At 33.0% G+C, this 72,089-nt stretch overlaps 2 protein-coding genes across 10 annotated transcripts; one reads left to right on the forward strand and one right to left on the reverse strand.

Moving 5' to 3' along the window:
• The first annotated feature begins 13,298 nt into the window (after positions 1–13,298).
• LOC131168583 (ribonuclease MRP protein subunit POP4) lies at positions 13,299–38,708 on the forward strand. 9 transcript variants are annotated; one of them, XM_058128121.1, is made up of 11 exons: positions 13,320–13,629; positions 14,913–14,986; positions 25,545–25,795; positions 26,096–26,131; positions 26,218–26,294; positions 26,494–26,759; positions 27,705–27,773; positions 27,874–27,932; positions 28,707–28,808; positions 30,710–30,830; positions 34,225–34,353. In XM_058128121.1, the coding sequence occupies exons 3-10, from the start codon at positions 25,567–25,569 to the stop codon at positions 30,808–30,810; spliced, it is 939 nt and encodes a 312-aa protein (XP_057984104.1). In that variant the 5' UTR covers positions 13,320–13,629; positions 14,913–14,986; positions 25,545–25,566; the 3' UTR covers positions 30,811–30,830; positions 34,225–34,353. The 9 variants fall into 9 exon arrangements, 8 of the variants coding, with proteins under 8 accessions (XP_057984103.1, XP_057984109.1, XP_057984111.1 ...); XR_009140356.1 differs by lacking the exon at positions 30,710–30,830 and adding an exon at positions 38,109–38,708 and having other exon boundaries at positions 13,329–13,629; positions 34,225–34,374; XM_058128120.1 differs by lacking the exon at positions 14,913–14,986 and having other exon boundaries at positions 13,299–13,629.
• A 4,651-nt stretch (positions 38,709–43,359) lies between these two features.
• LOC131167435 (uncharacterized) lies at positions 43,360–44,187 on the reverse strand. The gene has a single exon (XM_058126240.1). It carries the CDS (start codon positions 44,185–44,187, stop codon positions 43,360–43,362), a length of 828 nt encoding a protein of 275 aa, XP_057982223.1.
• Positions 44,188–72,089: the final 27,902 nt, after the last annotated feature.

The raw sequence follows: 72,089 nt of genomic DNA on the forward strand, positions 1-72,089 counted from the left end.
GATCAAGAGTTTGGAAAATCAGCTCTATTTGAAAAAGAAATTATTTCGTTTCTAGTATCAATCAGATATTTCGATTAATAACCACATAGATGCTTTTAAAAAAATTTTGGTCAATTTGTTAAATATGGATGAAAAGGTGAAAGATGAGGATAAAGCCATATTGTTACTGAATTCTCTCCTTGATGAGTATGAACATTTGACCACCACTTTATTATATGGGAAAGATAAAGTTACTTATGATGCCATTTGTACTGCATTGATTAGTATTGAATGCAGAAAGAAAGATCAGAGGGTCCATAAGGAAACAGCAAAAGCACTAACAATAAGAGGACGTTCTTAGAGTCATATGCGTAGAAGGAAAAGTAAATCTCATGGGAGGAGTAAATATCATGGGAGACCTGATAAAGATAAATGCGCTTTTTGTCATGAGAAAGGGCATTGGAAGAAAGATTGCCCTAAATTACAGCAAAAGAATAAGGGCAAAGCACATTCTAATGCCAATATAGCCAATGATGATGGAAGTGAGTCAAATTTTTCTCTTGTTGGAACATCTTCATCACATTATTTTGGTGAGTGGATTTTGGATTTTGGTTGTTCCTATCACATATGTCCCAATAGGGAATAGTTTTTAAATTTTGAAGAATTAGATGGTGGGATTGTTTTTATGGAAAATGATAATACTTGTAAAACAATTGGAATATGATCAATGTTGACCTTATAGGTCACGCTCAGTTTTGATCATGACAAATACTCGTTATATCTAATGAATGTTTGATGTTATGTGCAGGAACTTAAATTGAAAGATCTTAATGCACAGGGAAGAAAGTGAAGATTGAAGACCCAATTTCCATTGTATTGTATTTCATTTATGAAAAGGGTCTGTAATGGTAATTAGGGTCTATGGTTTGTAATAATCACACACACATCACATGCATGGTCTAATATGTAAGCTCAAAATGAAAATGACCTTAGAAAGACTTTAAGGATTACCCTTCGGTCGATCGAGACCAGATTTTTTCGGTGTCTTCAAAAAGACCTAAAAATGATCCTAAGACACTCACCATTGTAGTTGCATGTATTAGGAACTTGAATAAGGTGAAAGTGTATTGAATCAGGACTGAAATGCACATTTTGTGCACTTTCGATCGACCGACCTTCGCAGTTCATTTTGCCTCGGTCTACCGAACCCGATCTGGGTCAACCAGTTGACCACAGCCCGATCGACTGAATTCATTTAGTTCAAATACACCCGGTCGATTGAACCTCATATGAGTCAATTTTTTGACTACCTGGTCGATCGAGCCCAAAATGTACTCCAACGCTCTGGTCGACTGAGGGTCCTTGGGAGATGTTCCAACGCTATGGTCGACCGAACTATCCAGTTCAAATCTTCCCGGTCAATCGAACCGCGCTGATTTTGAAAAATCGCCTCAAACATACCCGTCTGGTTGATCGAACTTACAGTTCATTTTTTGCCCGGTTGAACGAACCAAAAGAACTTTGGTCGACCGAAAGTCTTCTAGTCGACCAGTGCTTTCGGGTGGACTTGTTTTTTTACCGTGGTTAACTATTTTTTAAGAAGGTTAAAATTGCTAAAACATCATTAATCTTTTCTAATAATACCAGTCTTGTCCCCAATGGTCATAATTCATGGGATTTCTATATATACCCCTTCATTTGGGAAAATTAAGGAGAAAAAGATTAGTGAACCAAATTGAAAAATTCTCTCTCAAGCTCTAAATTCCTACTATTCATTTTTACACTCCTTTCACTCATACTTACCTTCTCCTATTGCTCATGCTCTCTATAAATTGATTGAGTGATTGTTCTTAAAGGTTTGCTCTCCTTGTTTGTTTGATTGAAACGATTTTCTTAAGAGCCAAACCTAAGTGTTCTTAGGGGACTTTATCAATAACTCTCTCCTAAGAAGACTTGTATTAAACTTCTGAGTATTATATATTCATTGCAATATCTTAAGAAGTTTGTATTTGTTTTTGGGTTGCAAAACCATTTTCAAAAACATACTCAAATATCTTATGTGATTTATATCGACATATTCTTGAAAAGATATTTGTGTTTGTGATATTGATCTTTGTTGCAATATTTATTCACTTACATATCATTTGTTAAATGCAAAATACACTATTTACATGATTGAGACATCCTGTTGATTGGTTTATTTGAAACTTGATTGATATCTTTGTTTGAGCACATTGATTGAATATCTTGTGAAACAAAGAACAGACTAGTTTGCACTTTCACGCACTTATTACACAGATAGCAAATATATTTGAGAGTTGAAATATTAAACCACACTGAGCTTACATATTAAATCATTTGTGGTGTTTGTGACTGATCGTATTTGGGTACATATCTGCTTTACACGAAAGCGTAGTCACTGTACCAATATTCTTTCATTGTAAAATATGAGTGTTTCTAGGCATGGTTTGAGAGGGCGGTAATCCAATCCGGTAAGGATTGTGTAGGTTAAGGTCAGCCCTATGTTAATTGACCTAGTTGTAAAGGTTGAGGTCAGCCCTGTGCTAATTGACCTGATTGTTTAGGTTCTGCTCCACCGGTTAAGTGAGCCTATAGTGGTAATTCTTGTGCTTGTTAGCCAAGGTGGGGACGTAGGCAATTTGGCCGAATCTTGATAACATTTCTGGGTGTCGTCTCCTTTACTGCTTTATTGTGCATGTTTGATTAAATTTCTATTACAGTTTAAATTCCATCGTATATTTGCATTGATTTATTTTTCATGCACTAGATTGACTTTAGTCTTGTGTAATACTGTTGATTAGTGGATCGACCTAGGGGATAAATTTTTTAAATACCAATTCACCCCCCCCCCTCTTGGGATTTCACCAAAGCTAACAATCAATACAGTTGAAATGTCAAGATGGAACTATTAAGAGCATGACTGATGTTAGGTATGTTCCAAGCCTAAAGAAGAATCTGATTTCATTGGGTGTCTTAGAATTTAAAGGGTTCACTGTCACTTTGAATTAAATTGCATGGTTGGTTATCACCCCCCCCCCTCTCTTTAATTTTCTGCACATATATAAACTACATGGTTGGTTAATTCATTGCTGGAAAATTAAGTTGCTATTGGAAATTGCGGAAACTGTAAGGGAGTACATTGGTTGATCAATATTATATTGCGGAAATCATAAGAGAGTACGTTGATTGATCAATACCCAAGGCTCATTAATATATTGATTGGTTACATATTCGATATCAATATTTGAGTTTGGAAGCTTGTTTGAATTTTCTATTTTGGTTGCATATTGAACCTTGTTGATTGGGTTGACATATTAAAAAGCTAAACTGAGTTCTGATTTAAGTTGCTGAAAGGAATATTAATCAAGTTGCATTACATCTTTGATATTTTATTCGAGCTAATATTTACATTCATAAAGGGTAGATCTTAAATTTGTTCTCAGTTGTGCTTGTAATTGCAAAATCAATCATACTTGTGTAATTGCTGAATCTTAAATAGTTGAGAAAGATATAATAAAAATAGTTTCCAAAGAATTTTTTTTTTAATCCCAATTCACCCCCCTCTTGGGAGTACACCTTACTTTTTAGCTTCCCTCCCCTACCTTCCAGGTGTTTTCTTTCCTTACTTTAGTGGGCACACTGAAGTCTTAAGTTAGGGGTTATTAGGTTAGGAAGGCCGTACACATTCAATATAGGACACACACATGACATATCTTTGAAATTCCAATGAATACTATATGAGGTAACTCATGTTGACACAACCTATTCCTTTACATAATTGTATATAGCATTCTTGTTACAAATTCATATTGTATCTGTTAATGACTTTATTATGATCACTAACGATGAAGTGAATTGTTCATGTATACTTTCATGAGGTGTAGCTAGTATTCATTTTATGAAACTCGATGAGAATTAATTGTGAGTTCATTAGTTTTAATGTCATTATATAAGTTTTGGTATTTACATGGTATATTACAAGGCTTAGTCACACTTACACATGATTCGTTTCACTTAGATTTCCTTCTGAGCACTGAGAGAACAACTGTGACGACTATGACACCTTTGTGAGGATTTTGTTGAGCCTTTCATTTTTTGTGAGAGTTATTTATATGAACTCTGAGTTCACGAAACTCAATCATTCTTCTCATGATACTCTTTTAATGCTAGTCCATGTATTTGCACTTGCTAGCCTAAAGGTAATGTCCAGTGGGGAGATATAAATCTAGGTCTTATAGTCTACTCAAGATGTGAATATTAAGTCAACCCTATAGATGAAAATAATTCATAAACTTTCTTTCCGAGTTTATTTCTCTATTGGTATCACAAAGAAAATATAAAGTTGTATTTGAAATTGGAATAGCTTCCCAAGAGGGGGGGTGATTTGGGATTTAAAAATTTTATTCCCTTTTGTCTTAGTTCTTTTGAGTTATAACAATAACCAAAACTTAAACACAATCACAAAATCTATCTAGAGTAATCACAATCAAAACAATATAATCAAACACTCAATTCTTGTAACAATATGAAAATTTGTTGAACTTGTTATAAGCCATGTATCACAATAATTCTTCTTCCTATTGTTCAACTTTTAAATAAACTTTTAGATTAATAAGTCAAGGATAATCAACCAACGTAGTCCTTTCGGTTTCCGCAATCAATGCTGATTAATCCAAAACAAATTACCTTTCGGTCTATTTAACAACAGAATAATCAGAATTGAATTTTAAAGCAACCACACAGATTATATGTAATGACCTGCTTAATTAACTAATTTTTTTTTTATGCTATGATAATCTACATGCTCTGATACCATATTAGGATAAACCCAACCATAAACCTAAGCAGTGAGAAGCATAAATCACATAGACATAACCATATGAAAATATATACATAATACAAAAACCAATACCACTCAATACCAGAGTACTACATGTTTCCCAAAATATACACATATCACTGTTTTCCCAAAATACCCTCAACTAGCTAGGGTATACAAAAATTTTCCCAAAACATACTCGCTCTCTGACAGGGCATCACTGAAGCCCCTCTATCTGCGAGCCTGATCATCACCTGAAAAATGATTCAACACTGGGATGAGTCAATACTCAGTAAGACGAAATATGCTATTATTAATGTGTGGCAAATGAGCTACTATATCATGAAGAGCTGTTTTCAAATAAACATGTATAACTGAATATATTAATAAAGTATAAGTGATAAAATCCACCACCCCTGTCCCTATTGTTTAACATGACAGTATTGGAGTTTATTATTCAAAATACTTCTAGTATAAGTAAGTATGTTCCCTGTTTCTGCAAATCTATACATACGTGATAATAACTGAAAATGTTCCCTGTGGATATCTGTATGTCATGACTTACCCCCCTCATGACAGGGTTGTGCGGCCCGTAGGCTGGATTTACCCTGACTGGCCAATCAGGAATAAATCACTATACTCCATCGGTCGATCTGCCCACCTCAACCCATATCTGGATGGGGAGTCTGTCCTCTTCAAGGGCCTAGGTGATCGACCTTACCACGTATTACCTAAATAGGTGGTTGCACTCATAAAGTAACATAATATATGTAGCAACAGTACCGTGCTCTACTGTATGGTCTAACAGGGTCTAATACTATATAATGTATTTCTATATACAACTATCTGATTTACCATGATTCTGAAATAATCATAATAACCATGATGCTGCATAATTTATACTGTAATTCATATGTCGTAATACTGAGAACTGAATAATCATAACACTGAAACTGCATAATCATAATACTGATATTCGTATAATCATGGTACTGAGATTCATAAAATCATGGTATTGAAATATCATAAAATCAGGATACTGAAATATCGTAAAACATATCTCTATACTATATACATATTCACAAGCCACGCCATACTTTAATACATAATTTTCATCATTTAATATACTGTATAATGTTTTAAAAATACCTAGCATAGCATATTTCCCTTACCTGACTACTGGAAAGCCCCTGTGGGATACTAGCCTACACCCGCAGGGCCTCCTACAAAACACCCTGAAAATAATATTTGCCAGAATAGAATATCAGTATTTCTCTGCCTACATTATTTCTTATAACTATCATAAGTCCAAAAATAGGCTAAAAGGTCTTACCCTGAATTTGGGATGAAATCTCACTCAATCCCACCGATGATCCACCCTAACAAACTTGAAGAGAATTTCGCCAGGAGCGTCGTGATGGTTTCAGATCATTGATCCGGCGACCAACGGGGCCAAAATCGAAGAGAGAAGGGAGAGAGAGACGTAGGAGAGAGAGAGAGGAGCGCGGAGAGAGAATAAAAATCATATTTTTAGCTATTTATAGGGCTAGATTCGTCGACGAAACGCGTCACCTCGTCAATGAGTCCTTCATTAAATTCGTCAACAAAATTCAGAGCGGCCCATTCCTCGCCCGGTATTTTCTCGTCGATGAATCCTTGTATTCGTCGACGAATTTTCTTATGCACTCGTCGACGAACCCCTATATTCGTCGACGAATCCAGGCATTTTCCTTGAAATTATTATTACCCCCCAAAATGTAATGTCGTCGGTCTCTTTTGTTTCTATTTCTATTTCTCTCCCTCTTATTATTTAAATAGTATTATTTTTCGAATCACTATATTATATCATTTGCTAAAAAAAATAAAGAGTAGGGAAGAGAAAGAAGAACACAGGGTTTTTTACGAGGTTCGGCTTCAACACAGCCTACATCCTCGCCCTTGGCAAGACCACCAAAGGATTCATTATCACCGTTCCTTTACTAGGCGGAACAATACCAATTACAATACTCCTTGAGTAAGGCTAGAGCCCGCCTTCTCCAAACAATATCCTCTTGTTTGGTCTAATGATTTAGCACTCGAACCGTCAATCAATCTGTTACAAAGATATGAAACAAGGCGTACAAGAACTTGTTCCTCAAAAAGCTGATTAGTACAAATTAAAAAAATAACTATACACTTCAGTAAATTCAGAATATGAATTTCAGAATGAAGCTCTAGAAATTTATCACCGTAAGTATCTTTCAATGAATGAAAAAATCAACAATTGATGCACCAACTCAGTGAGAAACTCAGCAATACTTCAGAGATTTTCGTGAGTGATGCGAGCAATAGAGAACTTTCAGAATTTCAGTAAGCTTTGAGAGAGTATGAGAGCTGAATTGATTTCTTGGTATCTAAAACAATGATCCTTGAGGGTATTTATAAAGGTAAAAAGACTTCTTGCTTGTTCCCCAAGTTTACTTGGAGTAGAGTCCAAGTTTTAAATTTATTTAAGCTTCAAATATTTTGAATTTCAAAAATATGCCCATTGAAAATTTTGAAAAATGCCACGAGCCAGACGACTGTGAAGTCGTTGGTAGTCGTCTGTCCATGTATAACGTTCATATTTTCATCAAATAGAAAGGTGGCAGTAGGTTGTCCTTATGTTGGGAGTCATTGATCACTTGAATAATTCATTTTTTAAAACAACTCAGTAGGGTGGCAGTCATCTGTCCTCAGCTTGACAGTAGTCTGTCACCAGAACAATTTAGCTTTAAAATAAACTCAGAAGGGTGGCAGTCGTCTAGCAGAACACACACAGATGACCCACTTGCCACAAGCAGTTGTCTATCAATTGCTTGACAATTGTCTGTTAGGCTTCTGACTTGCGTTTAAAAACCTTTGAAAACATGTCAGTCGTCTGTCTATTTACAGACAATCGTCTGTCAATTGATTGTTTCTATTTTTAAGTCATTTTTTATTTCTCTCTCATTTTTTCTTAGATATTCTTGGAATATAAATTTGTTTAACTTTGGAAAACATGTTCCAAGACTTATGCTATGGTCTCTAAGTCTGTCTTTGCCTAATGAGCTTCAAAATGAAAAACATATTTGAATCAACTTGAAGTACTTACAAAAACTTGTCCTAAAGACTCATTTGGCTTTTCGTCGCTTTGAGTTCTCTTTGTTGCTACTCTAGACATCCATGAGCTTTCATTTCAGATCTCTGGTATTCATATGTGACTTTTCTTGTTCCTTGATCCTTGTAAACTTTCATATCAGGGTATGTGAAGTTTGAGCAAATTCATCTTTGCCTGACATAATATCACTTGAAAATTCATTAAATAACTTTACTTTATTATCATCAAAACCAAGAGTTTGTAAGCCTAACTAGGCCAACAATATTATTTGTCCCTACTAGCCATGAAAAAAAAAAAAACAGACAAAGAAAAGAAAACCGATGAGTAGAAAAGAAAGAAAAGAAGAAAATGATGAATATATATAGATGCCTACTCCAAAAATAAAATGAATAATGGAAAGTTGATCAAAAGAGAATGGCCAAGCTAGATACACAACACTCTGGCAAGTATCAAGTGTCTTCATGTGTTTCGATGCATATGAATGGATTTATGCATGGTTTGTGAATTATCGATCTAGGGTGATCTTGGTAGGATGTGGCGAGTAGGTGAGAAGGCGCTAGGATGAAGGACCTGACACCTTGATATTAGGCTGAATTCCGTTCTCTTGAGACTAGTTCACTCCATTTTCTTTGTCGTTTCTTTGATGTATATGAGATGTTTGACCATGTATGTTTTTCCTCACATACGGGAGTAACCCCATTTTCATGAGTGTTTTTGAAAGTATATCAGCGAGGTTGAGCCAAGACAACCGTTCTATAGGTGTATGAAGAGTATCTGAGTGAAATGAGTCATTCACTTTACACTTGCTTTGTAATTATGTTTACTTATGCTAATATTTATACGATGATATTAACTATGGATATGAATTGTTGTTTGATTCTCTGAGGTTTATGATATCTAAACGACTATATCTTATTGAGGCATGTATGAGTGATTTTCTTTGAGTTGTCTTTATAATGGAGGTATTGGCAGAGGGCATGTTTGTGATGGCGCTATATGTTTGTATGTGAAGTGGTATGTTTGTGTTACTTGTTTGGGCTTGATTGTTATTCACTAGGATAGGTGTTTGTGGGAATCGCCCTAAAAACCCTCATGAGTCTACAACTCGTCCACTAGGGCCACCTAAGAGTTTAAAGCCATATTGCATAAGAAAAATGCAATCGTGTTTCTAGCGAAAGAGGAAGTAGTTAGGAATTTGTTTCTATTTTGTAGATTTTTCTTAATTTTCTTTGCTCGAGGACTAGCAAAGTGTAAGTTGAGGGTTGTGATGTGTTCCTAAATACACTTATTTAGTCCCCCATTTACCTATGCGATGTTTCTATTTACTTTGTAATTACCACTTTTTATTATTGTTTGGAGTTACATGTGGAATATTTGATGATTCAGGAAATTGGAGCTTAAATCGAAGAGTTACAAGGTACAAGGAGTTAATGTAGCAATTTGGGAGCACAAGGCTTGACCAAGTGCTCGACTAGGTCTCCATGGCCTTGATTCAAATATAATAGAATTTCCTTAATCAACCATGTGGTGCGACCAAGAAGTCACAATGGGTAACCAAATTGAGTTAGAAGAGTTCAGAGTGCTAGTTAATAGCAGTTTCATAGAGACCCTTGACCAAGGTGCAACCAGGAGACCTTGGAAGTGCGATCTGTTTGACTATGCCAGTGACTAAACACATAAATAATTGAAGATTTTCCAAAATGTATCGACTAGGGTGTGACCAGGAGACCTTGGCAGTGCGACCAGGTCAACTTCGGTTGACTCTAGAAATCTGTTTCATGAGATTGTTGTGGATTGTTTCCTGATTTGAATTTGAGCGCGTGTAAACCCTAAGTCGAAAAGAATGGGATTAATCGAAAGGAATCTGTGTTCGCTAGATAGGGTGTACCCGGTTCTCCCGATTGTGCACCAAACGATAGGTGCGAACCCGGATACACTATACTACTCTAGTGAATTACTTGTCTTTGTTTAGGGTTTATCTTATGCGCTTGTATTAGGATGAACCATTGAAACCCCATTATGCACAATTGACCGAACCTTAGTTATAGCGAATTAATGGCATAGAGTGGATTCATAATCGGGGAATTACTATTTAATAAGACCTTCAACCTTCATTAATTTGCTTTTGTAGTTTTAAATGGAAAATCCACCATTCAATCTTTTCTTATTGTTTTTAGCATAGTAAATTAGGTTAATTTGGGTACACCACTACATTGAGTCCTTGAGGATTGACACTCGGCTTACTCACTGTTCTACCGAACTTGGGGGTAGTCATGTATCCATAAATTTTATCTTTGATAGTTAAGGACTTAAGCCTTGGTAAAGCTATTAGTTGCCTTGTATCCGTCGACAGTTTGGTTAAGTTTCAGAGAGTTTTTTGCTCTCGGGATTAAATCATGGATGGTATGTTTGCAAATCGTTGGCAGTTTGGCTCAGGAACTCAGGACATATTTTTAAATTTTGAATTGGGACGTTAAGTTGGTTGGGGTTTTGGAGGGAGAGCCTCAGGGAACTTTACATATGCGTTGTATATATTGTATTTGTTATGTGGTTAGTGTCTTTTGGCACAAGATAGTGAAAAACATTATCGATTGCTCCCGTGAATATAGGCATTGCCAAACCATGTAATTCCTTGTGTTATTTGTTATTACTTTCATTATCATCTTCTATATTTTTCACAATTGAGTGCTGCGTTGTAAGATCAATTTATTTCGCTATGCAATTTGTTTTTCACAACAGTTGGGCATGGTTCAACATTTGGGTTTGAAATTGAGCTTAGCTAGTTGGCTAATTTAAACAGGTTAAATGGTACTTGGGCTCTATACTAGTTTGAGCCCAATTAGGCTTTGGGTTGTAGGCTTAGATGGGTTTTAAGGTCAACTATCAATGGGCTTAAGGTCTAACGGGTCAAACATGGTAGAAATTTAAACAAATTTAAATTGATTAATACAAAATTAAGAATCAACCTCTATTTTTGAATTCTCCAATTCGCAAGTCTACTCTTTCCTCACCCTGAACTCTTCGAAGTCTCCACTGCCAAGCTTTTTCCACTCTATGCAATATGAGCTCTTCAATCTTCAATACTTCTCCAATTTTGCAAATCAAAATCTCTTCTTCGAACCTTGAGTTCTCAATTTTTTCACTTTTCAATACCCAATTTTCTCTTAAATATTTTCTTCCACATTTTTTTCCCCAATAACTAGCTTTATTCCCATTCTCCTTCCTATAGCTCTCTGAATAACTCAATTTATAGGCTAACAAAAGAAGCCCCATTTAAATTTGATTGATTAATCATTTTTAAATTGATCAATCAAACTTAAAATTAATTTATTAATTAAATTTAATTAATTAATCAATTTTTAATCGTTCAATCAAATTTAAAACTAATTAGTTTTTTTTATTCTAACTAAAACTCTCATGTGTGTGTATAGGTGCAAGCATGGAGAAGTTGGCCCATTGGACTTGATTTGTTTATTTTTCTATTTTTTTCATGTATTCAATTTTTTATAAGTTTCCATGTATTCATTTTTTAATTATTTTTATATATTTTCCCATTTTACTGTATTAATAAATATTTACATAAACATGTACAAATTAGAAATTAGACTAGGAAAAGATCCAGATGAGTACTAAAATTAAATCTCAAATTTCAAATTGTTATATAAGTTTCGGACAAAATGAGGTGTCTATAATACTTATAAATTAAAAAAATAGGTAATAAAAATAATAGCGAGTGAAAATAAGAAGATGCTAATTCAAAATAATTAAAATATTAATATAGCTAGTAATTGTTGAAAAGGTAATGCATATACACACACTAGTAATTATGTTATTTGTGTCACATGTCATTATGTGAATAATATTGTATAAATATTTTAACAATTCTTAATAAAATTTATTTAGACAAATTAATAATTTATTATCATAATTCAATTTATAAATATTAAAATACTAATACTCAAATTTATTTATAAAAAAATATATATAATTAAAATTATGAAATGTAAACATAGAGAAGATATTTTACGAAACCAAATAGATATAAGGGTATATACAAATCTTTATGGTATAGGATATGATATAACAAGAACACTCTAAATAAAACTAAATAAAATGTTACGTTTTAATATTTATATAACATTAGTGTGTGTGTGTGTGTATATATATATATATATATATATATATATATATATATATATATATTCATATTTTTCATCTTCTTTATTTTGTAAAAAATCTCAATATATATGACTCCTTCCAATGAAAATATTAATAAAGTTATTATAACTTTTAAATTGTGATTTTCTACCTAGAACATTTATAAATTTGATTTACATTTTGTTTACCTCATGATCAATTAAAGATTTTTTTTTAAATTCAAATAATATTTAACTTTTATTTTGGGATACTTCCCGGTCGATAATTTTAATTCTAGTTTTTTTTATAAAAAATATATTATTATTTATATAAATAATGTTAGAAATTTCACAGTAATTTTAGAAAATTTTAGAAAAAATTACCAATTTTATTTTGGGACGCACCTTTAGCACTTGTAACAATATTATATTTATTTTATTTTTAATTAAATGTATATTTTAGGTTCAAATTTTAACTTATGCAAATACAAAATTTTGAGTATAAAAATTTGTCTAATTTTATTGAATTTAATTTTTAGAAATAATTTGTCAAACTTTTAAAAGATGACATCATTTTTTTCTACTAAATGATTTATACTATTTGCACTTTTATATGATATTTATAATATACAATCCACAATACCTTCCCATATATGATTAATCAACAAAATTCCATCTATCCATATATGTTTAAATTATTTTTGAAATTGATTTTAGGTCATTGGCAGAAGCAGCCATTGTTGTGTACGTTACAAATAATAGTTTGTCTTTGTAGCCCGTTTCAATGGTGGTCCAATTGTTAGATTTACTTAATGCCACTATGACTACATACATTAGTTAGAAAGACAAATTGCAATGATAAGAAAGAAAAGAGATAAAGATAGTTGTACCAATATTAATGATGACAAATTCAAAGCATACATTACTTTATGCAAGACTCATCCGATTTTTGTAATCTTTCACGTCAATCTTATTAGAACACATGAGTAGAATGAGCATAATTTAATTTTAACCAATTGATCGAGTCCGGTTGATTTAGTTCGGATAATTTATAGTTCAGTTTGATTTGGTTTTAGAGTGGGGTAATTTCGGATATTCGGATTTTAGTTCAGTTATGAGTAATTTGCATTTCGATTAATCAAATTATTCAAAATTTTAATTAATTAATAATTAAATATAAATTATTAAATTATATTATTTATGATTTTAAATTTTTGGCTAGGTTGGGCGCTAGGTTCTTTCGGGATTTGGCCATCCATAACTCCCAATTTCCTATTTCCCTCTTCCCTCTTCCCTCTTCCCTTCCCAAGTTCGCAGTTCGCAAGTTACAACTTCGCCGGCAGCTGTCGCTCCCTGACTCCCATTAACAGTTCGGGGCAGTTCAGTTCCCTTCAGCTTCACCTTCCCTTCCCAGTTCCCTTCCCACTTCGCAGTTCTCACACAGTCGGCGACGGCGAGTTCAAATCTCCTGTTCCAGATCGGCAGATCCAGTCTTCCCCTTCGGACTTCGGCTTCCACCTTCCCAACTTCGCAGCTCGCACTCTCGCAGACTCGCAGTACTCATTCGGACCTTCCATCCTTCCGGTTTTTCGTTTTTCCATTGTGTTCAAAACTCATAAGTCTTTGCATTTTGATGTTTATTGAAATTTTACAATACCCTAAGATGAGCACAATGTGTTTGATTAAATGTATGAGAGAATATTTTCTCCAAATTATTATATTTATGTTTATTAGTCTCCCTATTTAAAATGGGTTTCTTTGTGTTCTTTGTTTATATTTGTTTGAATGTTCATTGAATTTGAGTTTTGTTCCTTTTTTATTTTTTAATATTTGTGTTTTTTTAATTTTGTTGTGCCCAAAGTCCAGTGCCCTGTTCTCTTCTTCTTCTTCTTCTTCGGTTCTTCCCTGCTCTTACCAATAACCCAGATGAAATTTTTTCTCATAATTAATCTTATTTTTATTCCAGACAATTCAGTTCCGTCAGGTACGGTTTGGTTAAATTGACGGTCGGTTCGGTTATGGGATGGAGTTAACCGAAATAATTCGGTTAATTGGCCGAACTGACCGATTGCACACCCCTACACATGGATACCACAGTGGTCCATACACATCACTTTTTTTAGCTTCATACTCGGACACACTGTTAAGAAAGGGCCACCATAATATTTTGCTTGATACTCGCACACTATTAAGAAAGTGCCACTACGGTGGGAATGCTTCATACTCATACACACTGTCAAATTGCAATGCTACTGCACAATAATATAGATGTCTTGGTGTTATGACTTTAATTGTATTTTAAAAAAGTTTACTATTATAGGTAACAATGCCATATTCTTACGTATGGTTGCTAATAGTTTTAATCTATAACAATATATTCTTACATTGTTTCCTTTTAGCTTCCTTTTTTTGAAAAATAAAACTTAAAACAATATATTCAAAATTCTTGATAATTAATTGTTTCTAATAGTTTTAATCTAATTTGATTACTTTTGAGATAACTAATAAAAAAGATCAGTTTTATGGTTGTGACTGGGATTTGTTCTCTCTCTCAACTGGGGTTGGGGTTGGGGTTGGGGTGGTGGTGGAAGATATTATGTTGGAGTTTGCTAAGAGGAGGGTCAAAAATGGTCTAGGAGAGTTAAACAAAAATGGACAAAAATGTAGTGTCAACACATTCCTAGCAGCAATCATTGGCCAAGTATTTATGTAATACTAGATTAGTTATTTGTGGATTGAAAAGATGTTTAGTAGTGGATCTTCTAATGCATGATTGTACACAATTTGGGATTACTATTTAGTAATTTGAAGTTACTTTTTCATTTTTTTTCTTTTATAGAAGAATGGATTTAACTGCAGTTGAGAATGTAGACATACGGTGAAGAGAATGAAAGGAGAGCCAAGAGACAGAAGGTTGTAACAACATACTATGCTTTCATTTGTACTATAGTCATTGTGTGGTGGCATAAGAAGTATATTGCATCCAACATAAATTGGTAGGGCAGAAATAAATATTCTGTATTCAGTAATAATTAATGTGAACAATATAAGACCCAACAACTGTATAAGACTACATACCTCATTCTTAATGTCATCCTCAAAGAAATCAAGTGAAAATAAAGTGTATGACCGTATAATTGTATGAGCCCCAACATCAGCCAATATCGAACATCATAGAAATTAGCAGACCAAGGAAATTTCAAAATTTTCAATAGAAGTCATAGACTGAGGGCCTGTTTGGAAACACTTAAAAAGACATACTCATAACTATTTTCACTTAAATAAGTAGTTTTTATTTTAATATACAACTACTTAAATTTTAAATAAGTACTCTGAAAAATTACTTATTTTTTAAGACATTCTATTGGAGGCTTAGTACCTGCTTCCGGTCGCTACACCATCTGCTCAATCTCTGATAACTATCGTGCCTCTCAGTTGCTGGTTTGGCTGTGCTCTCTCTCCCAGACCAGGCAAGCTTTCTTCTTTCTAGTTGTTTCTTTTCTTTTCTTTTCTTTTCTTTTTTCTTTTTATCTTTAATTACCTTTGGCTCGTATTGGCAAGCCAGGAAACAATGCATCATCTCTTCTTCTTCTTGTTGAGATTGATTTCAGTTTTTGATGCACAGACTAATTGATGGATTTTGTTGCTTTCATTGGCTGAATTTAGGGCATTTGTGAGTTTGAGATATTCTTGCCTGTTTGGGGCATTTTCTGAAGTAGGGCATTGAAAAAGTTGCTTTTAAGAGTATATACCTGTGGCTTAACTGGAAATTCCTGGAGTTCTAGTAAAATGTAGACATTAACAAATGTTTGAACCATTATTTTCTGCAACAAAAGAAGTTGTTGGGGAGTTTGACATTCCATTCTTGGTATGATTTCTACATAATTATGCAAGAAAATGAATATAATGATTCTATGTGGAGATTATAACTAAGGGTACAATATAGTATCTGCCTTATCAAATACATTTTCCAAAATATTAAAATTATGAGTTGGATATATACTAGGTATGCACTGTATGCCCTCAAATTCCTGCCTCAAGCTGGGCTAATAACAAGTGAGCTTGAATGAGATGAGTAGGGATTTATTCGAGTCTAGTTAAAAATCATGAGCTTGAAATTTTCTCAAATTTGATTGCTTCTATGATTTTCTAAGTCAAGATTTGTTCTATGAGTTATTAATCTTATTTTGATTGTAAAATTAAATATTGAACTTGAAATTTGAAAGCATGGGGACTAGTAACTGCTGCAGTAACTGGGCAATAAATCTGTCCTGGTTGGCCTTCATTTTTGGATTTGGATGCTCTTGCATCACATGAACAATTATACAAAATACAAATAACATTTAGTGGAGAATTTAAATGTAAATAAGGATAAACTCTACATCTGAAGATGGGAACAAAACCAACAAAGGACTAGGGGCCTTAATTATTTATGCTACAAATTTACATGTATGTGTATCAGTGTGTGTCTATATTATATGTGTGTGTGTGTGTGTGTGTATAAAACGGTAGGTCATAATAGTGTGAGATTTCAATTTATAGATTTTGAGCAAGCTTTACTAGGAGTTGATATCTTAGGGCTAGCATAAGTCCATGCCTTTGTTGGTGGTATGAGAGGAAACTAGGAATGCATGAAACAATGAATTAGTATTATTATTTTTTTTTATGAAGGAAATGACTCTAATGTTTAATAAGCAGTCATGGGAATAATTTTTTATGTTCATTTTATTATTTTTTCTGTAATAAAAAACTATTTGATTTATTGAATGTCTCTTTTTTAGAAAACAATTCTGCTCTTAATAGTTCACGGTTAAAAACTGGAAAAGTTCAAATATTCAGAGTTAGTTACCAAACAACTGAAATAATTTAGCATTCTGATTCAAAGGATGGTTCAAATTATATTTAGAACTTGGTTCATAGATTCAAAATTGCATTCAACATTCAGCGCTAACTGCTAAATTTATTTTTTCTTTAATTTATATTTATTTTGAGAAAATAAATATGTAGACACCCCATTTTGTCCGGGCCAAATATAACAAATGCAGTTATTATTATTATCATTATTTGGGCACAAAAAGGGAAAATGCATAAAAAAAATACAAAAAATAGAAATACATAAAGGCCGTACCCAGTGCACAAGGCTCCCACTTTGAGTGGGGTCTGGGAGAGGTGGATGTCGGCAAGCCTTACCCCCATTTTTGGAGAGGCCACTCCCAAGTCTCGAACTCGAGACCATCTGTACCAAGGCGGAGGCACTCGCCATTGCACCAAGGCAAAATAGAAATACATAAAAAATACAAAAAGGGAGATGAATACAAATATATATATATTTATATGTACATACATGTAAGAACACTACATGCTTGGAATTTTTTAATGGGGTGTGAGTCGGCATGTCAAATTTTTATTGATGCCACGCATGGATGAATTTTGAATCTGGGAAATTTTGTTTTCATGAGTGATTGGAGGAGGAAATCGACAAGGCTCGTCAAGATGTCTGAGCACTGATTGCCAGTAGGAACTAAGCCCCCATCATGCTTTGTTTGGCGTGGCATGATGCAGACCTATACCAGCTTGCAGGTGTTGTTGCAGATCTATCTATGTCGTGCGTGACAATCTTTTTTGGAGGAAGAAATTCTGTAGATTTGACTGGATAGATATGCAATGCTTCTGCAAGGAAACATGTATGCATTGAATGAATGACATGATGATAGTTATGGATATTTTTTGAATTTGAGAAGGAATGAAAACATGTATGTTTATGTAGCCCTTGTTGTATCTCGAAAACTCTTTGGTGTTGATGTCCCAATTTAAGCAATGCTGATCGTATAGAGTACTCAACCATATTTATTGACGGGAATGCCCCCAGGCTTTTGCCCTTTTAGCACTTGGCACATCCTTTGTCTCTAGATCGGTTTGAGAATTTTGAAGACAGGTTTCATCGAATTTTTCAGACCACAGTATTTCTTTTAGGGCTAGGTTCGTAGTGTTCGAAACCATCTTGAATTTCAATAAATAATCATGCAATCAGATAATACCACCTCATTTAAGTATGAAAGTGAAATGTACAAATCTGTTAATTTACTTGGTTTCTATGCTAGTTCAAACAAGAAATGGATTCACCAGTACTTTGTTGTAGCACCACTTCCATGTCGTCTTAGAGAACCAATAAATAGGCAACCACCTCCAAATTTTCCTTTGATGCTGCTATAATGATGCTTTCTCGATTCAAACCTTGCTTCCAATTTCAGTCCTTTTATCGTGAATTATGGTAAATGTCTTATTGGGTATTAGTATTCTGATCTCAAGGTGGACTTTAGGACACAGGACGAAATGTAGGCTAAGGATAAGGTTTTTCAGAAGAAAAGGGAAACTAAGGCTCAAAAATCCCATCCCATAATAACATTTTTTGCCCTAGTTTGTGGCGAAGTGTTTGCAAAGTATTAACTGAATTTGTTACTTGAACAATCTACCTACATACCTTTTTAGGTGATGGTCATTACGTAGTTCAAACTCAACATTGAGTCTAACAATTCATTTGAGACAACAGTATATACCCAATTAGGTCAAGACTTTCATTTGGACCGTAATGTAGGCTAAGGGTATTGGGCAAAGAAGAAAAAAACTTAAAGAGGCTCAAAATTATCAATTTTATCAAGGGTAACATTGGTCAATGATCACTAAAAATTGTACCGTAATGTAGGCTAAGGGTATTGGGCAAAGAAGAAAAAAACTTAAAGAGGCTCAAAATTATCAATTTTATCAAGGGTAACATTGGTCAATGATCACTAAAAATTGTACCCCTTCTTTTCCTCTTCATTTCCTTTCTTCTTTATTTTTTTCCATTTTTCCTTTTTTACCACGCATTTGTTTTTCCTTTGTGAAGGAATTTTTCGCTTTTATCTAGGACTCATATGGGATTTTATATTCTTTCTTTTGAAATTGCCCCTGTGTGGGGTGTGATCCTTTGATAGTTTATTCAAGAAATGAATTTTTCAAGCTCGAAAGGGCTTGCAAGGGATTTTTTTATTTGATTTTCTTTTAGGTAGCATAAAAATGACCTGTCATCCTTTTGGTAGTAACTATTATCTCAAATGAATTGCCAAACACCAGGAGACCTAGACCTAGGTTAAATTTTTGGTAAACTAACTTTTAAGAAAAAGTTGGTTTAAGTTCAAGCTCAAATGGGTTAACAAGTGGTAATTGATTATCGGGTTTTTTCCGGGTATACTGGTTGACAAAAAATGGCCACCCTTCATTTGATCAGAATATGATATAAGACACCATCCATAATTTCAAAATAAAAGATGAATAAACTTTATTAATCTACTTGGGAGGTTGGTAGTACACAACATCTCTTTTATTCAGCATCAAAATTAATCGAGTGTAATAGATCATTCACACCAATATCAGCTCGTAGCAAAACTCCTACTGACAAAGGCTTTTGTTTTACGACATAAGATCATTCAGGCTCCACCAATCAGGATTTTTTTTTTTCCTTTTTTCATCATTTAAAAAAAATAAAAAAAAATAGACTCCCAAAGCCAACCATCAGTTCTAGGTCTTCTATACTTGTAAAATCATTTCCTATATCGCTGCATGAAATGCAAGCAAAAATAGACAAATTCTGTGAAAGGTAATAGGATGATGGGATGAGATGAGACTAAAATGGATTTTATTCATTGAAGCTCAAAATAATTTGAACAAAAAGATTTTGTGAGATGTTGTCCTTTCCTTGATTTCATCCTTCCCAAAGTTGACAATCAGTTAATCTTCATATTTTTGCTGCTTTTCCTTCACTGTGATCTGCCATGGTTAGGTCAAAATCCAACCACCTTGCATTCTTTAAAGCTTGTACCTTATGCTTAAAAGGTCAACATTTTTTAATTGAGTGGCTTATTTCCCCCAGCAAAATAATTGCATCGAGCATTTAGCTCGTATCACCTTGGCACTACTTTGTGGGCAATTGGATCGTATCACCTTGGCACACTGCTTTGTCAGCAACTGGAACATTAGCAAGGACCCATAGGCAAGGACTGTGCATGCATAACCATGCATGAATGCGATGCAACCCAAAAAAAAACTACTTTACCAGAATTCTTGAAAAAACCTCATCAACTAATGAAAATTCCGAAATCAACTTGGCTCTTGACATGCAATTCTCCATTTAAAATTCAGGTTCATCTTCCCCAACTTGTAGATAAATTTCTTTCTTCTACTTACTTCTAAAAATTGCCCCACTTGTTGAGCATTTAACTCTTGACAGATCTTTCTTTAGCAAACCATTGTGGAGGCATGATTTGGAAACAAATTTGAGTGGGGATTTCTTAAAGGCACAACTTGGCAACAACTTGACTAGATTGCCCCTCAATTCCTTTCTCAATCACCTCAATTCTTTTAATCCAACTATTTTCATGATGATCTTGTTGGACTCTGAAATATAGCTGAACCTCAATTTCTTCTTCACTGAATATCACTACGGGGTTGTCCATAAGGTGATTTGGGATTTCCAGAATTTTGACTAAGTAGTATGCATGTCTAAAATGGATGCAGAATGCAGGAAATACAAAGGAACTCAAAAATATATACAAAAGACTGGACTAAATCATGTGTAGAAGGATGAAGCTTCTGTCCCAACCCTAGGTAGGTCTATCATTTACAGGGTTTTTTCAAGGCTCCATACTAGGGAGGGAATCCTGTGGATAAGTATGTGTGGTTAAGCTCTAATCCCTATTGACAATAGGTTCCTAGCATATGCCCGATCCCCAACCATTGGGCTTGGACGAAGTTCAAGCTGAGCGGAGTGGTTTGCGCGCCCCCAAAGACCTCATTTCATGTGGGCTAACGGTACTGTGCTCATTTCTATTCCTAAAGGTTGAAGCCCAGGTAGAAGGCTCGTGAAAATTGTGTGTCAATTCATAACATTGGCTTATTCCCACTATCCCACATACAATATTCACATGTTATTTCAAACAGATGTAGAAACAAACATTCACAATTAATCAAATATATTCAAACATATATGTAAACATTCACCATGATATTCACAAGTAAATATTCAAACATTACAATCAAATATTCACAAGTATATAAACAATATTCACAAAATAAGACGGAGTAATTAAAAGATTTATCAAATTCGAATTTGAGATAATTCCTAATTAAAACTGGCTCGACTCTCTAAATGTCCCCAATGGAGTTGCCAAGCTATTGCGACGTCTCGGGAGCAAGGGTGCCACGAGGAGGGCGAATGAAAAAATGATTTGATGATTTTCGGGAAAATGAAGTTGGAGTCACTACTAATCTTTTGGAGTGTGGTTAGAACACATGATTACCACCCAATTAAGGGTAGAATCAGTCTGCGTGTACCAAAGTAGGATTTGGGAGTTCGGTTATGTGAGGGGAAGGACACTCCCTACACACCCGTTTTACTAACAGTACCTAATTAATTAAAAATTATTCCCAATTTAAATTTAGTAACCTTCTATTTTACTTTTGAAAAATTACAACAAAAACTAAATGCAAATAAATAGGCTATACAAAAATTCACGTAACATATATAATATAAGTGATCCCTCAGAACTAAGGCACGTAAGGCTTAAAAAGCCCGAATCCTTTTTTGAAATCATAGGGATAAAAATCGAGAAAATACTTTATGAAAATAACTCCTAGATTTATTTCAAAAATTTTATAGAATTTTCCTAAATATTAAACAATATTTTCCAAATTTTTCTGGAAGATTTTTGGGAACCATTTTCTATTTTTATGAATGAAAAGTGTATAAAAACATTTTTCTAACTTGAAAAAATATTTTTCAAATTTTTTTTTGATTTTTCCTGATTTTTTATGGCCTTTCTATATTTTTTAGAATTATTAAATAAATAAAATAATGAGAAAATAAATAAGAAAATACAAGATCGGTGAGTCAAACGGTTCGCAGAGGAATAGAACGAGTTTGACTTTCAAATATATAGGATGTAAAGGACATTATACAAAAGATATTAACAGACAACCAGTCATTTCAAACAACTCAACTTGGAAATAAGAACAAAAAAGGAACAATGAAATAAAATGATAACCGGCTTTTCAAGACTCCTAATGATAATCCAACCGGTCATAATTAAGATGAATGTGTCGTGAAGAACCTGCATAAATATTAGCTTCATCGGACGAGTAATCACCGTCCGATCATCCATATCATGCAGACTGCGCAGGCGCCGGCAAGCCCATTGCTGCTGCGGCGAGGCGGCCGTCCAAGAAATAAAAGTAGAGTTGTAAAGCTCAAAAAAAAAAAAAAAATCCGAATGGTGAAAATTAATAAAAAAGGGTCATAAACGACCTAGTAAAATTTTAGCTCGATCGGATAAAGAATAGTCGTTCGATTGGCTTTATCAAGTTGACTGCATAGGCGCCGACGACTCCATTGCTGCAGCGGCGAGACCACTGTTCAAGGCCAAAAAAACGAAGCTTCAAAGCTCTGAATAAAATTCCAACCGGTGAAAATTAAAATTAGCGAGTCAGGAACAACCTAGTAAAATTTCAATTCGATCGGATTAGAAATCACCGTCCAATTGTGTTCATTAAGTCAGCTGCACAAACTCCGGCGGTGCTGTGTTGCTGCTGTTATTACGGCGTCTCTATAGCTGCTGCTGCTGCTGCTGGCCGTGAAATCCAATTGAGAAATTGGAGGAATGGGGGAAGAAGAGAGAGTGTAATCCCTGAAATTGAAGAAAAAATAGAAGAAATGAGGAAAAAAATTAGTATTGGCCACTGATTGGCAATGGAGCTGCTCCTCTTCTTCTTCTTCCCCTGGCTGTGTCTTCCTGCTCTGCTCAGCTTCTAGCTTCCTGCTGTGGCTTCTGTCTGCCTCAATTAAATTTCCAATTCCCATGTGGTGCGGCAAGAATTTCTCCTTCAATCACGGTAAGCATTCATTGTTTAGCATCTGGAAGTCTTCCTTCCTTGGGAGAAATCTTTGAATCCTTCCTTCCAGGAACCAAGTCAATTGTGGGGCCTCCAGTGATCTCAACTGCAACAACACCTGCAAGCTGGTATAGGTCTGCATCATGCCATGCCAGACGGAGCATGATGGGGGCATAGTTCCTGCCGACAAGCAGTGCTTAGACATCTCGACGAGCCTTGTCGATTTCCTTTTCCAATCACTCATGAAAACAAAATTTCCCATATTCAAAATTCATCCATGTGGGCATTAATAAAAATTTGACATGCCAACTCACACCCCATTAAAAAATTCCAAGCGTGTAGTGTTCTTACATATATATATATATATATATATATATATTTGTATTCATCTCCCTTTTCTGTATTTTTTATGTATTTCTTTTTTTTGTTTTTTTTTATGCATTTTCTTTTTTTTTGTGGTCTTTGTTGTATACCCAGTGTAATAATAATAATAATAATAATAATAATAACTGCATTTGTTATATTTGACCCGGACAAAATGGGTTGCCTACAAAATAAATGTGTCTGTGTTGAAAATGCTGAATCTATTGGTCACAACGTCTTGCACTACTTATGGACCAGTAATTTTGGAACTTGGCCCACTCTTTCTTGGGTTATAGCCAGAATAGTGGAAGGAAAGTTATGAGCTTGGAAAGGTATATGCTTGGGCAAGGAAGGACTAAAGGTTTTTGCCCCATTTTCTTTGTCATTTTTGATTTTGTGTGAAGGAAAAGAAAAAAAGATAGATCAAGTATGTCCTTTCGTGTTATTGAAAATTGATGGAATGTTATTGTCACTGATTGGCATAGTGGATTGTTTTATATTGACATTCCTATAAATCTTTACTTCTTTGACAGTTCGGAGAGTGATTTTCTTTTGTTTACTTGTACATGGGTGGCATCTCCTTGATGTCCTATAACAAAATTTATTTTGTTGATTGAAAGAAATGAAGGTGGTGGTGAGGGTACTGGGGTGTTGATATGTTTCACTAAAATCATGGTAAGTTACGTGGAAGTCCAAAAATTTTAGAAGGGTAAAAGACGCTAACCTCCCCCAAGGTTTTGGAGAAAAGATGTGGACCTCCCCCTAGGTTTTAAAAATTTCATAGACCACTCCTGAGATTGGACAAAAAGATGTAGGCTTCCCCTAACTTGTCAAAAATCTCACATATCTCATTTTAAAAAAGAGACAGACCTCTTATATTTGACAAAAAAGCATAAGTGTCCCAAAAATCAAATGTCAAGGGAGCTTGTGAAATCTAAGAGAGAAGATTCACTTTTTTTTTTTGTCAAACCATTGGGGAGGTATGTGCAATTTTAAAATCCCCCCCCCGGGGGGGGGGGGGGGGGGGGGTAAGTATCTTTTGCCTTTTTTTTTTTTTTTAATGTGAAAATTGTAGTTTATGTTTGTACAAGAATTTTCCTCTTGATGTTTTTGTGGTTTATATTGTTTTATTTTATTTAGAACATAATAATATATAATTGTGCTTTACAATCAGTAGTATAATTGTGGTTTTGTTGGGATCTATTCGGTATTATTTCTAATTGTATTTTGCATTTTCGTTTTTGTACAGTGAAGAAATAGATTGTTATGATGTGTTTGTTTACGTTTCTACTATTATATTTTTGTTTTTAGTTTGTTTTTGAAGAAAAACTATAATAAGATTTTATGGTTTTTCAATTATTTTGGCAACTTGTTTCCAAAATACTTAATATCCACAATTAAATATCATGGACTAAATCTTTTATTTTTGTGCAAAATGACCATGTGAATTTAAAGTATAATTAAAATATAAATATCAATAAAATTTTTGAAAATTTGAAATAATAATGCAAGTCACGTGAATAATATTTTTACTATTTTTTATTGTCATGTGCATTATTATTCATGTAACACTACCAACGAGTTCTGAAATATAATAATTGCATAAAATAATTATAATAATTCAACTTCTATTATAATATATTTTTACATTTTTATTATTTATTATTTATATTATTTTAATTATGTATATGTATATATATTTGGTTATATGATTTGAGGACAAAAATAAGCATTTGTTCAATTGAGTTTTTAATTTATTTTATTTTTATAAATATTATCCAAAGTGCCAAACAGATTGTTGGTTTTTGATTTTTAATTTTTGACTCGGGTTCTTGTTTTCGTTTTCATAATTTTTTATAGCAATACCACATAATTCCTTATTTAGAACTGGAGAAAATGGAACAGCGGTTATTATCGAAAAAAAAAAAGGAGAAAAAAATTGAAATCTTTTATTTATATGCCATGTTACTCTAGAAATAAGTAAGAAAAAAGTGAAAATATTTAGGTACTTTTAGAATTTTGGTAGCTCTTTGAAGAGCTAAAATCAATGTTGATTTCTTACTTTCTAAAATGATTAATTTTTTAAAAAATTGTTTACAAACAATGCCCTATATTAGCTTATCAATCCTTTGCACTCTTTGGTTGTGAGGACTGATTATATCATTTCACTTTTTGCCTGGATCAGTGGTTGAGCCATTCTCGCTGCCATGGCAGCTGAACCAGTTGTTCAAGATCAAAGAAAACACACTTTGGAGGCATTAGAACGCAGGTTTGCTGTTGCCAAAGCTGAGCTTACTCAACAACAGCATAAGAACAAGCGGCAATTTCGTGAAGATCAGAGAGACATTCATAGCATCGGTTCCTCATCCACTGGTCCTTCATTACATCTAACTGATGCATCAATCTCACCCAGCCCAACTGCCTCATCTAAGAAAGGTGTTATTATTATTATTATTTTTAAAATTTTAAAATTTTGATTCGGTTGCTTTTGTTGTGTTTCTGTGATTTTCAGCATTTAAAATTTATTATACATTAATTTTTTAAAAAAAGTTTGGTGCTTTTTTTTTCTTTTGAAGAGAAGTATTGCAGAATGTTGTTCTACGACATACTTGTTATTGTTCTCATAGCCTGCAAGGTCCCAAAATAAAAATTTCCCCTGTTTTCAGAAGTAAATCTTGTAGTTCAATATTTGCTGGTTTTCTCCAAATTTATAGTTCCATCTTGGTTTGTGTGCAGGGAATTTTTCCTTTTCGGGCTATACAACATTACAAGGTACCAGTATTGTTTGGCCTTTTATTGTGATCTTTGTATTTTATATTTATTTAAAAAAAAATACAGTTGTTGATTCTTATATACAGATGCAGAAGCAACTGGTCCGGCGTATAGTCAGCTCTCTCACCCTGTACATGAGAATCTGTTGACAGAAAATGTTAAGGTATTTGATTGTTGTCTCATGCAAGTATGACGAGAACAACTACAAGAATCAGTTGTTTTTCTTGCTCTTCTTCTTATGCTTGTCTGCTTTGTTTTAAGGTTTTACCTTGAAGGCTTTTAAAGCCACTTTTAAAAGTGAATTTACACTTTGTAGATAATATATAGTTTACTTCTTGGCTAAACACTTGTCCGATTTGCAGATGTCTAGCAGAACAGGGAGCACAGTTAATAACATTTTGCATGAGATGCTACAGAAAGGTGATTCAGCTCAGAAATACATGCAGGGATCTAAAAGTTTGAAAATTGATAATTGGATCCTTCTTGATAATTTTATACAAGGACGTGGTGCATCTTATGCGGCTTGCACCAAGGTTTTGCAAAACCAATCAAAGCGTTCAAAAAAACACTTGTCCATAAGCCAACATAAAAAGCTTGGATCATTTGATTTGCCTCAGGAGCTCCATAAGTGAGTTTTATGATTATTATTCTTTAATAAGCATGCAGTTGCAACTTCAATTAATTATTTCACATGTTTTCTTTGAATAGTTGTTCTTTATCTGGTTCCGTTTTCCATTTACTGTCATATAGAAGAAAATATATCAACATTCTTCCACTAAAAATAAGAACTCCAATGGAATGAAATGAGTGGATACCGCATTCTTGTGGGTTGTGATGTGGATCTGGGAATCATACTTATTTTTCATTCTGCTAGTCACTAAAAAGCACACAAAATAAAGAGTCTCCAACAAATACTTTCAGGCATTAAGATGGATCTTAGTAGAGTGTTTAGTCTCCTCTGCTTGCAGTTGGCCTGAAACTGGGGATCCAAGTGGTTGCAAACTTACCTGCACTAGAGGGATGACCAAACTAGTTGACCATGACACAGGCCTTAACTAGTGAGCAATCTTTCAACAGCTAAACTAAACTGCCTGGTTGACCTCTTGAAATTAGGTTAGCCAACCTTTTAGGTGAAAATGAGGCTATACCGTCTAATTTGGAAATTGGAAGTCTTGTCTGAGCAGGGCTCTTCTGATGGTGGTTGTTTAAAGTTCAGAATTCTGGGTTTTGAATTTTTTGAACATTATAGGGCTGATTTCTCATATGATTTCTCAATTTTTCATTTTGTTTTTTTCTTTTTTTCCCACCTTTTTTTTTTTTTTCGCTGTGTTAGAAACCAACCTGATATCACACCGATATCTTCCAGTTGGTGCATATGCTGGCTACAGTTGTCTACTCGGGTTGTTTAATATGCATGTCTTTATATGAGGCTGTCCTGAAATATAGTGAGTAATTTAGGGTTATGATAATGGACCTCCTCCTGACATTAGGATTTTAAATAAATTATGAGATCAAGAGGTTTAGATTTTCATTAATTCATTCTCAAAATCATTAGTTTGGGATTGTGCCACAGATTTGATTTTTTCAAACCAATGCATGAGATGTGGAAAGATTACATGATGCAACTTCTTAGAAATACTGGGTGAGATGTTATTCTTTTCCTGCCTTGCTGATTATCCAATCACGATGTTTCTTTTTTCTCATTATTTTGTCACTGAACATCCTTCTGCTCAATCTTGCAGGAAAAATCAGTTGGCTCAATGTCTTCTCAATGCAGACCTACATGGTGCTATAATTCTAGGTTGTCTTTTCTTCAGTATTGAATGTGCCTTAGTGCACCAAAAAGAAAAGGAAAACTTAACAGTTTATTATTTTATTTTTTGGTGATGCTAAAGCACTTGATGCACAATCATTTTTGTCCTGCCTTAGCACAGCATACAGGTCTCTTTAAAGTTTATACCATGCTATGAAGCGTGCGTCTTTTGTGGGCAATAGCCTTCTTGCACAAATATTCGTCTGGTCATTTCTAGCAACCTATGTATGTAGTCTGCTTTTAGTTGTAACACATGGAATAGTATAACTTGTTTTGCAGCAGAAAAAGGTAATAGTAGAACTTTCAACTATTACAGTCAGTTCAAATTAAAGGCCCCATAAGCAATCATGTAGGACCTTGACTGTTGATGTTAATTTATTTGATACCAAAATGTCTAAGTCACCCGATTGGGAAAAATTAAAGATATTCTAACTTTATGGATATGATGCCCATTTTTCACTTATACTGAAGTGACCAAGATAATTTCTTTATATGGTCTATTTGTTCATGACCTATTGAAAAGGGCATTATCTTTTGGTCATGGCCTTGACAAGGGACCCATATTGATAGAATTTTCTCAATTTGGATTGACATATACCGAGATCTGATTGTTAGTCACTTGCTAAAAGCATCAATCACAACTACACGGAGTAAACTTTAAAATCCCAACCTCCTTTGGCATGCTTAATAAAATCTTGTGCTTTACTTATTCCTAATAATTTTTGGTTACTTAATGTGTTCTTTTTATATATTTTCTGCCAGTTGTTGAGTGTAAAATATCTGCCTTCACTGGAGCAAGGGGTATTATGATTCGTGAAACTGCAGAAACTTTTGGGATAATTTCACAAGACAATAAATTTCGAGGTAATTCATCAACAGCAACTCATTACACGCTTTAAAACAAAATCGCTCTTTGTTTGTATGTGTGTGCATGCGGATATGTTCTAACTCCATACTTAGATGCTTACCATGCTATTTTCTAACTCAACCATTGGACATAGCTCAATGAGCACAAATTTCAGACTTCTAGTCACAAGCAGCATATTTCTTTTATCTTAATTAAAGTTGGTGGTCATTGTTTTATTTTGAAGGTAACATTTGTTTGCCTAAGTGAAAATCGAACAAAAATGTTTTTGCTAACATGGGCACCTATTTTTTGAACATGACTACCCTTTGTGGATGTGTAAATGCACAGTTTCTCTAATGTAAGTGTGTTTTGGGCTTCAGCTTCCAGGTGCCCATAATGAACTCTGGTGCATAATTGAGCAAAGACAAGGGTATCAAATGTATTTTTCTTATCTATTCTGAATTGATTCGCTCCTGCTGCTAGGTAACAAAAATAGGTACTCAATGATGAGGTGATTCATGAAGAGCCTGATTTTTAGGTTACACCTTTGTTAATATTCAATGCTGACACTGTCTAATTTTATATATATATATATATATATATATCTCTGTGAGTGTGAGTGTGTGTGTGTGTGTGTGTGTATAAACATGCACACATGCTGATATACTGCACTCCATACCCTTGTAATGAACACACGTGCGTGCACACACCTGGGGTTCATATCAAGTTTGGGATCACAAAACTCCTAACAACATGCACCCCTTTTTAAGTGCGGTGCATATAATATGTAATTCAGCTTGTCTATGTTCCAGTTTGTAGAAAGGGCTGTAATGTAAATTCATGACCGTGCTGCTTTTCAAGATCAGCCTACTCTCAATGTTAGCCTTTTTGCTTAATAAAATTTTAAAGGGGCTGCGCATGCAGTCTTGTAGCTTTTCCATAAAACATATTACCTCAAAATTTTTTTTGATAACAAAAAATGAATCTATTAATTAAGAGAAAAGTTACAGAGAATGGAGGACAAGACATTGCCTCGATGTTGCCCCTCAATTGCAAAAAAACTGGACTGAATACATTTGATAGTTCATTGTATGCTAGTGGCAATTTTCTTTCATAGGACAATCTTTTCTATGAAGTCAGAGTGTGAAGCTCTAGATATGTGAATTTTTTGAAAAATTAATTTCTGGACAACATTAAAGTTTGGAACTCTAAATATGTTTTATAAAATATGCTTTCTAAAATTTTGGTTCGTGGTCCAGTGGGTTCTTTAATCTAAGTTTCTAACATAAAAGATCTGTTTTTAAAACTTTTTAGAAGAAAAATTGAACATATTAGAGTGGGTAGAGGAAGTTTAAGAAGAGTAAGTGGTTATTAGGATGTCATAGTTGCAGACATGGGAGTGGGGAAGAGAATTGGGGGTGTTGTGGGAGAGACGTGCTCTCATTTTTGGATTCTAAAGAATTTGAAACTCCTTAAATGAGAGAGATGTGCTCTCATTTTTGGATTCTAAAGAATTTGAAAATCTTTAAATTATTTTTATTTGCAGCTTCATCTCTTCATTCTAAATGCCTTCTGTTGATGGTATGGACTCTTAATGAATATTTTTTCTTGAGTGAGAATGAGACCAGGAGACCAGAGGGTCTCACTTTCTATAATCACAAATATATGAACTTCACATCGAAGATGAGGTTTAAGGCACGCTTCATGAAACTCAACAAATATCAAGCATAAATAAAGGTGGTTAAGTTCATCGGTTGAAGTTCAAACTATTTTCCAGTTGCCACTATCTGAGCCCTGGGGTTTGAGCTATGAAAAGCCTCATAGGGCTATGGAAGTTTTTTTTAACATATTTGGTACGTGAATTTTGAGTCCATCTAGCGGCAGAATTTCTGATGATCCAAACCGTTTTCCTTTATAGTTGTGCCCAAGAAAGTTTCAGTCTTTATATTCCAAGTTGATTGCTGGAAAATTACATTGAATGGAGACAAACTCACTTCGAGAACTTTGCGCTCCTCATAATATTGATCACTGCGCCTCAGGTAATCTTGAATTTACTTTGGGATTTATGATATTGTCATGCATATAACATAGTCCGATAGCCCCGTTTATACCATTTTATCATTTTCTTTCCATTAAGATGTCCAGGAATGAATACATGCCACATAATTTATTGATGAAATTGATTCATACATACTTTCTCCTTCCCTGCTTGTGGGCTGTGTTTTCGTGTGTGTGCGCGCACCTGTAATGTTACATGAGGGCAAGCCTAGACCACATGGCAAGGGTTATATACTCAAATATGAAAGTTGTTAGTTTAACTAATTGAAACAATCTCTCTCCGGTGTGGGGATAAGATTACAAGCACCATGCCTCGTGACATCAGACCCTTGCGTTGGGTGTTGCAGTTGAGGGAAACTCATAGCATAGGTCTAGAGGAAGAATTTAAGAGCTCCCTTAATGTGAAGAAATTTATGATAAATATCCATACAAGGATAGTATTACAACAACAAAAAAATCAAGCCTTAAGTCCCACTAAGTGGGGTCGGCTATATGAATCATTTTCCGCCAATTTATGCGATCATGAACCATTTCTTTTGACAAATTCAGAGATATTAAATTCTTACTCATTATCTCATCCCAAGTTATTTTAGGTTTACCCCTACCCCTTTTACTGCCCCTCAGAGTAACTGACTCACTCTTCCTCACTGGTGCACTATGTGGCCTCCGTTGCAAGTGTCCATACCATCTGAGTCATCCTTCCCTGATCTTATCTTCTATAGGAGCTACACCTAATTTACCGCGAATATGTTCATTCTTTAATTTTTCTTTTAATGTTATACCACTCATCCATCTAAGCATTCTCATCTCGGTAAGTTTTACTTTTTGGATATTAAGTTTCTTCGTTGCCCAACATTCCGATCCATATAGCATAGCTAGTCTTATAATTGCCTTATAAAACTTCCCTTTCAATTTTAAGGGTATTCTACGATCACAGAGCACACTTGAAGCACTTCTCCATTTTACCCAACCTACTTTAATTCTATGCATTACATCATCTTCAATTTCTCCTTCAGCTTGCATAATAGATCCAAGGCCTACAAGTGCTATTTATTTCTTCTTTATCAAGTTTAACTTTGTCACCAATATTCCTCCTATCATTACTAAAATTATATTTCATATATTCTGTCTTATTTCTACTTATCTTAAAGCCTCTAAATTCCAAAGCTTCTCTCCATACTTCTAACGCAGCCTCTACTTTGTCCCTAGTTTCATCAATTAATACAATATCATTTGCAAATAACATACACCATGGAACCTCCTTCTGAATGCTCTTAGTGAATTGGTCCATCACTAAAGCAAAAAGATAAGGACTCAAAGCAGATCCTTGATGTACACCTATGGTGATTGGATATTCTCTAGTTTCTCTATCTATAGTCCTTACACTAGTCACTACTCCATCATACATACCCTTAATGACATCAGTATACCTACTACATACACCTTTTTTTTTCTAAAACCCACCATAGAACTTCTCTAGGTATCCTATCATTTGCTTTCTCAAGGTCAATAAATATCATATGCAAGTCCCTCTTATTTTCCGTAAATTTTTCCATTAATTTTCTTAAAAGATATATAGCTTCTGTAGTAGATCTCTCAGGCATATAACCAAATTGATTTTCTGAGACCTTCGTTTCTAACCTTAATCTTTGTTCAACTACCCTTTCCCATAGTTTCATCGTATGATTCATGAGTTTAATTCAACGATAGTTATTACAATTTTGAATATCACCTTTATTTTTGTATGTAGGTATTAAAGTATTTTTTCTCCATTCATCTGACATTTTCTTAGTTTTTATAATTGTATTAAATAAATTAGTTAACCATATAATTTCGTTATCACCTAAGCATTTCCAAATTTCAATTGGGATGTTATCTGGTCCCATAGCTTTCCCATTTTTCATCTTTCTTAGTGCAAACTTAACTTCGTTAACTCTAATTTTCCGAATAAATTTCGCATTTTTAGTCTTTTCCTCATTTGACAATTTTAAGTTTAAGCCTTCTGTTTGGTTTTTCTTAAACAACTTACTAAAGTAACTTCGTCATCTTTATTTAATGTCTTCGTCCTTAACCAAGACAATATCATCCTCACTTTTTATATATTTTACATTTTCTAAGTCCTTACTCTTCCTTTCTCTAGCTTTAGCAATTTTAAATATATCTTTTTCCCTTCTTTTGTATCTAATCTATCATACGAACTATTAAATGATTTGTATTTAGGTTCACTAATGGCCTTTTTTGCATCTTTTCATGCCTCATATTTTTCAAAGTCATCCTAAATCTACATTTTTGCTACGTTTTATACCAAATTATTTTTGTCCTTATGGCTTTTTGTACATCTTTATCCCACCTCCAACTTTCCTTGCTATTCGAGAATCTTCCCCTTGATTCACCTAAAATCTCTTTTGATATCTTTTCAATAGCGCTAGCTTCTACTCCAAAGAGTATTTGTATTTATCCTATCCTCTATAGTCCAATCCACTTCTTTGATCATTTTATCTTTAAATTTTATTATATTTTCTTCTTTTAGGTTCCACCACTTAGTTCTCTTACACTGGTTTATTTTATCTCTTTTTTTCCATTTTTTAGTACATATATCTAACACTAAGACTCTATATTGTGTGGTTAGGCTTTCACCTAGAATAACTTTACAATCCTTGCATGATAAACGTTCTACCATCCTAGTTAAAAAAAAAAAAAAAAAAAAAATCTATTTGTCTACTATTTTGTCCACTTTTAAAGATTATTAAGTGTTCTTCTATCTTCTTAAAATAAGTATTCATTATACTAAAATCATATGACATAGCAAAGTCTAAGATCATCTCCCCAGATTTATTTTTATCTCCATATCCATATCCTTTATGTGGCCTCTCATAATTTTTATTATCCCTTCCAACGTGTCTTTTTAGATATCCTCCTATAAATATTTTCTCAATCCCTGGTGTGCCTTATATAATACTATCCATATCTTATCAAAATTGTCTCTTAAGATTTTTTGCTAAGCTGACTTGAGAAGCATAAGCACTAATGATATTTATTATCTCTTGTCCTAATACCTTCTTGATTTTTTTAATTCTATCCCCTACTCTATTTACTTAACAACGCTATCTTTTAAGTTTTTGTCTATAATAATTCCTACTGTTCTAATGTTTTTTTTTTCTAGTGTACCAAAGTTTAAATCCTGATCTATCAATTTCTAACTTTCTCCCCCACCCACTTAGTTTCTTGAAGGTAAATTATATTAATTCTTCTTCTGATTATTGTGTCCACAATTTCCATGTTTTTACCCGTAAGTGTCCCTATATTCCAAGTTGCTAATCTAATCCTAGTTTCTTGAACTAACGTCTTTACCTGCCCACGTCTGGAATGATGCAGGAACCCTCGCATATTTGACACTGTGCTCGGGTGCCGACATGGCGTGTTGCTTCGAGGCGATGACCTAGCCCACCCTCGCCCACTTTTTGCTACACCCGGGTGGTACAAGTGCAACACGTCGCTCGTAGGGGACGCCCTAGCAAATATTCGGTAAGGATTCATATCATTGTGATCTGACAAATTTTACGCTGACTGTTAGCTACCTAACGCAACCCTCCTCCTTTACTCGAGTTTGGGACCAGCTATGTGCGTAAAAATTAGGACATTAAGTGCATCACGGGCGGATCAAGAACGTTTTCCTCTATTAGATTTAAGGGTTATTAAATCTTTCCTCACTACCTCATTCCAAGTTATTTAAGCCTATCGCTACCCCTTTTCATGCCAGACACAATAACTATCTTACTTTTTTTTTATAGGTGCTCTACTAGGCATACATTTCAAATCCCCAAACCATCTAAGCCGTCTCTTACTTATCTTTCACCCAATGTCATGCCTAAATTATTATGTTATATGTTCATTTCTTACTTTATCTTTTAATGTTAAACTACTCATCCACCTTAACATTCGCATCTTAGCAATTTTTATTTTTTATAAATGTTTCTTAGTTGTCCAACATTCCGATTTTTAAAGCCAACTATGCTGGCTTTATAATCGTCTTATAAAACTTTCTTTTTGATTTTGAGGGTATTCTACGATCATACAACACACCTAACGCACTCCTCCATTTTACCCAGCCTATTTTAATTCTATATATTACATCTTTTGCAATTTCCCCATTAGCATGCATAATAGATCCAAGATATCTAAATCTATCAATTCTATTAGTCTCTTGATTATCAAGTTTAACCTTCTCTCTATTGCTACTCCTTGCATTATTGGAATTACATTTCATATATTCTATCTTATTCTACTTATCCTGAACCCTTTAGACTCTAATGTGGTTCTCCAAAGTTCTGATTTGGATTCCACTCCGCTCCTACTATCATCAATTAACACGATATCATCCGCAAACAACATATACCAAGGGATCTCATTGTGGATATTCTTAGTTGGTTCATCAATTACTAAACTAAGAAGATAAGGTCTCAAAGTAGAACCTTGATGTACACCTATTGTGATTGGAAAACTTCTAGATTCACCTCCTACAGTCCCAACGCTAGTCACAACTCTATTATACATATCCTTAATAACCTCCAAATATCTACTACAAAATCCTCTTTTCTAGGACCCACCTAAGAACTTCCCTAGTACTCTTTCATAAGCTTTATCTAGATCAATAAAAACTATATGCAAGTTTCTCTTCTTTTCCCTAAACTTTTCCACTAAACTTCTTAAAAGATAAATAGTTTCTTTTGTTGATCTCTCAGGCATAAAACCAAATTGATTTTCTGAAATCGTTGTTTCTAATCTTATTCTATGTTCAATTACCTTTTCTCATAATTTCTTTGCATAACTTATAATCTTAATTCCACGATACTTATTACAGTTTTTATCGCCTCCGTTTTTGTACAAAAGTACTAATGTACGTTTCCTACATTCTTTTGGCATTTTTTTGGTATTAATTCCTTTATTCCCTTAACATTTTTAACTTCAATTCGTATTTTATCTGGTCCTATAAATTTCTCACTTTTCAATTTTTTTAATGTCATCTTAACTTCAAGTACCTAATTCCAAGTGGTCCAAATATTTATTTATTAAAATGGCCCACCTTGTTTGATAATTTTAAGCCTCTTCAGCAACGGTTATTGGCAAAATCAATTGGAAATCTAGTGCCTTGTTAAATGCAATGAGGTTGTGAACTGGGGATTTCCCTTGTTGAAGAACAAAAACATCCAGAGTGGAGTGGATTGTGATTGCATATACCTTGTAGTATATGCCAATATAGAATAACAACCTGAAAATTGTGGGTTGGGAAATGTTTCTTATTTCTACATACACCTGATTTGGGATGCCCACTTCAAATTTCTTCTGAAAATTGTAGATGTTATTGCAGCTCCAAGTCCCAAGTGTGGTTCTTTTAAATATTTTATTGCATAGGGTGACACATTACTTGGTTCAAATGGTGGTTGTGTTAAATATGTTTACTTATCCAATACATTTCTATCAACAGTGGAAAAGGAGATGGTAGACATTATGACTCAGGATTTTTTCTTGGCGAGATTCGTAAATATGTAGGTGTGTTTAAGCATTTCCACAGGAATGCCAGATTTTATTTATTTTTTTGCATGGGACTAAATGAGGTTGAGTTCAAGTTGAATCGTGGGGAATGCGCTCCCAAAGGAACTGATGGAAATCTCAGTTTGCAGGGTTTTTGTGTTTTATCTCAAGCGTAGGCATAATTTAGGATTTTGTTTGAGGGATTCTCTTCTATTTTCAAACTTTAGGGATTAGATATTATTTCTTAATTTTTTTTTTCTTTACTTAGTTTTTAGGAGAAAAGCTACCCTATCCCAGTCCTAGAACCCTCAAACCCTTCTAAACCAACCTGACTGAACAGCCTACCAATCCAACCTGACACATTAATTCAATTTTTAAACCCATTGCCTTAAATCTGGGCTTAGTTTGCATATTTACTCCATCAGTTTATCCCATTTAAAGCCCGAATCTGTGCTCGTTCTATTTAATCTAGCTCAGAGAGAGAGATCAGTGCCTACAGGAGAGGGAACTCAATTAGTATTTTCAGTGAAGTTACAAGATTCACAACTTCAAATATTCCATAATAGATATTGTATGTACTATTCTTGTGAAGCTAAAAACAATGAAAGGATTCTTCATATTGCTTAACAATTAGGTTCTTAATGCATGTTCTCCTAAACTGCAACTATATCTCGGCAAGGTGTAACGGTCCTGACCCAACTCCAGTGAGGTATTGTCTGCTTTGGTCCATTGTCCTCACAGATTTGTCCTATAAACCCGCATAGTTAGACTCCAAACCATCCTTATAAGTCTAAGGTCTCCCTAGTACACATATGATGTGGGACCGCGACAGGCTCTCCTGTCCTATCTTTGATGCCCTCGTTAGAGTGGCTTACACCTTTTTGTAGGATCTACCCACATGATAGCACCCTCAAGGTAGCTCTGATACCAAATGTAATGGCACTGGATCCAACTCCAGTGAGGTATTGTCCGCTTTGGCCCATTGGCTTTGTGGATTTGCTCTATTAAAGACACTTCACATAGTTGGACTCCAAACCATCCTTATAAGTCGAAGATCTCCCTAGTACACATCTGATATGGGGCCGTGACATAAGGCATTTTTGTAGAGTTCAATGAGCAAAAAGATGGTAAATGCCCATCAAGACCCAATAGAGATGTGTGAAGCTGCAAGCATTCGATTTGAATTCAATGTCTCATGTATTGAGTATATTGTTCTAGATAAGTACTTCAATTCAACTCAATCTTCACAATTTGAGTCTTTCAATATGGAGTTTATAAAAAGACAAGTGACTACATTTCAGCCTCCGGCATCCTAAGAAGCCTCTGTTTTGGTCGTTTTTCACTTCAACTCAAGGTTAGAGTTTTTACCAACAAGGTACAATGATACAGTGTAAGCTTGGAAGCTTCCGTCTCAAATTTGACACACTTGGAGTTTTTAAAGATTTTTTTTGGCAATCTTGTTACTCTTTATTTTTTGAAGATTTGTATATTTTTTATGCATTTTTATAGTAGTGTTTTATTGGGTTAATAAACTAGTAGATTTTAGGGTTCTTCTATATATAAGAGAAAAAAGTATTCTTGCTGTATATAGATTTCCTAATTTTTATTTGTCTGTTTCTTATGCAAGTTAAGCATTATATTGAATAATTGAGGAGATTTTCCGTCCTTTTTGTCCCGTGTTTTATTTCTTTGATTTAATTAGTCTCCCTTTGCTTTTGTGTATGCAGGCAGGTCTCCTTCAAGGAAATGTTGAGTATATACACCTAAACCAATATAATTTCACCCTATGTACAAAAAAATAATTTTAGTTAAAATACAGACTCAAGGTGAAATAAATTAATCCTGGTATATACACTGGCGTGCCTAACATTTTCTCATCTCTTTGTGGAGTGACGATTCAATCAACTCGACTGCATGGTCATTGTTGAATATTGTTGGGAATATTTTAGACTATGGGAATAGCATACACACATGGTGATTATTGATCCAAATATCTTGGAATGATGCATCCATCTTTTCCCTCCAGAGAAATCACATTCTGCGGGATTTTTGTTTTCGCCGCAGGCGTTGGCACGATTTTTGATTGGCTCGATTTTTTATTTTGTTTGAGTCTTTATTTGTAGTTTTCAATTTTTAGGGATATAATAATGTTTTTAATTTGGTTTCCTTTAGTTTTGATATCCTTGTGTTCTAAAAAATTGCCTTGTAATCTAGCTTTTCTTTTTAATATTTTGTTTCAGAATTTCAGTTTATGAGCATCTCTTAGGTGACAACAATGTAATCATATTTTATGTTAACCAAGGATAAATTTGTTGATTGGGTATAAAGTTTTAGGCTCGTCTCTTGGTAAAATTAAGTGATAAATCCTCATATTTGCATCTAATTGATGAACTATATTTAAATCCATGTTGAACCACTAATTATGAAGAAACTGGTCAAAATAGTTTAGTGTTGAATGGCTGAATATGCAATAAAATTGAAAAATCAAATCTTATTTAGGTATATGGCTCATTGCTTTAGATCTACCTTCTTTTAAAAAATAAATTAATGTTCTTCAGGATAGATTTCAAATTTTGAATTTAAATTTAGATTTGGATGAACTTTGTATTGAATTCAGTTTAAGATGCATAAATGCAAATTTGAGACCTTTTGCAAACATTGGATAAGTGAATAAAAAAATTGTCACGTGAAAAATGCACATGCGTGTATTTAGAAGAAAGTATCTTTATGGTATTTAGCTCCCTAATTTTTATTTATTTGTTTTTCATACATTATTTATATTTCTCCACGATGTAAGAATTGAATTGAATTGAATTGAATGATTGCGGAATTTTCCCTTCTCCCTTATTTTCTCCCTATGAATTCTTTATCTTTTCTCATTTCTACATGCATGCATGTCTTCCCAAGAAAAGATACAAAGAGGGCTATTAGTGAAGTTAAACATAGATTATTTAATAATTTATTTGATAGATTAGATATAAAAAATGGGAAAGAAATGCATTTAAACTTATTAGAGTTAGAGAAAGAAAGAGTGAGGATTTAGATAATGTAAATGTATAAAAAAATGAGGATGAAATTGTCTTGGTTAAGGAAGAAGATATAAAAGAAAGATGATAAAGTTATTTTAGTTAGTTGTTTCATGAAAACCAAATAGAAGATTTAAATTCATAATTGACAATTGAGAAAAAGACTAAAAATATGAAATTTATATGCAAAATTAGAGTTAATGAAGTTGAGTTTACACTAAAAAAGATGAAAACAAAAAAGTTATATGGCTAGATGACATTCCAAGTGGGGTTTGCAAATTTTGAAGTGATAACGGAATTATATGATTAACTAATTTAATTAAAATAATTATAAAAATTAAGAAAATATCAGATGAATGGAGGAAAAATAGTTTAATACTTGTATATAAAAATAAATGAGATTTTCAAAATTATAATAACTATTGTGGAATTAAACTTGACTCATACAATGTAACAGTGGAAAAGGGTAGTTGAACAAAGATTAAGGTTAGAAACGAAAATCTTTAAAAATCAATTTGATTTTATGCTTAGGAGATATATTATAGAAGCTAAATATCTGCTAAGAAAATTAATGGAAAAATTTAGGAAAAAAAATGGACTTGCATATGGCATTTATATACGTAGAAAAAACATATGATAGAATACTTAAGGAAGTTCTATGGTGGGTTTTTTTTTTTAAATGGTGTATGTAGTAAATATTCTGATGTCATTAAGAATACATACGATTAAATAATGACTAGTGTAAGGACTATAGATGGGGATATTAGAGAGTTTCCAATCACCATAGGTGTACATCAATGATCTACCTTGAGCCCTTATCTTTTTTTACTTTAAGATGGATTAACTGACTAAGAGTATCCAAAATGAAGTTCCATGGTACATGTTGTTTGCAGATATTGTATTGGTGTATGAAACTATGGGCAGAGTAGAAGTTGAGTTAGAATTATGGAGGGAAGTTTTCGAATTTAGAGGCTTTAAGATAAGTAAAATAAGATAAAATAAATGAAATGTAATTTCAATAATAGTAGTAGGAATATTGAAAATAAAGTTAAAGTTGATGATGAAGAAATGAATATCACTTGTAGATTTCGATACATTGGATCTATTATGTAAACTAAAAGAGAAATTGAAAATAATGTAATGTATAGATCGAAAGCAGGTTGAGTAAAATGGAGAAGTGCTTCAAGTGTGTTTTGTGATTGTATAATACCCTTAAAATTAAAAGTGAAGTCTTATAAGACGGCTATAAGATCAGTTATGCTATATGGATTAGAATGTTGGATGAAGAAGAAAAAAATATATCTAAAAAGTAAAAGTTATCAAGATGAGAATACTTAAATGAATGAGTGGTATAATACGAAAGATAAATTAAGAAATGAATATATTCATGGTAAGTTGGGTGTAGCTCTTATAGAAGACAAGAAAAGGGGGGGACAACTAAGATGGTTTTGGCACTTGCAACGCAGACCACATGGTGCACCAGCGAAGAAGAGTGAGTTAGTTACTGTGAGAAGTAGTAGAAGGGGTAGAGATAAATCTAAAATAGCTTGGAATGAAATAGTGAGTAAAAAATTAATAGTCCTGAATTTATTAAAAAAAATGGTTCATGATCGCATAAATTAACAGAAAAGGATTCATATAGTCGACCTCACCTAATGGGACTTAAGGTTTGATTCTGTTGTTGTTGTTGTTATTGTTGAGATAATATCTTAATATTTAAGTGAACAAAGATAAAGAAATTAACTCACTAGTCCAATTGGTAAATTAGCCGTGCGAGGATGTGTTTGCACATGGTGGTTATAGAGGATCCCTCACGAGGAAGCTTTCATTATTTAAATTGTTGATATTTAAGTGGAGAAAGATAAAGGAATTAACTCACTATTCCGATGTGTAGATTAGACATGTGAGGATATGTTTGCGCATGGTGGTTATAGATGATGCCTCGCGAGGAAGCTTTCATTATTTAAATTGAAAATCAATTAATTGTGTTTTGTCTAATATTTACATTTCCCTTTTTTTTTTTTCTTTTTTTTTAATTTTCATATTATTTTATCACAGAATATCTCAAGCCAAGGAAAGATGCATCAAACATTGATATGGCAAATTTTTTTTTATATATCAACATATTTTTGTAAAGTTGTTTTGTGATCTAGCTTTAGAGCATCATCCTGCGTATAATGTATTATTATTTTTTATGATAACCACGGAAGAATTTGTTAGGATATAAAGTTTTAGAGGGTGAAGAGCTAAAATTTTAATTAAGATTTGAATTAATGAATTAGGATTAGGAGGACATTTGAATTATGTTTAAATCGATTTATTAAATAAGTGAACCGTTCAAAAAGTTTAGTGACAACATTTATCCCTAAAAATTAATTTGACTAAGATACATTCCCATCTTTGAGGAAAAATGTTTTAGAAGTCTTTTCTTTTTTTATTGTTATCGTTAGAAAAAAAAATTCATAAAAAATTCAACATCCTGACAAAAACTTATCTCCTTCTCACAAGTCTACCCTAGAGGCTACAATTAGAGGGTGAGCATTTGGTCGATTTAGTTAATTCAGTTAATTAAATGAATTAATTGAAAATTTTGATTAAAAAATCTCATAAACTGAACCGAACTGAAATTCCATACTAACCAAACTCAAAACCAACCAAACCGAATTTCGATTGAATCAGTTAATTGATTTTAACCGATTTAATGTTTTAATATATATATATATATATATATAATTTTAATATTTATAATATATATAAAATTTTAGTATATATATAATATATATATAATTATTTATTATTAATTTATACTATTCAATTAATTCAGTTAACCAAATTAACCGAACTCAAAAATTGAACCAAAAACTGAAAATCCAAATTCAACGAAAATGAAAACCAAACATAACCGAATAATTTTTTAACTTAACCGAGCAGATTGAATTTACGCAATTAATTCAGTTAATTTTGAATTAATTTAAATTCAGAATAATGGTGTGTTTACTAATTCAATTCATTCTTCGCTTAGCCCATAGATTTCAAATTTTGAATTTAAATTTAGATTTGGACAAATTTTGCATTGAATTCAAATTAAGTGCATATAAATTAAAATTTGATTAATTAATTTTTAAATTTTTATCCCATGATTATCTAAATTGAACTGTTAGATTTAAATTAAAATTTTAAAGACACTAAAAATGAACATTTTTTTTCCATTATAATCAACTTGTAAATCTTAAAATTTAAATATTACAATTCAATCATTAATAAGAAGTCTTAAATGCACAAATTTTAAATTAACACCCTATATAAATTTAAAAACATTCACCCATAAATTGAACATAAAAATTATCCATAATCTAAATTCTAATTCTAAAAAAATAGTACAAAAGTAACCAACCCAAGTTTTAAATTGTCACTAAAAAATAAATTTTCTATTTAAATCATAATAATTATTAAAATGTTATATAATATATAATTATTTATTATTAATTTATACTATTCAATTAACCAAATTAACCTAACTCAAAAATCGAACCAAAAACTGAAAATCGAAATTCAATAAAAATGAAAACCAAACATAATCGAATAATTTTTTAACCGAACTAAACCGACCGAATTTACTCAATTAATTCAATTAATTTGATTTTAACCGAATTATGCTTACCCCTACTACTATCTCATCCCAACACCCTTTACAACCATTTTCTACCATGACAATGTGCAGTAGTACCATATCAAAAAAAAACTTGAATCTCCTAATAATGTTCAACAAAAACAAAAGTTGAAGAATTATGAACGAGTTTGCAAATAAATTACCATAAAAATATTTACATAGTAGAAATACATGGAAATGAAATAGAATGGAACGAAATAAAATCAAACATATCACTTGGTTTTGATCTGAGTTAGCAAGATGGTTGTTCTGAATCTGTCTTGTCTTTTCTGATCATGGCAGCTAGACTGCATTGTATATAACCACAAAGCAGGGAAGAACTGCCCTCAGATTCCAAACAATGAGTTCTTCAATTTCATTCCCACTTGAAGAAGCAACCATGGAATCAAAACCACCCTTCTCTCCATCCACAGTCCCATTCTCCCTGCACTCTGCAACTCTACCTGCAATCACTCTGCACATTATAATGGCTTTTCTCCCACAAACCCCATTTGAGATGCTATCACCAGTCGCCTTCTCGTGTGCCTTCCGACTATTCTCAAGGAGTGACACATAACCCGCCTCGCCCCAAGATCTAAAACCAAGAATTCTGCAAATCCCACAGGATTTCTTCTCGCAGATGCTAAATCCCCCGTCGAACCCTAAAGAACAGGCCACGATGCCTCCATGGAACCGCAGGAGTTCGTTCCCATCAACAGCCAACCTCTCTGTCCTCTTCCTTTCCCCTGTTTCTGCGTCCCTGGATTTGATCGTCTCCCTGTGCGCTTCAAACCGATCGAGAACTTCTGCGCTGTGATTCACCTTCAGTATCTTCTCGATCGCGAATCGCGACGGATCGGTCCATCCCAATCGGAAGATGTTCTCTATCACGCCGACGGATTGTTCTCCTTCGACGAGCTCCGATACTACATTTTGAATCGATGCGGGAGGAAACGGCTTGCTTACGTTGGCGGATCCCGAAATTTTTTCTCGGGAATCCTGCTGCTTCTTCTTCTTCTTCTTCGATTCGTACGGTGATTGTGGTTGTGGAGGAGGATCGTCATTCTCTGAAGAACTGATTCTGAACTTGGGCCTGAAGCATCTGACGGTGGAAGTAGGAAGAAAAATCATGGCTGCCGGATCGAGAAACTGCAGCTCAACATATTCCAGCCATGTTCGGGTGCTTGGGTAACGGGAGAAATTGCAGTTGCAAAATTCAAAATTTGAATTTATGAAGGATTTGCATTGGAAATTCGAAGATTGGAAGATAACAGAGCTGCTGAAATTGGAAACATTGGATTCGAGGAGATCATGATTGGGAGAGAGGAGATCTTGAGATTTGATTTAGGCGGGAGGGATTACCGCGAGGATGTGTTGAATCCATCAACAACTAACTTTCTCAAAATCCAAAATTCCCCAATCCCGGAGGAAGCTCTGCATTATAATTTTAATTTTAGTTTTAAAATATTGTGTTATTAAATTCTTTTGGATATTTTGCTAATTAAGAATAATGACAATAATGGTGATTTGAGGGTGCATTTATTTTGCACGAGATTGGAAGAAAAAAATAAATACTATTAAATTGTGATGTTTATCTTGTTCTCTAATTTCTCAAAGAAAAAATATCATAAAATGTTTTTTTTTTTTTGTTGATTTTATATGAGGCAATTTTACCTTCAAGCTAGGTAGTGGCAAAATAATTATACGCATAAGTATCATTATAAAATAAAATAAATAAAATAAAAGTTAATATTAAGCAAAATAGAATTCAAAATTAAGTTTGTAAAGATTTAACATATTTTTGGCTGATTAATTGAATAAGTTAAGTTCACCCTTTTTCATGTTCGAATTATTATTAATTGAATTTAAAATGAGTAGAGAACTTGTGTTGCCTAGTATGAGTACTTGTACTGCATAGTACACTATTGTTATTTTTGATAATTTAATTAATTATATTTAATTAATTAATATTACCAATAATTGATCTAATTTTTACATTAATTTTGTGTATACGTATATAATATATGTGTGTTAACAAACCAAAGGGAATAAAGATGGTTGTAAGTAGCAGCCCACAATAGCTCAGCTTTTATTATCTGTTACAAAAAATGGTTAGGAATAACTGTATATTGTTCTTGTTGTCATAAACTATTTTGATACTTTGATTCCTTCTTTTGTATTCTATTTATACCATTCCTGTACAGTATTTTGCATATACAAAATTTCATCGAAGAAAAGTAATACAGAAATTTTTTTCCATCTCTCCCCTGTATTCCATTTTCTCTCAGTCCAACATTTCACGTTTATAGTGAAGCAAAAGCAAAATCTTATATGGTATCAAAGTCAGTGATGGAAGAATCCATCAAATATCAGTCAAACCACTCGTCCAAACCCACCATCAAACACCATTCCTGCGCAATCAAACACCAATCCCAATTGGTAAGGAGCTGTTCCTCACGACCCAAAGCAGCCTACCAGTCCTTATTACATTGGCAACATTGTTGGTTCAGGTGCCATGCTTGTCACTCATACCTTGGACTCCAGCAACTAGTGTTGGAATATTGCTTCAAGGATTGAATAGCTGGAGCTAAAATCTAAGGCTAAGTTAGAAGAGGAGCAGCTGAGTTAGTTAATATTATTTTAGATAGTCAAGTTGCTATTTTCTTTTTCTTGTTTCTTGTGTTGTATAAATACAGCCATGTATTCTGTATTTTGCATTGAATAAAAAAGAGTATTTTTCAGCAAATACAAAGCCTAACATGGTATCAGAGCTAATACTTCTCTTCCGCAATTTTTCAAGAAAACCACAGGAGCTCTGTTTTCTTTTCTTTAACAATCTTTCCATAGCCTTTGCATTTATCTCCAAATTCTGCTCAGTACGAATATTCACAAAGGTCTGCAACTGAATACAGAAGCTGATGAAAGACATTTCTTGGTATTATTCTTATATCAAAGAAGTTGAACAGTGAATATTGAATTGGCAGTGTCTCTGTTTTTACAAGGAAAGATTTTTGTTCTGCAAATTTTATATTACTTTACATTTCTTGGTAGAATTTCATAAATGACTTCTGCTAAAAATTCTACCAGCTCTCATATTTCTCATCGCGTGATCAACCTTTCGGATGATTCATCCAGTCCATATTACTTGCATCCAAGTGATAATCCTGGTACATTACTTGTTTCTGAAATCTTTAATGGTGATAATTATATCGCATGGAGTAAATCAATCACCATTGCTTTAACAGTAAAAAATAAGGCAGCATTCATTGATGGTTCGATTCTTGCTCCTCTTATAAATCAGTGTTCTCTCCATACTGCATGACTGCGTGCAAATAATCTAGTTCTCTCATGGTTAATGAATTCCATTTCCAAGGAAATAAGGAATAGTCTTCTCTATATTACATCTGCTGTTGATCTTTGGAATGAGCTGAAAACAAGATACTTACAAAGCGATGGTCCGAGAGTATTCCACCTTGCAAAATCGCTAAGTTCCATTACTCAGGGCTCTTTATCAATCACTGAGTATTTTAATTCTTTCAAATCATTATGGGATGAGTATGTTAACTACAGACCATTTCCTACATGTAGCTGTGGCAAAATGGCAACTTGTACCTGCAACCTATTTGATTTTTTGCTGATTAGACAGCAATCTAATTATGTGTTAAAGTTTTTGATTGGGCTGAATGATTCCTATGCTCCAATTCGAAGTCAATTACTTATGGTTTCACCATTACCGAGTATGGCAAAAGTATTTTCTTTACTACTTCAAGAAGAAAGTCAAAGACAACTACACAATGTTGTCAATAATAATACTCATGCTTTGATTGCCAAACAAAATACTCAGCCATATGTTCCTTCGAAATTTTCTAAGGACAAACAGAAAAGATCTTCTTTATACTGCACTCATTGTGGATATAATGGCCATACAATAGAAAAATGTTTTCAGCTTCATGGTTACCCTCCTGATTGGACTGGACCAAAAGGAATGAGGAAACCACCCACTGCTCATGCTACTGTAACAACATCTGAGATCTCTACTCAATATAGTAACGAAGATCAAAAGTTTTCTTTTACTTCTGAAGAATTCAATAAATTGTTGGCACTTGCAAATTCTACTTCATCTTCAACATTCACCCAAACACCTTCACCTGTTGTCAACATTGCTACTTCTCAATTTTTTAGTAATCCCTCAAATTTTTGTTACTCTACCTCTTCATCTTTGCAGAATGTATCCTCATGGATTCTGGATACAGGTGCAACAGACCACATGACATGTTCACCACTATTATATTCTTCTCCCCTTAAACAAATCAATGTTTCCATAAACTTGCCAAATGGGAATCCTATTCCAGCTTCACACATTGGCAAAATTTGTCTTTCAAACGCACTTTCTTTACATGATGTTTTATGTGTTCCCAGTTTTTCATTCAATTTACTGTCTGTTTCTAAACTAACAAAGTAATCTAATATTTGTGCTTCCTTCTTTGACTCCTATTGTCTTTTACAGGACCAATCGACAAAGAAGATGATTGAGATTGCATTTGAAAAACATGGACTGTACCACTTATCTCAAGCTACTTCAAAGGCTGCTTCTCACAACCAAACCATGTTTCATTCTTCCTCCTTGGCTTCAGCCATTACTCAAACTCAGTTAGATACTTGGCATTACAGACTTGGCCATGTTTCTAATTCAAGATTACCCTTTCTTAAACAGTTGGACTCATCCATATCTTTCAAATCTACAAATGTTTGTGATGTATGTCATTTAGCAAAACAAAGAAAGCTTTCATTTCCTATATCTCAAACTTGTTCAAATAAAAAGTTTGATTTGATTCATTGTGATATATGGGGTCCTTTCAATGTTGTTCAACAAGTATTCTTGGGCTAGATCTATGAAGAGGGTCTTGCGGATCAAGAACAAGTTGGGTTCATTGATGGTAGCATCTGTGAACCCTCTGATCCCATTCGACGTCCACATATTCTGAAATCTAAAAGGTGCTGGACTATACCTCTCCATACTCGCACCCTGCTATAATATGATAGGAGAATGATATGAAGTATTTCTTTTCAACAATGAAGTCTTAGTTTCACCGTATTTTACAAAAAAAACATTATTAATCAACACCCTGTCAAGTTTCGCCCAACTTCTCATCAATCCTTGATAGCCATTACACCAGGAGTATTGACTTCCTTTGAATCTGAGGTCCAATAATCCACATCTATTAATACAACCATTGAATTCAACCATAGACGAACCCAAGCGAGGTCGACCTCCCACCCTTTCCTCATCTGACCGAATTACATTAAAATCTCTCATAACAACCCAAGTCATATCAAAACTCGACATCCCTTGAAGTTGTTCCTATAATTATCTTCTCTCAATATGATAACATTTAGCATATACAAAGGTAAAAAAACAGAGAGTCTCTATCCTCTGTTAACAAAACTGTCAAACATTAATTTGAAGCACCCACTCAATCAACATGAACATCATCTTTCCAGAACAGCCAAATTTTTCCACATTCCTCTACATTAAAACAAAAATTATTAAATTGCAAATACGCCACTCACCTTCATATCTTCTCCACATCTTGAAAAGGCTCAAAAACAGCCAAAATCGAAACTTTCTGATCTTTCACAATTTGTTTCAATCTTCTTTTTGATATGCCCAACTCTCTTATATTCCAAAACATAACTTTGCCTATCATAAGTTCAATTTTGAGGCACTGCCTTAACCCTCTTAGACTTTCTCACTTGCCCATCATCTTTATTTCTTCCTTCCGATTCACCCACTGTCACATTACCTGGGTCAAAGCAATATTCTTTTTGAGTATCAATGCAAACTTTCATATCTCCCTCAGATAACACCTCATAATTATCCCTACACACCACACCCTCCTCATCCCCGCCTCTCTCATCCACCTCCTCCACCAGAAACACCTCCTCATCCTTATCTTTTTCAACTTCTCTCCCCCCCCCCCCCCTCTTTTATCACAAACTCTGATTTCCTAGAACAACCACCCAGTTCTACCTACACCCCTGACTTATGATCTTGAAAACATTTGGCTTTCTCTCCATTATTCTTCTCTACCAAGTTCACTTCATCCACTTTATGTATACCCGCATTACTAACCTCATTCACAACTTCTTTATTTTTCTCATTTACATTCGAAGGACCACTTACATCTCCATTCTTCTTCTTCTCCACCCTTTGATTCTGAATCTGTAAAACAGGACCTTCCTCTTCAACTTTATGTGTACTCACATTACTAACCTCATTCACAACTTCTTTATTTTTCTCATTCACATTCGAATGACCACTTACATCTTCATTCTTTTATCCTCCACTCTCTGATTCTAAATATGCAAAACAAGACCTTCCTCTTCAACTATAACATTTTCTTTTCTACCCACTTCTTTCCAAACCGTCCCATCTCCCTCCTTCCTCATACCTACCTTCCTTTTATCCTTAGTATTTACTCCAAATCGGCATACCACATCAGTGTGACCTTGCCTACAACATTTATTACAATAAAAACCCCTCTTCTCATATTTACTCTTTGCCAACTCTGCTTTTGTCCTACCACTAACGGACCCTCCACAAGATCCTTCTACAAATCCACTTCAACACACAATCTTGCACCAGTGGCTCATGTTCTATATAATGTAGCATTATCCGTACCCAAGAATCTACCAAATCTAGTGGCCCAACTCTATAAACAGTCCATTCTATATAAATGTAAAGGAAAACCTGATAAGAAAATCCACTGTGGTGCAATCGATGGCTCCTTGTTAACATCAAAATTCACGGAATAGTTAAATAGCCAAAGTTGGCACCCTGCCACCCATCTTCCTTCTCGTGCCCATGCATGAATGTAGTCCTTTTCATTCACCAAATGCAACAAAACATGATAGTTGTTCATAAAACTCATCATTGGAATTTCAGAAAGACCCCAAGATTGGATAATATGCCTCCGAAGGACATCGATAGATGGCCTTGTAGAAAGCAATTTGAGCACCAATGCAAACTTCAGATCCTCGGCAGCCTTTTCCATCTCCATATATGAGAACACAAAACCTAATTCCCCATTAATCAGTTCCGGCTTCCTCAAAGGGATTTTGAATTTCGAAGATAGAATTGGCCTCTTCAATGCTTCTGCAAACGATTTTCCCTCATTGAAACCCTCCCCCTTTCCAACCGTATCATCCCCCAAACCACTCCCAGCAACCCGTAAACCACTATCGACACCTCCCCTCAACCCTCCGATAACAGCTACCGTAGACGGCACAGCCATGGCTAGAGGCTATCTATTTTCCATATTGAACACCAAAAAATAAAAAACCAACCTTTTGTGGAGAGAGTAAAAAGGAACCTGCCTGCGCCTGCAAACTCCTTGGTGTGCTGTGTTCCTTCCCTGCAATTCACAATAACGATAATGCCGTTGGACAGGCCACGTCGTCGCTGTCACCGTATGTCTCCGTCACTGGTTCGCCATCGCAGCTTCGTCGTCTTTGTCACCATCGTAGAAGCTTCCCAGCGGTTCACCATAACGAAGTCGTCGTTGGATTTCATTGTCGTTGCCAAGTGTAAACTAGGGTTCGCACGACCATATAAGAAACTCTCCAAGAATGAAGTTGCTGATCCTTTCCCTACCCTTGACAGTCTTTCATCGCATCGTCCCCATCTCAGAATCTTCCCGGTGGTTCACGTCGCTGTTGGATATGTCGTCGTCGCCATCACCATCGCAGGTTCGCCATTGTCGTCGTTGCTTTCGTCACCGCCGCCAATTGTAAACCTTGACAGTGGCAACTTTCGTCGCATCGTCACCATCTCAGAATCTTCCTAGCGGTTCACGTCGCCGTCACCATCGCAGCATCGTTCGCCATCGCAAGTTTGTCGTCGTTGACGTTTGCTACTACTCCTCAACACATGTGTTTTTCAACTATGTCTTCTTCCTTATTTATGCAATCCATCAAGTATATGAGTCACAAAAACGCAACAATAATTAATTAATAATTAAATATAAATTAGTAATATTAATATATGATATATGCTAAATCTTAAATGTTTAATCTTAAAATATTCCTTTTATCGATAAACCCTTTTATTAATTAGGCTAGAATTGATAAATTAGAAACAAAATTTACAATCATATTTTGTTTTTATAATTAATTTTAAATTTATTCAGTTAAATTCGATTAATCGAATTATCCGAAAAGTTGGTTCAATCGGGTACGGTTTGGTTACAATAACTAATTCGGTCCATTTGATTAGTGATTTGTGTTAATTGAAAATTTTAGTTAATTAATTAAATTTAACCTTAATGAGGCGTAAGAAGGTAGACCTGCTTAAGGTAGGTTGGTCAGATGCAGGTCTCAAGGAGAGCATACTCCGAGTAGGTTAGCCATTTGTAGATCATGTGAAGAGTATATTTTCACTAAATAGGTCGACCACGTGCAGATCACGTGGAATGGAGACCTGCTTTGATTTTGAGCCATTCTCAAGTCTAATCCTTTTATGTTTCATACTTTATGGTTAACCTAAAATTATTCATCAGTAGAAACAAACAAGCCATTTAGTTTATTAAAAACGTAATTTTAATGCTTTGACTTATATATATTAACACACGCTTAATGCCTTTAAAATATGAATTCAGTTATACCATTTTTAATTCATAATATCACCAACACTTTGGGTATGATCAGGCATCAGCATGTAAGAAGGAGTATTAGGAGTTCAATTTCAGGTAAATACACTCACGGAACCAACAGTACCTGTGGATGGTGAGAGTTTACTCTGTGAGTTAGTGGAAACCATGGATTGTGAGAGTTCACTTTGTAAGCCAACGAGAACTGTGGATGGTGAGAGTTCTCTATGAGGTAGCGAAAATTGTGGATGGTAATAGAAATGTGTCCCAATAATCGGGTTGGCCGAACTTCCAACTAATGCACAGAAGTCGTGTCTGCATCCGAACTTTACCCTAATTAGCGAGACCTGAGGGTAAAGGACGCTGATCCGTAGGTTTGGTGCCGCACAGGAGGTCCGAAGGGCTTGTTGGTGGCTGGAGTTCTTATGTAATAAAAAAAAAACTTATGACTAAATTTTGAGTTCTTTTTCATCAGGTACAAATAAATACTCTCTTGATTCACCTTTAAAGATAATTTATTATTTAGAAACTTCTTTCTCTATTCTCTCGATCTCTTTATTGATTTCTCAATATTTATGTTGTGTAGCTATTTTTCTTCTCGTTTTTTAAATATGTGAATTTTTATTTATATATTTATTAAAATTATTCATTTAACTACATTGATAAGTAAAGTGCACGTGTATATAGATATAGATAGCATTATTTAAAAATTAAAAGCTATATTACTAGTTAAAAGAACTCAAAATAATTTTTTTAACATATATTTTGGTATTTATTTGCCAAAAAACCCTTCCTTCATGCAAATACACAATATAAAAATTAAAACATTCCGATCAAGAGTATATCTGTAATGCATAATTTCAAAAAATAAAAATAAAAATTCAACCCTTTAATTTTCATTTAATAATAACTTCACATAACAAAATTATTTTTTGTTATTTTTCTCCTTTTTTATGCATCACAACTTTTATTTATGTCACGTCATTCTCCTCCAAATATGATTTATCAATTTCACAATTTTTTTACTGAACAATCAACCACAATTTCGGAGGTATCGCATTTTATATATTCTTTATTTTCAAAAATTTTATTAGATAACTACAGAATGATCTGACTTTGATGGCAATGAAAACAAGCGTTGATAGAAGTGATAATTTTCGCATAGCTTCGAAGACAATTAAGGAAGAGAGTCAAATATTATAATTTTATTGTAAAATTTATTTTCCCTTTATCGTCTTTACAGAAAGACCTCTTGAATGGATAGTAATCCTACATGACATGGGCCCGTGTTATCACGATCCATGTGATAGGACCTACCTAACATGGGTCCCACACTTTTTAAAATCGAGTCAAGATGGTGATTTGAGCCTATGGCCCGTTATAACACTGGCCTTTGTCATCAAGTATTTTCCCTTCAAATTGATAATTGAAATTTTGAAACCAAAGAAGCACTGGAAAAACACTAATCGCATAGATTTTGAAAATTATATTTCAAATTCTGTGAATTTAGAATATATTCATTATAATTTTGTATTATATTTTATCTAAATTCACACAAATTTAAATTTAAATTCCAAAATCTATGCTTCCAAACACTACTAAAGTGTTATAATGGTATCACGTTCTTCCTATTAAAGTAATACTCTATATATATACTTATATATGTTGTGTATATGTATACATGTGTGCATATTTGTATCATTAGCAAATTCGTTAGTCACTTTCTCTTTTAGATTTGCAGTCAAATTATCGATCCATCTCTATTCACATGCCATAATTGTTAATCATTGGTTTAATTTTTCTGTTCATTATTTTAATTAATTTGTTTCCTTAAAAAAGTAAAATCCTTTTGAATAAGTCATATAATAATAGTGGTGAAATGGGTCCACATTTCCATTATTTGTCTTTTTAAAATGGGTTTAGATTTATTTATTTTTTTATTTTAAAAAAGTCAGCTGTTCATAGTTATTACTTAATTTGAACTCAATCCAAATAAATTAGGTGGGGTTAATATTCAAATTTGATTTTTTAAAATATTTACGGTGATTAAAATATAAAAATTATAATGCATGGACAGTTTCAGGATCAGTGTTGCATTTATTTATTTGAGTAATATTAATTCATTTTAAAAAAAATATTAAGATAAATATAATAGGTATTTAAAAAAAAAATTAATTCGCATTTCACTAAATATTAAGAAGGAAAATAATAAGATGAAGGAGATGCTTGTCCTGTCCCACATTATACAGGGGACAAAAGCTCTCACCCTCATGTATAAATTCCTCCCATCTCCTTAGTTAAATATGTGTGTATGTTATCATAAATTATAACTTAATGAATAATTGAGGATTGTAAAATCAATCATTTTTAAGAGTGATAAATTGGGCAAAAATTTTAGATAAACATATAATTTGGTTTTTTTGGTTTTATCAATTCGATTTTCCTATATAATTGAAACCGAAATCGAAAATCGATATTTTAAAATTGAAAAATTGAAACTGAACACCGAAATCAAAAAATTGTACAAAATGTAAAACAATTCGGTTTCAGTCTGATTTTTTGTTTTTCAGTAATTTTTGTACACCCCTACTTATAGGTTCTTTTGTTTTCATTATTTTTATCTGCTTGAATTGTATAGTAAAATAAATATTAAAATTTATTGCATTATATTTGCATTATATAGGAAAAAGTTTCCTTTTTCCTAACACTCTTCTTCTCTTTCATCTACTTTGACTCAAATTTTCCTTTCTTTTTTTTTTTCTTTCTTTTACTTCTACTTCTAAGTTTTCTTTTCTTTTTCTTTTCTTTCATTTTCCTTTATTATGTTCTCTCTTTTTGGTTTTGTTTTCTCACCAACCAAATAGATGCCCTCTCTAAACTTCCTTTCTTTTCCTTCTTTTCCTTTTTTTTCTCACCTAGATCAATGGAATAGAGCGGGTCGACATTAAAGAAAAAAGGATTAATAAGTTAGCACAAGAAACTAAAATAAGATTAACAACTTGTGTTGACATTTTGAGTCCGATCCATGTTTTGATGCTGACAAAACACTTGGATCTAATGTGTGTTTCTAGTACTTGAACAGATTAATTATTCAGAACACACACATGGAAGAGGGAAATGGAAGCCCGAATCGACTTAAAGATTATGTAATTTTGGCGCATTCCATAAAGAGCATAGGAAAAGAAGACATATTTTTTATTGTTGTAATGCATTTTAGTTTTTGGTCTGTAATAATGCATGTAATGCATGATATGAATGATAAGCTCAGTAATGACCATAAACTGACCGTAGGGAGTCAAACATGACCACAGACTAGCCATAGAGGAGCAACACTTTTCATGAAAAATATTTTCATATAAAGCTAATATCATATAAGGTTTTTAAAATGAATCTAGGGTCAAAAGGAGGGCGAAAATTAATTTTACAAAGATTCGATTGACCGACGTTAGATTTTGAGACTTAATTAAAAGGTCTAAGCTAACAGATCCTTCATGCTGTCAAATAGCTCAGTCGATCGAACAAAGGCCAGAAGTCAAAGTTTGACTTAGCTCAATCGATTGACCGTTTTTTAACATAGTTCCACGGTCGACCAAACCCTAGACCTATCCTTTCCACCTCCATCGTCCGACCGGCCTCCTTAGTTCAAAAAGCCTTCAGCCGACCGACCATGAAGAATCCGCAGACCGGCCTTAGCCCCGGTCGATTGAACCTATGAAGGTTCGTAAATCGCCTTGGCTCGGTTACCAGTCACCTCTCACGGCCAATTGAACCCCAAAATTAAATTCAAAATTTTATGTGTATTCGGCTGACCGGCCCTATCCCACGATCGACCGAACCTCTCGGGTTCAAATAATTTATAGCGGTTAAAATAGGGTTAAATTTTAATGAAATATTTTCAAATATTCCTAATATGTCCCTAACTTTCAAAATCTTCCCAAGGTCTATATATATATCCCCTCATTACTCATTTTTTTCAAGCACGAGATTAGAGAGAAAATCCTCCAAAAATATTTTTGATCCTTATTCATTTTTAATACTCTCTTACACTTTTATTTGAAAATTTTCTTATGGAGAGCATATATCTTTTGGGCATTCATTCTTTGTTAGGTATAATACTCTCACTCATCTTCATTTGTTGAAAATCTTTTTGAGAGTATTAACTAGAGGTTCCCCCATATATTTTACTTGATAAATATTTTTGGGGTGAACTGATCATAATTTGAAGATCTTAGCATACTTATTGCAAGATTCCAAAAAAGCTCATATTCTTATTTGCAAAATTCTTTTGAGCATACCCTAGCTTTCTTAGGCAATACTTTTGAATATCATTGTTAGAGGAAAGCTATTGGGATTTCAAGATCTTTGAAAGAGCATATATTTTCATAAAACATTTTTATCAAAGATCATTATCTTCACTATCTCTCATATTATTTAATATATATACCTTTGAGAGATATACCACATACTCACATTGAGCTTTAATTGCATATCATTCATGGGTGCATTCTTAGTGCATTATTATGTACACATTTGCTTATTATAGAAGCATCTCTTTGTACAAAATTATTTGAATATCTATTGTATTCTCAATGTTTGATCGTCGGAAGAGGATTGCACTAACCTGTAACGTGTACCAGATAGTTCAAACCAGGTTAGGAAGACCTATAGCACCATAAGGTGTAGTTGTAAAGCTTGGGGTCAGCCTTGTGAATGTGACCTGGGGTATTCCCTCGCCCAGTAAGGAGAGGTGATTGTAATCGGTGCCACTCCCCCCATAAGTGGGCATTAGTGGTGAATCCTCTTGTTTGTTAGTTTGAGACGGGGGCAGGGGCAGTATTGGCTGAATCTTGATAACAAATATCGTATTGTGTTCTCTCTTCCTTATACTCTTTATTTTCTGCAATTTATTTTCCGCACTTAAATTCCTGCACGTGTATGTTTATATTTAAAATTATTTTGAATGTGTGCATGAATTAAATACTGTGAATGATTGGGAAATATTGAGCCTGCTATATCTGCTTTAAATATTTGCTCAGTTAAATTGTGTTGGGTTTTGCAATTGCTTAGACGAACCCTAGGTTGTGAAATACTGAATTGAGATTTGGACCAAACCTAGGAGAAATTTTTTAATACCCAATTCACCCCCTTTCTCTTGGGAATACACTAATTTTAACAACTTGGAATATAGGAACTCTTACAAAAAAAAAAATTTATGGAAATGGTGGAAATAATGCTTAGAAGGAAAGTTAACTTAATATACCTTCAAGAGACGAAATGGATAGGAGAGAAAGTTAGAAAAATTGAAAAATCAGGATTTAAACTTTGGTGCACTAGTAAAGAGAAACACAAAACGGGAAGGGTGTTATTATAGATAGAGACCTAAAAGATAATGCAGTAGATGTTAAAAATAATTTATTAAAATTAGGATAGTTTTAGGCCTAGAGTCATTCATGCGTATGCTTCGCACAAAAGTTTAGCAGAAAATCTAAAAAGACAATTTTAGGAAGATATGAATAGTAAACAAGTGACACCAATGCCTGAAAAGATATTCATAGAAGCTTATTTGAATGATCATATTAGTAAGGATAATATAAAATATAAGAGTATACATGGAGACCATGGATATAAAGATAAAAATGAGGCTGGCAATGCAATCTTATATTTTTTTCATGTCTTACGATTTGGTTATATTGAATATTTGCTTTATAAAAAAGAAGAGCACTTAATAACTTTCAAGAGTGGATACAATAAAAGTCAAAGAGATTCCTTCTTAACTAAGAACAGGACCATCTATCTTCTAAGAATTATAAAGTTATTCCAAGTAAAAGTTTGCTACACAACATAGGGTCTTAGTACTTGATATACATATTTAAAAATGAAAAAAAAAAAAAAGGTAGCATAAATCAACAAAAGAGGACTAGATGGTAGAACTTGAAAGGAGATAATATAGTAAGATTCAAAGATAAAATGAACAAACAATGTGATTGGACTAGATGATAAGGTTGATGCAAATATTATTTGGAATAAAATGACAAATTTTATCATAAAGATAGCAAAAGAGATTTTAGGTAAATCCAAAAGAAGATACATAGGTAGTAAAGAAAGTTGGTGGTTGGACTAAGAGGTCTAAAAAGTCGTTAGGACAAAAATAAATTAGTATAAAATTTTGCTAAATTATAAAATATAGAAAATCTTGAAAAATATAAAGAATCGAGAAAAAAATACCAAAAAGACTATCAATGAAGCTATATATAGAGCTTATGACACTTTATATAGTAAACCAGATACAAAAGGAGAAAAAATATATATATAGACTCGTTAGGGTTAGAGGACAAAAATACAAAGATTTAGGTCATGTAAAATGTATAAAAGGCAATAATGATAATATCTTAATTAGAGAACAAGACATAAAAGAGAGGTGGTGGAGATACTTTGATAAGTTGTTTAATGAAAATCAAAATAAAATATTGCACTTGAAAGTGACAAATTAAAACAAGATTAAAAATATGATATTGATTCACAAAATTAGAGTCTTTGAAGTTATAATGACATTAAAAAAGATGAAAAGTGATAAATCTATAGGATTAGATAAAATACCAACTTAAGTATGGAAATGCTTAGGAGATAAAGGGATTATTTGGTTAGCTAATATATTCAATAATATTATATATATATATATATATATATATATATATATATATATATAAAACAAGAAAATGTTAGAGGAATGGAAGAAAAGTACATTAGTATCTTTGTATAAAAACAAAGCGATATTTAAAACTGTAATAGCTATCGTAGAATTAAGATTATGAGTCATATGATAAAATTATGAGAAAAGATAATTGAACATAAAATAATATTGGAAACGAAAATTCTAAAAAATCAATTTAGTTTTATGCCTAGGAGATCAACAATAGAAGCTATTTATACTTTGAGAATTTTAATTGAAAAGTTTAGGAAAAAGAAGAAGGACTTACATATGGTTTTTATTGACCTAGAAAACACTTATAATAGAGTACCTAAAAAGGTGCTTTGACGAATATTAGAAAAGAAGAGAGTTCGCGATAATTATATGGAGGTCATTAAGAATATGTATGATGAAGTAGTGACTAGTGTTAAGACTATAGAAGAAGATTCTAGAGGTGTACATTAAAGTTTTGCATTGAGTCCTTATCTTTTGAATTTAGTAATTGATGAAATTATTAGGTAGGAGTAAAGTAGAATCCAAGTTAGAACTTTGAAAAGTCACATTAGAGTTTAAAAAGTTTAGGAAGAGTAGGAATAAAACAGAATATATGAAATATAATTTCAGTAATGTAAGAAGTAGCAATAGAGAGAAAATTAAACTGGATAATCAAGATATCAATAGCACTAATAGATTTAGATATCTTGGATCTATTATGAAAGGTGAATGGGAAATTCAAGAAGATATAGTACAAAAAATAAAGACAAGTTGGGTCAAATGAAGGAGTGCGCTAGGCATGTTGTGTGATCGTAGAATAACCCTAACTTAAAAGAAAAGTTCTATAAGATAGTTATAAGATCAATTATGCTTTATGGTTCAAATGTTGGGTAACTAAAAATCATGTACAAAAAATGAAAGTTTTTGAGATGTGTATGTTAAGGTGGATGAGTGGTTTACCATTAAAAGATAAAGTAAGAAATTAAAATAATTTAGGCATAATACCTTGAAAACAAAATAAGGGCAAGACGAATTAGATGGTTTGGACATTTGAAACGTAAGCCTAATAAAATACTTGTGAGGTGCAGTGAGTTAGTTATTGTTTATAGCATCAAAAGGAGTAGGGGTAGGCCTAAAATAATTTAGATTGAGGTAGTTAGGAATGACTTAATAGCCCTTAATCTAATAGAAGAAAATGCTCTACATTGAGTGTCCCAAGGTGAAACTTCTGAAAAACTTACAGTTTTCGAAAATCCTGATGATCCTGCTCTTGCAGTTCCACCCCTTACAAATCTCTTATTGGTCTTTACAAGAATTTTTTTGGCACTGGCTAATTTCTTGGCCTTGAGATCTTCTTAATCAGCCACACCTAGTAAGCCTTAAGGCTTGGTGTTATTGTTATTTGTCATTTATATAGAAATCGTTTTAAATTTAATTAGTATAAATTACCCTTTTGTTAAAGTTTCACTCCTTAATAACCTAATTTAAATTTATTTTTCTAATTTATTAGTTCCAAATTAAGTGACAAATGTCTTAACTAGTCACTCTAAGAAATAAAATTGAATAGATTAAAAGATTAGTAATGCAAAAATTATATTTTTATTTGATAATAACTATATGTTGTGTTTCGGTGCATGTACTTTGAACTTTAGATTTGGATTTAGATTTGGGTGGATTTGAGCCAATTTTAATACAATTTTGTATTGCATGTTATTCAAATCCAAAAGTTATCCAAACATAAGAACAGAAAATTTAAATTACATTCTTGAAAGGTATTTATGAAAAAAGTAACAATAATAAAATAAAATAATAATATCAACAACGTAAAATAAATGGATTACCAACATTAATTTAGCATGGTTCTTTTTATTTATAAATCAATTGTGGCACCATAATCTTCTTATTCATATTGTCACTTGATTTCGTCATAGGATGAATTTATTTTATCTTAAAATTTTCAACAAAATATTAATGCCTTTTGAGAATTTTTTTTTAATTCTAATTTTTAATTAATTAATTAATTTTATTTATTCTACTTTTAAATATTTAAAAATGATCAATATCTTATATATATATATATATATATATTTACTAGCTATCCATGATTTATTTTTTCTTTCTAACTCTTTATTTTGTAGAAGAGTCAAATAATTCTTACAATGATTTCAATCAATATTATAATTTAATTTTGTTAAAAAATGCAAAAATTGTCGCGCCAAACAAAGCCTAAAATTAGAAAATGAGATCATAAATGTTGGAGTATGGAGTTGGAAAGTAGGTAGGTGTTGGTCAATGGCATGCACGGGAGGGCAATATTAAATAATAAAAACATTGGGGCGGCGTACGAAATTTAAATATTTAATTAGATGGGCGCGGTTTGAGTAAGTAAGTGGGCCCAAATTGTAGAAGAGACAGAAAGGCAGTTGGGGGATGATGTTGATGGAAGCCCCCACCCAAATTTTATATTCTCTTTTGACCCTAAACTTTTATAAAATAGTGTTTTAGTCTCTTATTTAAAAAATCTTTGCATCTTAATCCTGGTATAACATTTCATATGCTTGTTTGGACTTCATGTATAGTGTACTTTGAATCACAATTCGCAAGAAGGAAATGTTAAGACCCTGTGAGCAACCAGAAAAAAAAATTGCGACATCAGAAATTTATTTGGTTCGGTCAAGATCGACTTACGTCCATGAAACACATCATAATTCATTTAAAATTGCCCTGTGAGCAACTTAGAAAAAAAATTGAAACACCAAAAATTTACGTGGTTCGGTCAAAATCGATTTACGTCCATGGAGTACACCATAATTTACTTAAAATTACCGGAAAAGAAATACAATTCTCTCAGCCTCTCTTCTCTCTTTCTCACAGTCTCTTCTTCCTCTCTTTTCTCCTCTGTACATATCAACTCTCTACAGCTCCTCTATTTATAGGTAGTTGAAAATCAATCATAGTAAATTACAATATATCAAATTTGAGGAATTACATTCATCAAAATTAAATGGTCGCGGATAACATCTCCAACTTGCAGTTCACGCGTCTCCAGCTCCAGCACAATAGGAAAGACAATTGATTTGTCTTAAATATACGTAGGGTCAAACCTTTTAACTTATTTTTTCTTTTTCACACAAGGATCTCATAATTGAAAGAAGTATTGAGAAAGTTTTCTACACAAAGATGTCGTACTTGAAACGTGATAAGAAATTAAAGAGATTATACATTCAATTTAAGGATGCAGTTTTTCATATATTAAAAATTTTTAGAATAATTTTTTTTCTTTTTTGAAAAGGACAGAGATATGCTTGAAGGACTTGTCCAAGCTAGAATTTTGGGTTTAAAAAGAACCGTCAACTCAAACGTACACAAACTTTCAAGAAAAGGCGTGTACACTGTGCTTGAATAATCCAAGCAACTACCTTCAATGCATTAATTGTTCTCTAGAAAACAAAGCTTTAATTACCCTAGGTTTTGAACTCAAAAAATATTGAAGAAAGTAGAAAAAATAAAATATCAAAAAATTCACATTTTTATATTTAACGGTCGAAGAAAGTGAGAAAAAATAAAAATTATATTAAATTCATAAATAATATTTCGATTTTACGTATCATTAATATTTAGTTTTTCTTAATTTTTAGTCATATTAAAATAAAATTTTATTTTTGATAATATTTAATAGAGATGGAAAATATAAGGGAAGATGAGTTTTCTCCTTATTTTCTTTTTCTTTTCTTTTCTCAGGTAAAATCTTAGATCCAAATGGACCCTTAAAGAATAAAGAGAAAAACCAATGATATGGAATGAGTAAACGAAAAACATGAAATATCCTACCACACTTTGGTTAAAACTATGCAATTGGACTTATGCAGTAATCATCTTTATATTCCACAATAGGAGATCCCTTGAAGATGGCCTTCACATTAGCCTCTAATAGCATTATCAACCCATTAATCTTCAAGTCACACTTCAAAAGATAGGAGAGCATCAAATTGGATCGAGCTATAAAGTAATGAAATCAAGTACTTTTCGTCAGTTTGGTTTGTTGGTTATGATTTGAGGAAAAAAAATTAAAACGATAAAACGACAATTCAATTTTGAGTTGACTTTTGGAACTAGCTTGAAAAAAGTAACCTAAATTGAAAAATTTATACTTGAATGTATATATATGTGATGCGTGTGTGTGTGTTGAAGTAAGAAATGGTTGATGCACCAACTATAGCTGTAACACCCTAAACCCGAAACTATGGTCCGGAGTGTTACACGAAATATATCTCTGCTGCACCTGATATCATAATCTCAATCACGCAGCGGAAATAACAACATATCCTCAAAAGTATACGAGAGTTTCTACCCCTATACACATCTCAAAACAAAATCCAACATCCAGTAACCAGTGTTCACAACTATACAACTCTGAAAACATAAATATATTACAACTCAAAAACATAATCAGAGTTTATACCCTTTCTCTCTACAAAAATGCTACAACAGCCCCGAACTCTCTAAGCTCGATCCCGTGGAAGTCATGAAAAGATGAAATTCAACTATCGGGCGAGACATATCTTAGTAAGGATGGAATACATTAAAACAATGTGTGTCTAACATGGGATTTGTGTACAATATACATATATATTCATCATTTTCAAATGAAACTATAATTATAAAATCATTTTCTGCTCTTACTCAAACACATGCAAAGTATTTTACCAACGAGAGTTTCCAAAGATTGGGGTGATTACCCACTCATACAAGTAACACCCCTTTATTCTGATATTTTAAGTAACCTAGAGTCACAACTGAAACATATCAAGGCACTTACCTTACTTAGTAAGCCCTTAGGTGGTTAGTTTATCTCGTACTCACACATTCACACAAGGGTTTACTGGTAGAAGTCCCCGAGAATAGGGAAGATTACTCGCTCATACAAGTAGTTTCCCTCTGCCCTAATACGTTATGCAGCCCAATATGGTTACATCTAATACTTATCAGGACACTCGCTTTTTTCAGCAAGCCCACAAGCGGAGTGTATACCTCGCCCCAAATACATATAATAATACCATATATAATACATTTCTTTCTTTACTTTGTATCTGTTATCTCCGTATCATTTATTACATTCATATTCATTTTCCATATTTCTTATAATCCATTTCCATATCATTCTTGTCCATATCATATGTGTTTTCTATTTCTGTATTTGTTGTTCTCATATCTACCATTTTCCATATTAACCATGGTTAAAATAACAATTATGCTTTTAGAACACTCTATAATCATAGTCATACTTTCGCCCTATGACGAGTTGCGCGGCCTGAAGGCTGGACTTAACCCTGGTCGGCCTATCAGAGGTAAATCAACCACATTCTATAGTCTGTAGGTCCGATTGGCTGCTCCCACACTAGTCTAAACTCCAAGGGGACACTATCCTTCCCAGCACAATTGACCATCCCATCTCCACACTCTATCTAAGACGTGTGGGTGCACTAGCTCCGCCATATATGCCCGGCAACAGTACTGTGCCCATTTTCCAGTTTACCAGAGTTCTCAAACCATACGTTGTCATTTAACAATCTCAAACACATGCAAAATAAACCATATCACATTTTGATTTACAATACATTTCCAGTATTTCCTGCATCTCATACATATACCATAGTTCAGCACAGAAATTTCCTTTTACTCATGCCACACAATTTAACAACATATACTCATACGTTTATTGAAAATAAGCCAACCCATATTCATCGTTAATATACCGAACATATACATTTAATTTCTTACACAATTATCCAAAAAATATGTCATTTTATTTTTCCTTTTTCACAAATATAACTAGTAACACAATCCTAAGCTCAGAAGTTTACCGTTTAAGTAGTTCGCTTTTCAGAACTCATATGAAAATCATATACACATATACATAAATGTTCCATTTTTACTGGTTAATTTCACAAAAATCCTAATTTATTATATTCCCCTTACCTGATTTCTTAAACTACGCCAATAAGAACCTCAGACTAATGCTTGTGGTGCTCACCCGAATCCTAAATCAAAAACCTTAGTTTAATGAGATAAACCCCAAATAACCTATTATTTCAATAGTTTATCAACTTATAAACCTCAAATAGACGTTTAAACCCCCAAAAACTAAGAATCCTAATCTTTACCTCAACTTTGGAGTTATGCTTGGAAAGTCCAGTTTAGAAATCTGTTATGCTAGATGTGTAAAGAATCACCCCTAGAACACCATAACAGTTTCCGTTTGTCGATTCGGGCTGAATCCGAATCGGATTTGAAGAGATAAGGCATAGGAAACATTCTAGAGAGAGAAAAACGGAGAAAAATAAGTTTTCTTCATAGGAAAGCAACTTTGTATCCTTTTACACACGATGTTGCCACGTGGCTTCGTCGACAAGAAGATAAGATTTGTCGACGAACGACAAAAGAGACTTCGTCGACGAGAGGATGTGTTCGTCGGTGAAACTTAAAATCTAAAAGTCACTCACTCAGGATCTCTTCGTCGACAAGGGACAGAACTTTGTCGATGATCTCTAGAAGAACACTCGTTGACAAAGACATGAGATTCGTCAATAAAGTCTGCTGTTCTTTCTCTTTTAAATCCTCCCTTTTCCCTTATTCTTTATTTATCTATTCCATTTATTATCTTCCTAATTATTTTAATTGTTATAATTTTTCAGATCATTACAATAGCTCTTTTACATTTATAATAGGGAGAGAGGAAAAAATGGGAAGAAATTACCAAAAAATACAAAAAAAAATAAAAATTAAGGGGGTGGAGAGAGAGAGAGAGAATTATAGTGAGATAGAAATACCGGGGAAAGAGACAAATGAGAAAAACTTCTCATAACTACTCTAGATTAATCATAAACAACCTAGATTGCTTAATTCAATATTAGAGAGAGAAATTAGGGCAAAAGAGATAAAAAAAAAAATTCATAAGAGAAAACACATCTAGAGTAGGGATAAAAGAGAGAGGAAGTAGACAATAAAAGAGTTGCGTATGCAAAGGACAATAATTGATCAATTGATCACTCATGTAAAAATGTGTAGTTATTATTGACCATTCAATTACTCATGGTCGACAAATGTCACATTATATATAAAGGATACATACATCTCGAGCCAAAGAGAGAATAATTTTTAGGCTTAAGATAAAAGGAGGTTCAAGGACAAATGTATGCATTTTCTGAATAATTTTACATGGTAAAAGTTGAAGGAAAAGACTAACTTAACCATCGTGGAGTTGAGTTAAAACACTTTTGCAATTATATTAAACAAGATTTCAAACTAAATAATGAAAACCCACTATTAATTTTCCTAAATCTAAGTAATATTAATAACATAACATTAGAATCTTAATGTGGGTGTACATATATATTTGAATATTATTATATTACGCTTTAGAATATTATAAAAATGCATAATCATGGCTATTCTTATGATTATATAATAATATCTGACTAGCAAAACTAATTCGTGCTTGTATCGAGAGAATACATATCATGTACTTTGATAATTAGTTTTAACATTAATATCAAAATTTAGCCCACATAATTTTGCATCATTTGTTCAACAAAAGTGTCAAATATTGAGAAATTATAAGAAAAATGTAACATTTATAAAATTTGTACATAGAATATAAAATTTTAAATATGTTTTGGACGTGTACATATAATATAAATTTACTTGCAGTGGGCTAATTTAAGTGTAAAATTAATTGAAAAATAAAATATAAATATAAACCATAGTAATATTTAATGAGAATTTATAATTTAAATTTTGAGTAAAATTTAAATACCTTATTTTATAAGATTTGAGAAGTTGAACACTTATGAAATTTACATGTATTTCTGTATGTGTGTGTGTGTGTGTATAATTTTAGTATTTTGTTATTAGAAAATTTTGATGGAAAGTAGGTGAAAAAAATTGTATTGCATTATTTATAATGTATTGAATATTTAGAAATAATTTCAATCATTTATTATAATTCTAATGTATATAATGTATGTAAACAGAAATGTAACACAACATATATATTTCTATATATTTTAATGATATAAATTTAAATGAATTCTATAATTTTAGTGTATGTAGATATAAACAGAAGATAACAAAAAAAGTATGAACTAATAATTTAAATTAATTTTACAATATTAAAGTATTGAGATAGAAAGTTATGAAAAGTGGTTGAGTTAGAACTTTTATTCTTTTTTTCTTTTTTTTTTAATTTTAGTGGGATTCATTCATGTTGGAATTTTTAATTTTTTTAAAAAAAAAATTAATAAAAAAAATTTAATGAAGCGAGTTGTAGAGAGAGAAGAGGGAAGGAGAGTCCAGAGTTTCAAAATGATTAAAAAAATTGTTGGGCCACATAGGACCCTTCCTCTATCGATCAAGAGAGGACAAAGGAGAACCACTGCTTTATTAGCTCCTTAAGAGTCAAGAGTGAAGAAGAGAAGAGAAGTTTCAAAATGACTAAAAAAATTAGTAGGACCCTTCCTCTGTTTGGCCGACACAACGAGAGAGAGAGGGGGGGCAAAAAGGTTACGTATAAGCTCCACAAGCATTTGGTGCTTCAGGATTCATACATAGATAGATATTACAAAAGGCAAATAGATTATTATTAAATTTTTACAAAAATATTATTTGTCAACTTAACACATTTTTTAACATTATCAAAAATTACTCTTAGCTTCGAGTTGTCAAAAGTACTTGCTAATAGCAATTATTAAATTCAATATGTATTCTGCTTTCGCATTCACCATTCAGTAGGACCGAGCGAATCTTAAATTAATTTTCGTTAAACTTTCTCCTTTTCACCCATGATAATATATTTTCAATTGTTCTTTAATTTTTCAAATATCAATAATTGTTGCTATTATTTTTAAAATATAAGAGGAGGAGGTGAATATTAAAAAAAAAAAATTGGAAGAAAATAGGAAGGGCACTAACCCTTCTCCGCTTTGCTTTCCAATTTAGAGGAGATACACATTTCATGAGAGCATTTTGCCCAATGCTCCACCCACTAAACGCAGAAATGTCACATTGCATTAATTGGTTTCATGGTAGACCCACAAGCTCCATCCATCCTCATTACTCCTTGTTGCTTTCATTGCAAACAAAGCAAAGGCATCCATCAGCATTTGCCTTTGGATGCATCAGCATTTGCCTTTGGATTTGTATAGGGGGAAAAAAGGTTTTATCATTACAAGAAGAAGGCACTTGGTTGCACCTTTTTGTGGTAGGCCCTGCCCTGCTCTGCCCATCAAAGCTAGCTAGATACAAAACCAAGGAGCTTCAATTGAGCTTGTTGCCAATGAGAGTGGGCTGAAATTATGTGCAAGCTAACTTTAAATTTATGTAATTCTCTTGCCCATCCTATTGGCAAGGGCACCAAAAATGCTTTCTGTGTTCGAGAGTATGAATTTTAAATTTTGGTTTAGTTTTAATTTAAAATTTGAGAGAGAGAGAGAGAGAGAGAGAGAGAGAGAATATCTATGAAATTGTTTTTTTTTTTTTGGCCCTCCCTTTTGTTGAGAATTTACTTGTTATTTTGTGCCACATCAATCAAGTTTTGAATATGATGTGTGCTTTTATACATTTAATCAGTCCAACGCTTAAAAGATTAAACTTCCTCGATCAATTTAGTACTTACACTTGTATATCTTGTCATGCAAACACTCTTCGATTCTAACAAATGGTATCAGAACCAATAATTCGTAATTGTAGGCAAATAGCATCATAAAGTCCAAGTGTAAAGCTTATTTTTTTTGTAATTTTAAGGAAACAACATTATAAAGTCGAGGTATAAAACTTAATTCTCCTAATGTGCTACTAATAGTTGGTCACCTATGCATGTCAAGTTCGTACGAGGTCTCTTAGGATCCTAACACCTTTATCATGCATTTATTTTCTCTTTCACAGATTTGAAGATTATAATTTGCACATTTATCTTCTTTTTCACTTAACAATCAAATAAAAAAGAATAAATTTCTTCACATGTTCTTCTTTTAGTATATTTCAAGTTCCAAACAAGGTTTGAAATATTTACTAGGAAACTATGTGGTGCCTTAATTTATATTGGCCTATGCTTAAATGGTTAAAGCCCTTTTTGATTGAGTTATATAAATGTATCAAATTGAAAAAAAAAAATTTAATTATTTATTTGATCTGTAATAGAGTTGATTAATATTAGTAGAGAACTATGTCATATGCCAGCGCACAAATCTAACTTAAAATTGCAAATAGGCTAATTTATTTGTAAAATGATTTCTCGCTTTTAACATTAAGCGAATCTTGTACATCAAAATATTAACATTATCTCCTTTATTTTTTGAATATTTCATTTTTTTTTAAGCCTAGTAGATTCAAATTTAGGATTCATTTTATTCGGCACCAACTTTAAACCCCAATATCAGTATTCAACTTCAAATATAATGTTTTAAACCTAAAATTCATATGTTTCTTGTATTGTTATTAAATATATTTTATGACACATGAGGAAAAAACATTTCTTATCATATAAAGTCAAATAATTAGTTTATTAAGTTAAGTCAAACTCTTATGTTTGATATTAACTCCATATAATGAGCTTGTTATAATAATAATAATAAATAGCGAAATAATAAGTCAGTACCCTTACTATGAAGTGGAAATAACTTTGTTAATTATTAATGTCTTGTTAAAATTTTACAATTAATTAAAGTAGTCACTTCATGATTGGAGTCTCTTCTCCTCCTTCTTTTCAAGGGTAGGCTCCTAGAAATGAGTATGATGTTTGATAAACTAGTTGCATGTTTAATATGCCCGATCATTCCAACTATCACCGCTTCACTTTGAACATTATGATACGGTACCAAATCCGGGAGGTGAAAGTTGTCCGCCCATTGATGCACTCTTAGTAATTCATCGTGGTAAACTCTTAAGAGGGAATCGAACCGTGGCCTTGGGGTTACCAAAGTTACAAGTTGTCTTTACCACTTGAACCAATCCGATTAGGCAAAAACAATTAAGTATTGGGAGATTGGAGTCTCTTCATACCTTAATGTTCCTTATCGCATATATATATATATATATATATTATAGATATAGATTTTAATTCTTTTAATTAATAAAAGTTTTTAGAAAAATTTATAAACACTTTAAAACTTCAACCAAGTTATTCACATGTATATTCACTCTCTTCAAGTGGATCTAAAAAATTGATGTATTGTTGATGTATTTAGTTGGCCCGTGAATGATCCAATTGACATGGGTCCAGGTGAATGTTATATTGTCTCTCTTGAAAATGAAGAGACGTATTTAGTTGGCCCGTGAATGATGGAATTTTATATGGAAAAGACTTATGGACACGGGCCTGTGATCACGGATATAGCGGAACTGATTTTATTCTGATAAATTAATTTATTGATTTTGACTTGAGGGGTTTATAATAATATGTTTTTCAGTTTTCACCCCCAAGTTTTTTGTTTTTTTATCTTTCTCCCCCCTGAAGCTGACATCAACCTTCCAATCTTCCCCCAAAAGAGGCAACCATCCATCATACTCGTTTTGGTTGAGCAGTATGGAAGCCATTTAACGACATCTGCCCTGTCGTTTTAGACCTCTTGACATGACAGCAGATGAGTCAATGGTCAAACTCAAAAATCTTGTTTTTTTTTTGAGTGATTCCAAACATGTCTCCATCACGGAGATAGAAATATTGCAATTTTTTTCTAACTTAAAATTTCGTTTGAGTGGAGTGGCCAGTGGGTGATGGGATATGAAAGAAATTAGTGATACAAATAGTGTTAGCATTGGATGTTTCAAATTTAGAAAAAAAATATTTGTATTATGTACATAATATAAATATGTGTTATTAAATAGTAACTATAGGTTGTTTTTCTAATTATCTATATAAGGCGTGATTCAGTTTGAAACAATATAATATTTTTTCTTTAGAATAACACTATCTTCTACTTTTTCTTATGATTTATATTTTGGTTAACTAAACGATACTATATCTCTTCTAACTATGATATTTGCGGGTGTACATAAAACTTAGCCTGTTAAGTGATTCGATGTAGAATAATTTTTTCATTAACTTTGATTCTGTTGGCCCTAGAGTCAAGTCTAGAGGGGGGGTGAATAAGCCCTTTTGCGTATTTTCGCTTTTCTCTATAAAATATAAATCTTGACAAGATATAAGCAATTATATCACAATATATAAAATATAGATCATACATAAGACAAAAATAAAAGAGTAGGGAAGAAAAACTTGACAAACAATTTTAACGTAGTTCAGCATCTTGCCTATGTCCACACCTTGAGACACACTCAAAGATTCCATAATCCACTATTAACCTCCTTCACCGGCGAATAACATTGCTCACCCAGAGCCTTCTAGCAAGGTTCACCAAAAACCCTTGCAATCTGGTTCACCAAGAACTTTCACAGGGGAACCAATCCCTATTGCTCACAAAGAGCCCAAACAAGAGAACCAATTCCTTTAACACTTGGTTCGCAAATAACCCTTACAAGATGAAAATTATTACAAACAAAGTTCCTTGAATTAGCAGATATTTGATACATCACAAACTTCACACAAATCTCTCAAGTAATTAATCAACATAAGATTAAAGGGCAAGAGAGATTTTGAGCACTTGAAATGATGAACTAAATGCAAAGTGCTTGTGAATGATATTTTAAAGATATTAATAATTAAGATCAATCTTTAAATAAGTCTTTAACTTGTATATATAGGCAAATTGACAAACTAACTGTTATATGGTCGTTGCACATTTAAAACAATTAAAGATTTTGGAAACTAGCCATTTTTCACCTTTCGATGCACTTGGGCAAACCGTCGACGGTTTATCCTGTTTGTTCATTATCTAAACCTTCTCATCTGTAAAAATCTTCAACACAAAAGCTGTGGGATTTTTTTTAACTTTTTGTAGATTCCAAGATCGCCCTTTTTGGAGTTTTCAAACAAAAGTTATGCTCCATATACGGAATGGTATTTTATGAAATTCAAGAAAGGAATTTGAGTGGTGCATGAATGAGGTTTTAAACCCAACCATGACGAAGTCTTTAAAAGATTATAATACTAATATGATTTAAAACTTATCCCATAAAAAATACATTTGAGTAAAAGATATTTATAAAACTATTATTTTGACTTTGAAAACTTATAAGTATTGAACTTATGACTAGGTGATATCCTATGTACTCTTACAAACTAGTATGCACATGCAATTTGCTCAACTCATACTAAATAAACGAATCAGAACTACGAGAGTTATAATAAATACTACTTCAAACACTTCTTATTATACATATGACTTTACATTTACTTTGATGGTTGTGCTTGAATCATTTCGAGTGATTGTTCACTGCGATCTTTCCTTTTTGAATTGTCTACTCGATCTTTACCTAAGAATGTTCGCTAGATCTTTGCACTAAAACTCGTATCTATGTGATTTCGCCACGTATACCTACCATAGCTTAGTATGCAAATATTAGTTTAACTTTAAACCACTAATGAGTTGTTATTATCAAAATACGACAATTAAGATCATGAAATCACCCAGACTAACAGATTCCATTAAGGTTGGTTAGAGTTGCTGGTACTACTTTATATTTGAATTAAGCACGAGCATTTCTCCATTTATTTATTCAATGTCGTTCAAAGATTTGGTTTTTAA

This window comes from Malania oleifera, chromosome 11, assembly GCF_029873635.1.
Source record: "Malania oleifera isolate guangnan ecotype guangnan chromosome 11, ASM2987363v1, whole genome shotgun sequence".
Lineage (NCBI taxonomy): Eukaryota > Viridiplantae > Streptophyta > Magnoliopsida > Santalales > Ximeniaceae > Malania > Malania oleifera.

Excerpts from the sequence above, each read along its gene's own strand:
- LOC131168583 (XM_058128120.1), top strand. The coding sequence starts at position 25,567 with ATGGCAGCTGAACCAGTTGTTCAAGATCAAAGAAAACACACTTTGGAG. Across the intron at positions 26,760-27,704 it reads TTGCCTCAGGAGCTCCATAA|ATTTGATTTTTTCAAACCAA; the intron begins GTGAGTTTTATG and ends ATTGTGCCACAG. Across the intron at positions 28,809-30,709 it reads ACAAGACAATAAATTTCGAG|TTGTGCCCAAGAAAGTTTCA; the intron begins GTAATTCATCAA and ends TTTCCTTTATAG.
- LOC131167435 (XM_058126240.1), bottom strand. The coding sequence starts at position 44,187 with ATGATTTTTCTTCCTACTTCCACCGTCAGATGCTTCAGGCCCAAGTTC.